This window comes from Podarcis erhardii (assembly GCF_964252035.2).
Source record: "Podarcis erhardii genome assembly, chromosome: 2".
NCBI lineage: Eukaryota > Metazoa > Chordata > Lepidosauria > Squamata > Lacertidae > Podarcis > Podarcis erhardii.
Genome location: NC_138498.1, coordinates 127,663,604 through 127,730,565, shown reverse-complemented (window position 1 = coordinate 127,730,565; position 66,962 = coordinate 127,663,604). Strand labels below are relative to the sequence as shown.

Sequence of the window (66,962 nt, the reverse complement as noted above, 5' to 3'; positions counted from 1 at the left end):
AAATGGAAATTATACTTCAATAAAGACTTTTGTACATAATATCAGCCTGGCGTTGGTCCTCTGTGAGCTGGGACCTAGAGGGAGCCCTGACAGTAAGTCCCCTCTCACTACTTTTAAAACCTCGCAACATGAGGGAACGCAGCGAGGGGCGAAGATTGGTGCTTCGCGAGCTCACGAAAAGGAGGCAAAATGACTACCGAAGAACACATAGCAAGCCTGCAGAACGCAGTAACACAACTTAATGCGGAGATTTTGGCATCCAGGAAAAAGGAGGCGGAAGCAGCGGCTACCTGCCGGGATCTGCGAGCCAGGTTAGAAGCGTTGTCTACACAGGGGCTGCCGGGACCCAGACCAGAGGGGATTGGGCTGGGGAAGAGAGGAGCGAGCCTTGTGTCTCCGTTCGATGGGGATCTGCAGCAGTATCCTAACTTCAAAGCAGACTTGATTTATGCACTAAAGTTGCTGGAAAAGGATTTTAGAGATGAGGAGGAGAGAGTCGGATTCATAGTCAGTCATTTGCGTGGAGCAGCTAAAGCATGGTTGCGCAATCTCTGGAGAGATAAGGATCCAGCCCTCCAAAATGTGCCTGCCTTCATTAAAGCGATGGATGCGTGTTTTTTGTCAGAGATTGATGTGAATATCGCCAGGAGGGAGGTTCATGGACTAAGACAAGGCAGAGCCACTGTAAGACAATATCACTCCCGCTTTTTTGCACTGGTGAACGCGCTGGGGTGGGAGAAAGAGTCAGCTGCCGTCAGAGACCTGTTCTGGGAGGGGCTGAATGGAGCTGTGAAAGACGAAATTGCAAGGGGGGAGAGACCCCAGACCACTAAAGACGTGGTGGAGAGGGCGCTCACGATTGGAGTGAGGCTGGAAGAACGCCCTTGGGGCAAGGAGGAAGGGCGTTGGGGACGCACACCAGCAAGAGCACCGCCCTCCTTTCCCAGGGAGACGGCGCGCGCTCAATCCACGCCTCCGCTGGGAGGAGGAGAGGAGCCGATGGAGATAGGTGGTGCTAAGGCTCAGTCAGCAACCGGAGCCCTGACGCAGGGAGCAGTCAAAACGAAGCCTCCTAGAGGGAACAGGAAATGTTACATCTGCGACAGTGCTCAGCACATGGCGAAAGAGTGTCCCCGGAGGATCCACAAGCACACTGCAGCTTCAGCAACAGTAACAGAATCAGTTCAGCAGACTGCACCACAGCAGGGAAACGGCACTGTCTGGCTGGAAATGGAGCCACTGGGGCCCAGCCAGACGTATCAGTGAAGCAGTCCCCAGGCATCTTACAGCCCACAGACCCCCTCCCACCCAAACCAGTGGTGCAGCTCACCGCATCCCTCCAGCTTCCAAATGGGCTCACCATGGAAGTCCCCATTTCCATTGACTCTGGCAGCAATGCAGACTTTATAGGAGTGGATTTCATCAAGCAACATGGCATAGCGCTTCTGCCTGCCACGATGCCCCTGAAAGTAGTGACAGTAGACGGCAGAGAGCTACTGGGGGGACAAGTGCTACAGCAAACACCACCAATGGTGATGCGAATTGGAAACCACCGTGAAGTCATCAGCTTCAATGTTACGCACCTGTCAGACACACCCATAGTGTTGGGCATGAGTTGGCTGGACCGGCACAGTCCGGCATTAGCATGGTACCAGCGCCAATTGACTTTCTGCTCCTCCTACTGCGCAGCAAACTGCATACTGCCCACCCAGGAAGATGAGGGGCTGGAAGATGGGCCACAGTTGCACTTGGGCATGCTGCAAGCGGTACCCGACAAGTACAGAGACTTTTTGGAGGTTTTCTGCGAGAAGGAGGCGGACAAGCTACCACCCCACAGACCATACGACTGCAAGATTGACCTCCTGCCGGGGGCGACGCTGCCGACGGGGAAACTGTATTCCATGTCTGAAGATGAACTGCAGGAACTCAGGGAGTTCATAGACCTCAACTTGAAGCGGGGATTCTTCCGGGAGTCCAAAGCAGTGGGGGGCAGCCCCGTGTTTTTTGTGAAGAAGCGGGACACGCCCCAAAAGAGGCTTGTAGTTGATTTCAGAATTTTAAATTCGAAAACCAAGCCCACAGCCTTCCCCATGCCCAAGATCGATGACCTCCTGGCGACGGTGAGGAAGGGTCGCATCTTTACCAAGTTGGATCTACGCGGAGCGTACAATCTCATACGCGTGCGGGAGGGCGACGAGTGGAAGACGACCATGTTTACGCCGCTAGGCACCTATGAATATAGAGTTATGCCTTTTGAATTACAAAATGGCTCCCACTGTTTTCAAGCCTTCATGCACCACGTCTTAGCGGGTCTCCTCTACAAGAAGTGCGTCTGCTTCCTGGACGACATCCTGATCTTCTCGGAGTCACAGGAGGCCCACGAGAGAGATGTCAAGGAAGTCCTGCAGAGGCTGAGGGAGCACAGGCTTTACGCCAAGCTGGAGAAGTGCCAGTTCGACGTGACGGAGGTGGATTTCCTGGGCTACAAGCTGTCCGACAAGGGACTCGCCATGGACAGCGCCAAGGTACGTTCAGTGCTGGACTAGAAGAGCCCACGCAATCGGAAGGAAGTCCAGAGGTTTGTCGGCTTTGCCAACTTTTATTGCAAATTCATCAAGGGTTTCGCAATGCAGACAGCGGCCATCACCGACACCCTCAGCTCCAAGAAGAAGAAGTTCATCTGGACGGAGCAGGCGGAGCAGTCCTTTCAGAAGCTCAAGCGTCTCTTCGCGTCCGAAGAACAACTGCTACACGTGAACCCCAGCAGGCCCATGAGGGTGGAGACGGACGCCTCAGACAGGGCAGTGGGAGCCGTCCTGTTGCAGCAAGACCACCAGGGGGACTGGAGGCCGTGCGCTTTCTACTCCAGAAAACTCAGCAAGTCGGAGCAGAACTACACCATCTGGGACAGGGAGTTGCTGGCCATACATGCAGCCTTCAAGGCGTGGCGGCACTTCCTCATCGGAGCCAAACACACGGTGCAGGTCCGCACGGACCATAAGAACTTGGAGTACTGGCGCACGGCGAGGTTCCTGAACCAGAGACACATCCGCTGGGCGGAGTTCTTTGCGGATTTCGACTTCAGGATAGAATACATCCCAGGGGACAACAACATCATGGCGGACGCGCTGTCCAGGAAACCGCAGTATCTCGAGGAAGAGGCACCGGCGGCGGCCAAGCACCTTTTCGCGCCCAAGGCGTGGGCATGCGCCTCAGCCACAGTGGACCTGGACGCAGTGCGTCGAGCGCTGCAGACGGACTCCTTCGCTCGAGCCAAGATGGAGGAGGTGCGCAGCGGCACGGCGAGGGACGACGAGTTCCAAATACGCGACGGACTGCTCATCCGCAGAGGGGCTCTCTACGTACCGGGAGACGACCTCCGCGCGAGAGTACTGCAAAAGCTACACGACGCGCCCACCGCTGGGCACTTCGGCAAGGAGAAGACGGTGGAATTAGTAGCCAGAGACTTTTGGTGGCCCAAGATGCGGGGGGAAATCGCGGACTACGTCAATAGGTGCGACACCTGCCAAAGGGCCAAGCCAGTACACAGGCCGCCGGCGGGCCTGTTGGAACCGCTACAGACACCGTTCGAACCGTGGGAGAGGGTGGCTCTGGACTTTATCACGGATCTGCCCAGCTCGAGAGGCAAGACAGCAGTACTCGTGGTAGTAGACTTGTTCACCAAGATGGCCCACTTCATTCCTTGGCGAAGGTGGCCACGGCGGAGCAGACCGCCAAACTGTTCATAGACCACGTGTTCAAGGTGCACGGCCTAACACGGTCTATCTTGTCCGACCGGGGGCACCAGTTCATCTCCAACTTCTGGCAGAAGCTGATGGGCATCCTGAACGTCAAGGTCAGCCTGGCGTCGGCGAGACACCCGCAGACCAACGGACAGGCGGAGAGGGTCAACGCCATCATGCAGCAGTACCTGAGATGCTACGCGAACCAACAGCCGTCGACCTGGGTGGACTACCTACCGCTGGCCGAGTTTGCCTACAACAACACGAAGCACGTGTCCACGGGGGTGACACCGTTTTTCGCCAACAATGGGCGGCATCCCAGAACCTTCCCGGCGTTGGAGAAAGTGAGGGAGGGGGAGCCGCAGGGAGCAGAGGCCGTGGCAGCGGAGTTGCAGGAGGTCCACGAGCAGCTCAGGAGGCAGTTAGAGCTAGCAAAACAGGCATACAAAGTGCAGGCAGACAGACACAGGAGAGTTGGGGAGGACATCCGGGTGGGAGACTGGGTCTGGTTAGCAGCCCAGGCAGTCCCGGCCAGATCGTTGGCCAAGAAGAAGCTCGGACACAAGCAGCTAGGGCCGTACCAAGTCGAGGCGCAGATCAACCCAGTGGCCTTCCGGTTGACACTCCCGGAGGGGTCCAGGATGCACCCGGTCTTTCATAGATCAGTGCTCACGCCCTACAAGGCCCCTCACAGGTTTCAGGCGCCAGGGACAGCACCAGAACCACTCAGGGAAGCGCCCACGACAGGGGGGTCGCCCAGAGGGGAGCCACTCAATGAAGCCACAGAGATTTTAGACTCAAGGTGGGGGGAGGAAGGGATTGAATATCTCCTCGCCACAGAGGACACCCCGGCCAGCGCCAACAGGTGGGTGCCGGATTATGCAGTGGAGGAAGAGTGGCTCAAAGACGAATTCCATACACTTTTCCCGGACAAGCCCATGCCAGCGGACTTTTTCGACGACTGTCTGTTCACACCCACACTCTCGGCCAGCACTTTCCGGGGTTTCTCTTCAGCTGAGGAGTCGGCCCCGGGAGACAGTTCCCCAGAGGGATCGCTCTCAGGGTCTGGCACGGGGGGATCTTATTGGTGGGAGGACCAGCCCGAGGTGGGCTGGCGCAGAGACCTGCTGAAGGGACCTTGGGACGAGGGGTCACCCCTGGCAACAGGGGGAGAGGGGGTCTTGGGTGATTTGGGGGCGGCTCCAGGTTTCGAGCACACCGCCCAGGAGATGGAAGCAGAGGAGATCGCCGTCAATGAGCCCATGCAGGACTTCCCGGACTTATGCCGATGGCTGCAAGCCACCGGGGACGAACTGTATCCAGCGCTCACCCCCACAACACTGGAGCTCCCGGAACCCACACCTGGAGAGGGGGAGGGGGAAGGGGGGGCTTCGAAGGGGGGATGGATGTCAGGGGTTCAGGAGCAGAGACACAGGAGAAGGAGCAAATGGAGAGTGAGGAGGAGGAATACGAGGGGGGTGTAGGCAGTGACAGTGGTCAGAGAGAGTCCACGAGTCTCTCCAGCGAATCGGAAGATTCACAGAGAGGAGCGCCGATGGCCAGGGCAAGGGGGGTGCCAAGGGGGAAACCCCAGAAGGAAGGGGCCAGCGGGGACTCCCTGAGCAGCAGTTGGAAATCAGGACCAGCGTCCCCACCAGAGCGTAGTGGGGGGGAGGAGTCCCAGGCATCAGGACCAGTCTTCCCACCACCAGAGGGAGGAGATGAGTCAGGATTGGCCACGCCTCCATCGGAGAGCAGGGAAACGGTCAAGAGGAAAGTCACCGGCTGGGCGCGCGCGCCAAGTTCAAATGTACAGGCGAGCGGCACAGCAGGTAGCCCGGATAGGGAGCCAGGTCCCAAAGCCCGCTGGAAGGAAGGGCAAGAATCAGGGGGGTCAGCGTCAGAAGAGTCCAGGAGGGAGGAAACCCCAGGGGGCAGAAGGACCCAGAGGAGGAAGGAACAGCGCAGGAGGTGGAGCCGGGCTAGGATCTTAAACTGGTGCGGAAGGGGCAGTGACTCAGAGGGGACTTCGCCTGTCTAGAGTCTAGACGTAGGGTTGCACGCTCTGGCTTTAAAATGGAAATTATACTTCAATAAAGACTTTTGTACATAATATCAGCCTGGCGTTGGTCCTCTGTGAGCTGGGACCTAGAGGGAGCCCTGACACACTTGCAATTGAAGTTGCAACATGCTAGGGAACGTATTCAGAAGGGACTCGTAACGGTGTCCTATATGCCAGGTAATGAAATTCCTGCTGATGTATTGTCCAAGATTGTATCAAGGGATCAACACTGTACCTATGTGCAGAAGTTGGGTTTGTACTGATATTGTATGAACACGCTGCCCAGTGATGTTCACAGAAAGGGGGAGGATGTTGGTTTCTGCTCTCTTCATTGTGCAGCAAAATGCTTGTCACAAGACAATGTTTACATTCGATAGTCAATTGCTGTTGGAGTTTCTCACGGGAAAGGAGACTGGATGTGACGTACACTGGTATCCTGATTTTCACTGTTCTTTGCAGTTCAGTGTGTGTTCTCTCCGTGCTTTAGAGGAGAGAGGATGCTTTCTCTGCTCCGGCAGAGGCAAGATGTTTTTCTGTAACCTACCAGCTTTGAAATGTAAATAAAGCAACTTAGAGTATGTGCACGTACTTCTCATCATTCCGCTGTGCATGGGACACTGCAATCTCAACAATACCCAGAACAGGTCTCTGACGGCAGCTGAGTCTTTTTCCCACCCTAGTGAGTTGACCAATGCAAAAAAGCGGGAGTGGTATTGTCGCACAGTGGCTTTCCCTTGTTGTAGTCCATGTATCTCCCTTCTGGCCACATCTACATCTACCTCTGATAAAAAACACGCGTCCATCGCCTTAATAAAGGCATCCGCATTTCGGAGGGCTGGGTCATTATCGCGCCATAGATTACGCAGCCACGCTTTAGCTTCTCCATGGAGATGAGTTAGTATGAAGCCCACTTTCTCTTCCTCATCTCTAAAATCCTTCTGCAGCAACTTGAGCGCAAAAAGTACGTCTGCTCTGAAGTTAGGATACTGCTGCAGGTTCCAATCGAAATGAGACACGAGGCTGCCTCCCCTCTTTCCTAGACCAATCCCCTCTGGTCTGGCACCCGGTAGCCCCTCTTTGGTCAACACTTCCAACCTGATTTGCAGATCCCGGCAGGCGGCGGCTGTGTCATCCTCCCTCTTTCTGGATGCTGATATCTCCATGTTAAGCCTCGCGACTGCATCTTGCAAGGTTTTTATTCTTTCATCAGTACTCATCCTTCCCGATTTTCGTGAGCTAGCAAAGCACCAAGCTTTGTCCCTCGCTGCGCCTCTCACGCTGTGAAGGGTTTTGAGAGACGGGACTTACTGTCAGAGCTGCCCCTTGGTCCCAGCTCACAAAGGACCAACGCCCGGCTGTAGTTATGTACAAAAGTCTTTATTGAAGTTCAGTTTCCATTTCAAAGCCGCAGCGTGCCGCTCTACGTCTTAAAGTCTAGACCGGCGAAGTCCCGTCTGAGTCTCCGCCCCCCTGACACCAGTTTAAGACTCTAGCCTTGCCCCACCTCTTCCTTCGCTCCTTCCTCCTCTGGGCCCTCCTGCCCGCTGGGGTTTCATCCTTTCTGGACTCTTCTGACGCTGACCCCCCTGATTCTTGCCCCTCCTTCCGGCGGGCTTTAGGACCTGGTTCCCTATCCGGGCTACCTGCTGTGCCTCTCGCCTGTACATTTGAACTTGGCGCGCGCGCCCAGCCGGTAACCTTCCTCTCAACCGTTCCCTCGCTCTCCGATGGAGGCGTGGTCAACCCTGACTCATCTTCTCTCGCTGGTGGCGAATACGCTGGCCCTGATACCTGGGGCCCTTCCCCCCCACTATGCTCTGGTGGGGAAGCTGGTCCTGATTTCCAACTGCTGCTCTGGGAGTCCCCGCTGGCCCCTTGCTTCTGGGGTGTCCCCCTTGGGGCCCCCCTTGCCCTGGCCATCGGCGCCCCCCTATTGCGTGGGCTCTTCCAGTCCAACACCGAGCGGACCTTGGCGCTGTCCATGGCGAGTCCCTTGTCGGACAGCTTGTAGCCCAGGAAATCCACCTCCGTCATGTCAAACTGGCACTTCTCCAGCTTGGCGTAAAGTCTGTGCTCCTGTAGTCTCTGCAGAACTTCCTTGAGCCTCCTGCGATTCTGAGAAGATTCTGAGAAGATCAGGATCAGGATGTCGTCCAGGAAGCAGACGCACTTCTTGTAGAGGAGTCCCGCTAACACGTGATGCATGAAGGCTTGGAAACAGTGTGAGCCATTTTGTAAGCCAAACAGCATAACTCTATATTCATAGGTGCCTAGGGGCGTAAACATGGCCGTCTTCCACTCGTCGCCCTCCCGCATGCGTATAAGGTTGTACGCCCCTCGTAGATCCCGCGCTCCTGTACATTTGAACTTCCCTCTCGCGCCAACCCAGTGACCTTCCTCCTGACCGTTACACTGCTTCTGTCACTGCTTCCCTCTTCCAGGATGCTGGCTGGACTTGACCTCCCCTCCTTTGCCTGACTCTCCGATGGAGGCGTGGTCAGCCCTGACTCATCTTCTCTCCCTGCTGGGGGAGACGTGGCCCCGATACCTGGGACTCTTCCCCCCCACTATGCTCTGGTGGGGAAGCTGGTCCTGATTTCCAACTGCTGCTCTGGGAGTCCCCGCTGGCCCCTTGCTCCTGGAGTGTCCCCCTTGGGAACCCCTTGCCCTGGCCACCGGCGCCCCCTTCTGTGAATCTTCCGATTCGCTGGAGAGGCTCATGGAATCTCTCGGGCCACTGTCATCTTCTCCTACGCTCCCCTCGGATTCTTCCCTTTCGCTCTCCATCTCCTCCCTTCCCTGTGCTTCTGCTCTTGAGCCCCTGACAACGCCCCTCGCAGATCCAACTTGGTGAAGATGCGTCCCTTCCTCACCGTCACAAGCAGGTCGTCGATCTTGGGCATGGGGAATGCCGTGGGCTTCGTCCTCGAATTTATGACCCGGTAATCAACTACAAGCCTCTTTTGGGGCGTGTCTTTATTCTTCACGAAAAACACGGGACTGCCCCCCACTGCTCTGGATTCTTGGATGAATCCCCGCTTCAAGTTGTGATCTATGAACTCCCTGAGCTCTTGCAGTTCATCTTCAGACATGGAATACAGTTTTCCAGTCGGCAGCGTCGCACCCGGCAGGAGGTCAATCTTGCAGTCGTAAGGCCTGTGGGGAGGCAGCTTGTCCGCCTCCTTCTCACAGAAGACCTCCAAAAATGCCTTGTACTTGTCGGGCACCGCTTGCAGCATGCCCAAGTGTAGCTGTGGTTCATCCTCTCGCCCCTCATCTTCCTGGCTAGTCAGGATGCAGTGTTCTGCGCAGTAGGAGGAGCAGAAGGTCAACTGACGCTGGTACCATGCTAATGCCGGGCTGTGCCTGTCCAGCCAACTCATGCCCAAAACTATGGGCGTGTCCGACAGGTGGGTGACATTGAAGCTGATGACTTCGCGGTGATTTCCAATTTGCATCACCATTGGCGGTGTTTGCTGTACCACCTGTCCTCCCAACAGCTCTCTGCCATCGACCGTGACGACGTTCAGGGGCATCGTGGCAGGTAGGAGCGCTATGCGATGTTGCTTGATAAAGTCCACTCCTACAAAGTCTGCATTACTGCCACAGTCAATGGTAATAGGGACTTCCATGGTGAGCCCATTGGGTAGCTGGAGCGATGCGGTGAGCTGCACCACTGGTTTGGGCGGGAGGGGGTCTGTGGGCTGTAAGATCCCTGGGGACTGCTTCACTGACTCGTCTGGCTGGGCCCCAGTGCCTCTGTCTCCAGCCAGACTCCGTTGTTTCCCTGCAGTTGTTCCCCCTGCTGAACCGCTTCCTTTACTGTTGCTGAGGCTGCAGTGTGCTTGTGGATCCTCTGGGGACACTCTTTCGCCATGTGCTGAGCACTGTCGCAGATGTAACACTTCCTGTTCCCTCTAGGAGCCTTCGTCTTGACTGCTCCTGGTGTTTGGGCTCTGGTTGCTGTCTGAGCCCTGGCACCACCTATCTCCATCGGCTCTTCTCCCCCTCCCAGTGGGGGCGTGGACTGGGCGCGCGCTGTCTCTCTGGGAAAGAAAGGAGGTGATCTAGCTGGCGTGCGTCCCCAACGTCCTTCATCCTTGCTCCAAGGACGTTCTGCCAGATGCACCCCAATCGCCAGCGCTCTCTGGACGACTTCCTTAGTGTTCTGGGGTCTCTCCCCCCTCGCAATTTCATCTTTCACAGCCCCATTCAGCCCCTCCCAGAACAGGTCCCGGACGGCAGCTGAGTTCTTTTCCCAGCCCAGTGCATTAACCAACGCAAAAAAGCGGGAGTGATATTGTCGCACAGTGGCTTTGCCCTGTTTCAGTCCATGAATCTCCCTCCTGGCAATGTCCACATCTACTGCAGATTGAAAACAAGTGTCCATAGCCTTAATAAAGGCATCTGAATTTTGGAGGGCAGGATCATTGTCGCGCCAAAGATTGCGCAGCCACGCTTTAGCTTCCCCATGCAGATGAGTTAGTATGAAGCCTACTTTTTCCTGCTCATCCCTAAAGTCCTTCTGCAGCAACTTGAGCACGAAAACTACGTCTGCTCTGAAGTTAGGATACTGCTGCAGGCTCCCATCGAAATGAGACACGAGGCTGCCCCCCCTCTTTCCGAGACCAATCCCCTCCGGTTTGGCACCTGGCAGCCCCTGCTTGCTCAACATTTCCAACCTGGTTTGCAGATCCTGGCAGGCAGCGGCTGCTTCATCCTCTCTCTTTCTGGATGCTGCTATTTCCATGGTAAGCCTTGTGACTGCGTCTTGCAGGGCTGTCATTTTTTCCTCTGTAGTCATCCTTCCCGATCTTTGTGAACTCCCAAAGCACCAAGCTTCGCCCCTCGCTGCGTCAACTCACGCTGCGAAGGTTTTTATTGAGACGGAACTTACTGTCAGAGCTGCCCCAAGGTCCCAGCTCACAGAGGACCAACGCCAGGTCGTTGTTATGTACAAAAGTCTTTATTAAAGTTCAGTTTCCATTTCAAAGCCGCAGCGCGCAGCTCTACGTCTTAAACCCTAGACCGCCGAAGTTCCGTCTGAATCTCCTCCCCCTTGACACCAGTTTAAGATTCTAGCCCTGCTCCACCTCTTCCGCTGCTCTCTCCTCCTCTGGGTCCTCCTGCCCGCTGAGGCATTCCCCTTTCTGGACTCTTCTGACGCTGAGTCGCCTGACTCCTCCCCCTGCCACCGGCGGGCTTTGGGACCTGGTTCCCAATCCTCGTTCTCTGCTGTCCCGCGCCTGTACATTTGAACTTGGCTCTCGCGCCAACCCAGTGACCTTCCTCCTGACCGTTACACTGCTTCTATCACTGCTTCCCTCTTCCAGGATGCTGGCTGGACATGACCTCCCCTCCGTTGCCTGACTCTCCGATGGAGGCGTGGTCAGCCCTGACTCATCTTCTCTCCCTGCTGGGGGAGACACTGGCCCCGATATCTGGGACTCTTCCCCCCCACTACGCTCTGGTGGGGAAGCTGGTCCTGATCTCCAACTGCTGCTCTGGGAGTCCCCGCTGGCCCCTTGCTTCTGGAGTGTCCCCCTTGGGACCCCCCTTGCCCTGGCCACCGGCGCCCCCTTCTGTGAATCTTCCGATTCGCTGGAGAGGCTCATGGAATCTCTCGGGCCACTGTCATCTTCTCCTACGCTGCCCTCCGATTCTTCCCCTTCGCTCTCCCTTTCCTCCCTTCCCTGTGCTTTCCTCCCTTCCCCTGACAGGCGGCATCCCAGAACCTTCCCGGGATTAGAAAGAGTGGGGGAAGGGGAGCCACAGGGAGCAGAGGCCTTGGCAGCGGAGCTACAGGAGGTCCACGAGCAACTCCGACGGCAGTTGGAGTTAGCAAAGCACGCCTACAAAATGCAGGCAGACAAACACAGGAGAGTTGGGGAAGACATCCAGGTGGGGGACTGGGTCGTTAGCTAAGAAGAAGCTCGGACACAAGCAGCTAGGGCCTTATCAAGTCGAGGCACAGATCAATCCAGTAGCCTTCCGGTTGACACTCCCGGAGGGCTCCAGAATGCACCCGGTCTTTCATAGATCAGTGCTCACACCCTACAAGGCACCCCACAGGTTTCAGGCGCCAGGGAACGCACCAGACCCACTCAGCGAGGTGCCCATGAAGGGGGGGTCATCGAGGGCGGCGCCACTCAACGAGGCCACAGAGATTTTAGACTCGAGATGGGGGGAAGAGGGGGTTGAATATCTCCTCGCCAGGGAAGGTACCCCGGCCAGCGCCAACAGGTGGGTGCCTTACTATGCGGTGGAGGAGCACTACCTCAAAGACGAGTTTCATGCACTATTCCCACACAGACCCATGCCGGCAGATTATTTCAATGAATATCTTTTTCACACCCACACTTTCAGCCAGCACGTTCCAGGGGTTCTCATCAGCTGAGGAAACGGCGCCAGAGACTAGCTCCCCAGAGGGATCAATCTCTGGTTTTGGCACAGACCGCTCTTATTGGTGGGAAGATCAACCAGAGGTGGGGTGGAGCAGGGAACTGCCGGGAGGGCCCTTGCACGCGTCACCCGAGGCAACAGGGGGAGAGGGGGACATGGACGTGTTGGGGGAGGGTCCTGGGTTCGAGCACACCTGCAGAGAAATGGAAGCAGAGGAGATCGACGTCGACGAGCCCGTCACGGACTGGCAGGATCCAGCCGGCTGGCTGCACCCCAGGGGGGATGAACTGTATCCTGCACTCACCCCCACAACACTGGAGCACCCGGAACCCACACCAGAAGAGGGAGAGGGGGGAAGGGGGGGCTTCGAGGGGGGGATGGATGTCAGGGGCTCAGGAGCAGCAGCACAGGGAAGGGAGGAAATGGAGAGCGAAGGGGAAGAATCGGAGGGCAGCATAGGAGAAGATGACAGTGGCCCGAGAGATTCCATGAGCCTCTCCAGCGAATCGGAAGATTCACAGAAGGAGGCGCCGGTGGCCAGGGCAAGGGGGGTCCCAAGGGGGATACTCCAGAAGCAAGGGGCCAGCGGGGACTCCCAGAGCAGCAGTTGGAGATCAGGACCAGCTTCCCCACCAGAGCATAGTGGGGGGGAAGAGTCCCAGGTATCGGGGCCAGCGTTTCCCCCAGCAGGGAGAGAAGATGAGTCAGGGCTAACCACGCCTCCATCGGAGAGTCAGGCAACGGAGGGGAGGTCAGGTCCAGCCAGCATCCTGGAAGAGGGAAGCAGTGATAGAAGCAGTGTAACGGTCAGGAGGAAGGTCACTGGGTTGGCACGAGAGCCAAGTTCAAATGTACAGGCGCGGGACAGCAGAGAACGAGGATTGGGAACCAGGTCCCAAAGCCCGCCGGAGGCAGGGGGAGGAGTCAGGCGACTCAGCGTCAGAAGAGTCCAGAAAGGGGAATGCCTCAGCGGACAGGAGGACCCAGAGGAGGAGAGGGCAGAGAAAGAGGTGGAGAAGGGCTAGAATCTTAAACTGGTGTCAGGGGGGAGGAGATTCAGACGGAACTTCGGCGGTCTAGGGTTTAAGATGTAGAGCTGCACGCTACGGCTTTGAGATGGAAACTGAACTTCAATAAAGACTTTTGTATATAACGACGACCTGGCGTTGGTCCTCTGTGAGCTGGGACCTGGAGCAGCTCTGACACCTACCAATGTCAGAAAACTTACCGATCCATTGCACAGGACCAGAAGCCACGACTCTTAGCCACGATTGAACACAGATGGGGCCTCCGTGTGTTGCCTTTTTTTTTTTCCTTTTTGGAATAACTTAATTTACTTTTTAAAGCAAGGGTAATAGGAAGAATAAATTAAAGGATAGAAATATGTAGACTGAGTCTTCTCATATGATTTATATATCTCAAAAATAGCAGAATACATTTGCCGGAATATTTATAAGATATGGCTCATCATTAGTGGTCAGTGTATGAGTCCTGGGTTCATGAACTGAAACAAAAAAGCAGAAGAGAACATTCAATGTTGCATAGCCGAATTCCTAGTCTGGAGCTCTTGTGGCAGAGTTAGCATGACTTATGCTAACATGGCAGTGCATTGCTGGGGGAGGGGTCAGGTGGTGGATTTGATGGTTCTGTGTCTGCGCCCCTGTCACAGTATGCTGGCAGTGGTGCCCCACTGGTTTCAAGAGAGTCAGGCGCCCCGCAGGCGTGCTCAAATGCTGGGGGGGTCGAAGATGCCATACATCGACAATGACATTAAGTTAGACGTCAAGGATGTCCTCTTGAGGCCAAAACGGAGCACTCTCAAGTCTTGCAGTGAGATGGGGGGGGGGGTTCTTCAATAATCTGGAGCGCCATTTCTTTCTGAGGCTCTAATTAGCTTCTGTCTTCATTGCAGATGGTGATGAATTGGAAGGGAAGAACAAGGGGGACCACAACAGAATTCACATAGCAGAGAAGTCATATAAACATTCAGAGTGTGTAGAGAAGATCCGTCAGAGCTCCCAGTCCACCTCCCATCAAAGAAAGAGCTTCGTTCAGAGGAATAGCCTTACTTCACATGTAAGAACACAGAGTAGGGAGAAATTGTATCAGTGTAGAGAATGTGGAAAGAGCTTCAAGTGGAAGGGTAATCTCACTTTGCATCACAGAATTCATACAGGGGAGAAACCCTATCAGTGTTTTGAATGTGGAAAGCATTTCTGTCAGAGTAACAATCTCAGAATCCATCAAAGAATTCATACAGGGGAGAAACCCTATCAGTGCTTGGAATGTGGAAAGAGCTTCAGTCATAGACAGAAACTCACCATCCATAAAAGAATTCATGTAAGGCAGAAACCCTATCAATGCTTGGAGTGTGGAAAGAGCTTCAGTCAAAGCCAGGGTCTCACTTCCCATCAAAGAATTCATACAGAGGAGAAACCTTTTCAATGCCTTGAGTGTGGGAAGAGCTTTCGTTACAGTACCAATCTCACAACCTACCAAAGAACTCATACAGGTCAGAAACCCTATCAGTGCTTTGAATGTGGGAAGAACTTCCGGGAGGGGGCCAAGCTCACTTCCCATCACAGAATTCATACAGGGGAGAAACCCTATCAGTGCCCAGAATGTGGAAAGAGCTTCTGTCAAAGTGCCCATCTTGCGAACCATAAAAGAATTCATGTAGGGCAGAAACCCTATCATTGTTTGGAATGTGGAAAGCGTTTCTGTCAGAATATCAATCTCTCTCTCTTTTTTAAAATGATATTTATTAGAAGTTTCAAAAATTACAGAGAAAGAAAAAAGAAGAAAGCAACAACAACAAAAGAAAATTTTCAAAGCATATATAACAATACTTAAAAGAGGAAAAAAGAAAAAACATAAAAATCAATACAACAATAACAATAAAAACACAATATTCCATATCTTTATCTTTCATTAACTTGTTTCATCGACCTCCTCACACCTCCCTTTTTGTATTCTAGTTTAGTTATTTATTTCAGCAAATTCTTTCCATCCTCAATTTTTTTTAAAAAAAGTTTGTCTTAACAATCTAACCTATTAATTAACTCAGCAAATCCTTTCCATCTTTCACTATATTCTGTCATTCAATTTACCTAAGTTTATTTTAACCTTATCTTCCCAAAAATACCTTAAGATTTAAAACTTAATATTTATTTATACATAATTCCTTATAACATTTCTGCTAAAGCCAAATAATTTCATTCCAACATTTTCCTAATACTCATTAAAAGTTTTCTTCCAATCTTCCTCCAGCGTCTCTTCTTCCTGGTCTCGGGTTATGTCAGTCCTTACTCTCCATTCCATCTAGTCCATCAACCTGGTAATCTTGTATCCGAGGCTCTTAAGTCTTTTCCATGTCCCTTCTGTGGGTCTTCTTCTTGTTTGCACTTGCACTTTACCTTGTCTTTTGTAGATCTCTTTCTTAATTTCTTTCCTTTCTCATTGAGGAGTAGGTCTCGGGGATGTTCCAACTCAAAAATATCTCCATCTCTCCTCAGCAGATTGGCCCATTCCCCACAGTCCCATTCCCCACAGTCAACAGTGTAGTCCAGAAAATATTTAAAAGCATGTTTCAAAGTCCCTCCAAACTTAAGGGGCCCCACAACTCCAGACCCCCCCTGGCCCACTTCAAATTCAGCCTTCAACAACAATAGCTTATGCTCCTGTAGGGCCTCGGGCCTCTCCATTTGTATTACTTGAGGTTCAACAGCAGCCTCCTCCATTATCTTCTGTGTTTGCACTTGCTCTATCAAAACAGATTTCTGAGTTTGCTCCTGGATGGTTTCTGTATACATATTCACTGTCTGTCCAAAGTTTCTGACTGCAACAGTCATCAAATCCATCTTCTCATGCATCTGCTCCAACAAAGCGCTTGTCTTGCAAAAAGCAAGCACCAAAACTTCTTCCAAACACATTTTTGTTCAAGGTCACAGTCTGGTCCCACGATCCTAATCTCCACAGCTGTAAAATCCCCAGAACGACTCCAGCAACAATTTAACAAGCTCCCTCTAGAGGAGGCAATTTCTATTTGTATCCATCTTTTAAAAGCAGATCCAACAAAGAAAAATTACTTTCATTTTTCGGATTTTTTGTTTCTTTTAAATGCAAAAGGCAACATTGGAATCAATTTGTTTCTCTTCTTCAACTAACTGTCAAAAGATGTTCCATTCACAGTCAATGAACTTCACCAAAAATCTCCGTCTCTGACACCCCGTTCCCAGGTTTGAGACGGTGGAAATTTATCTTTCTTTACTCTCTCTCCTGCAGGCTTGAACAGTCAAATTTCCCCTCTTTACTCCTGCTTCAAGAGGCGTTTAGATGATCAAAACAGGAGGAATTAAAAACCTTTATGTACAACTTTCCAGACTTTGGCTTGCACGATTTTTGCTTCAGACTATTTACAAAAGCGGAAGGCGGACTTCCTGTTTAGGACCTTCCCGCTGAGTGCCAAATTAAAGTGTTTCTTAGCCCAATTTTCCGTTCTACTCACGGGTACTTGTTTAGATTCCAATTTTCCCCAGGAAAAAGTCAGCGCTCTCTGGCAACGGCTGTGCGGCTTCACTCCGTAAAAATAGCGGTCGATTCAAAACACCGCGCCACTCACCCCACGTCGCTTCAGGTCCCCGAAAAAGGGGTTTCCTTGCATGTAGGGGGGGCGCTCCTGGTGTCAGCCGAATCCTACGTTCCCAGGCTTCCTCCGCCTGGGATTTTTAAAGGGTCTCCGCCTTCGCCGCGGCGGCAAGACCCAATTTTCGCGGAGCGGGTTCCTCTGGATCAGAGGAATTCCGCCATTGCCGATGGCGCTAACCCGGAAGTCCCAGAATATCAATCTCAGAATCCATCAGAGAATTCATACAGGGGAGAAACCCTATCAGTGCTTGGAATGTGGAAAGAGCTTCTGTCAAAGTGCCCATCTCACTTCTCATCAAAGAATTCATACAGGGGAGAAAGCCTATCAGTGCTTGGAATGTGGAAAGAGCTTCAGTCACAGACCGAATCTCGCTTCCCATGAAATAATTCATACTAGAGAGGAAAAGTCTTAGTGTCTGGAATTTGGCCCACCAAATAATCCAACTTCTTCTTAAAAAACCCCAATGAAGGATATTCCACCCCTTTATGAGGGGATTCCTTTTCACAGTTCGCTTTTACTATCAGAAAGTGTTGGAAAACGCCCTGGGAAGGCTGCAAACTTCCCCAAGTCTCCAGAGTGTTCCTTGGTTGCTTTCTCTGGCTGTAAATCTTCTTCAGTCCAGAGAACTCTTCTCTCCTGAAAAGAGCACGCCAGTCTTCTGGCATATCATAGCAGAAGAAAGACTCAACTGTAGTTCTAAAACTACTTTATTTACAGTCTCATATACAGAAACTCCATCAGTACAACATCAGTACAGAACTGCGACACACACAGAAGTGAAACTAACTTCCAATAGTACTCAGAAGAAAGAGATAACACGGACTTCCTTTCTCACACTCTCTCAGACACTCACATGATGTATACAAATCATAGTACCACTTGCTGGAGCAGCTCGGATGGATAAAAATCCTAATGCACTCCCCCATTTTTAGGTAACCGTAGCTGCATAAGTTAGTGCAGCATTAAATAACATTAAATGATACATTCTGCTGTTTATATACCATAAAATGTTGTCACGTTGTTATTCTTTTCGTTAAAGGAAGTTGTAAATGTTTATTTAAATCCAGCCAATGTGTCCATTTCTTTTTGTTCTTTCTGCAAGTATATTGTAAAAGGTTCCCATTCTTTTTTAAATTCACTATTGTCTTTTTCACACAATTTGTCCGTTAACTTTGCTAGTTCTGCATAGTTCATCAGTTTTTCTTGCCGTTATACTTTTGATGGTACTTCTCCAGTCTTCCAGTTTTGAGCTTTTAAAATTCTTGCCGCTGTTGTAGCATACATTTACCAAAGGTGTCATGGGCTTTGAAGACACTCAAACTCAGGACGCAAGGGAGAAATGTGCTAAGAGGAAGGCACATGTGGCAAATCCACACTGTGATCAACTCCCATCCGGAAACCAATGTCCCCACTGTGGAAGGATGTGTGGATCCAGAATTGGCCTCCACGGTCACTTACGGACTCATTGTTAAAACTGTGTTTATGGGAGACAATCTTACTCGGCTACAAGTGATCGCCAAAGAAGAGAAGAAATAATTTCTATTTTTATTTCGGCAATTCTTGACCTAAAATACTTAACATTAAAGCTGCTGACTATGTAAACCCAAGTTCTATTGTCTTTGTAGTAGGTGCTTAGAATGTACTTCCCAACACATATCCTGTATCTGCCTGTTGCCCCAACACATTCCTCCTATGTTGATCATGTATAACCCTCCCCTTTTCTGAAGTAGGAATGATGTAGCAATGATGCTTAATGAACTGTATGCTGGGATAAGATGGAAATTTTTTAAAGTCCTTGTCACCCCATCCTCGGGGTTCAAAATTCCTCTTTGAACCTGTTGCGCAATAAACTTTGGTCTACAGCTATTTGCTCCAGTTGGTGGCTGGACTCCTTCCTTTATTCCGCAGGGACCCACGGGCTCTGCCCAACCAGCTGGGGGACTGAGCAGCCTTGCACCTAGATTTTTCCGTAACACTTCTTAAACTTGGGAATGTCTGCATGTGACCCCATCTCTACAGCTCACATAAACACCACGGAGAAGGTGGCCAGAGCCTGAAAGGTGAAAGCTTTGGCCTCGAACGCAGGATTCAGGGATGCTTCCCCCGTTTCCCCCATGGAGAGCTGGGACCCCTTCTCCTTCAGAAGGGACCTCCGAGGAGGAAGCCAGGGCAGATATAAAGTTCCTTTCTCCACTTGCCAGGAGCCTGAGCTCCATTTGGGGTCCCTCCTGGGGAAGGAAACTGAGGCAGGCTCTGCTTGCTCCCCAGGGCCCTGCAGGGGATTCAGGGTGGGGGGGGCGGTGTCTTCCTCTGGCCATGGCACCCCCAGGAAGCCTTGGAAGAAAGGCAGGAGACCCTCAGCAGAGAACAGCCAAGTCCGGTTCTTCTCCGCAATGGCTTCCTCTTCTGAGAGCTCCCTCTCTTGTCTGGGCTGGACTGGGAGGACCCCAGTTCAGCCAGTTCCCTAGAGTCCCCCCACTGCCTCCTGAGACCCACAGGGATCAGAAGTGGGAGCGACCTCTCCTGTTCAACTACTGCCTGAGGGGGTGGGACAGATGTCTTGGCCCATTTTGGGGGGCGAGGGCCATCCAGAAAGGGCTCCTGGGACCCCGAGTTCAAGAGGCAAGAAGGGGATTCTCCAGCCTGGCCTTTCCCCTATTCCTGCAGGTGGAGCCCTTCTCCTAGCGCTGACTCTTGGGGTGACAAAGGTGTCTTTGGCTGGGGAGGATAAACTACGCGTCCCAGAATCCTTTTCGTGAGGCAGAGGAGAGGATGGGCTCCAAATGGATGCCTTCTTTGGGGGCTGAGGGCTAGGCAGCCAAAATCAATAGATGGGGGGGGGCGATTCAATGAGCCCCCCCCCCCGACAGCTGCTCTCCTCTCTCTACCCGGCTCAATCCACCCACTTTCGGGTTCTCTCTTGCCCTCACCCAATCGCCATGCCCAGAGCACCCTGCTCTCCTCCAATCACCGACTGCCCCAGAAGTGAAGCTGGGGAGGAGGCCCAGGAGGCCGTCCCAGGAGCTCCTCCTTCCACAACAACCCTGCCAGGCTGGCCTCTTGCATGTCGCCCCCTTTCCAGCAGGCGAAGCTGCAGGGACCACTCACTTCCTGGCCCTCCAAAAATGGAAGAGGCTTCGGACCCTTGATGAACCTGAGAGGAGCCTTGAGGGGGGCAGAGAGGGGCTCTTGCCCCTTCCCAGACTTTTCCTCCAACCATTTATTACTACTGTTTATCAAACTTGGCCACCCTCACCTCTCCTGCAGCCCTGGAAGGAAAAAAGAGACACACGGCATGCATTTCTTTTCAACACGGGTTTATTTTCTAGGTTGGCTCTGCCCCACGAGGCTTACAGTCTACAGCAGAATCTACACAGAATGGGGAGGGGGCGAGTTTTGGGCTCTGGGGGGAGGGAAGGGGGGGCAGGTCCTAGTCCGTATTGAGAGAGAGGGCCGAGCTGCTCTGCCTGGCCATCTCTGCAGGGACGTTGCGGGGAAACGGGCTCCTTTTGCACCCAGGTCTCTAGAGGGGATAAACTTGGGTCTGGACTGTACCACTTCAGGTCCCCTGGAGGGGGAGGTAAAGGGAAACCTGATGACCCACATTCTGTAAGTGGAGGATCCCTGATTGATTTATTGGGGGGGGGGAGGGGATATGCCAATCTTGCTCGTCAGTCTCCCCTACTCCAAAAAGGTTCTCTCCCACAATCCCAAAGACATCACAGGCCCCCGTCAAGAGTCTCCCAGAGCATGTGCAGAGTCTGCGGCCCAGGACCTTAGGGTTGCTTTTGATGCAATTCCTGCCTTGCGGGGATTGGACTAGATGACCCTCAGGGACCCCTCCCAATTCTACACTTCTATCATTTCACAGCACGGAAGTGAGGAGGGGCAGGGACTGCCAGAAAGGGGGGCTTTTGCTATGCACAGATCTGGCCCCCTCCTTAAAATCACAGCTGTGAATCTGCAGGATGCGAAGCCAAGCAGACCCCTGACCCCAAAAAGGAAGGGGAAGGGGGCTTCCAACAAGGGACCAGAGGGGCAAGACTGGGCAGCGAAAGAGGAGGGACCCAGGAGTCCGGGGGCCTACGATCCACTTCACCCTTTCAATGGGATCTGGAGACAGGCAGCAAACCAAGCCGGAAGCTGGGCTGCCCAAAGTCCGTTACTGCAGAAAGAAGAGAAATTCGTGAGATTTTGACCCAATTTGGAGAGGAAACATTAGCTGGCTGGGGGTTGCAATTGCAGGAATTGCTCCACAACAACTCCCCTGTGAAGCAGGCAGACTGGATCCTGCCCCCCCCCGGCCCCCCTGCGAGCTTCATCATGGCCAGGGACTGGGGATTCGAACCCAGATCTCTCTGCCAGGGCCTAGTCTGGCCCTCTCACCACTGCACCGCACTGCCTCTCAGTGAGTGGCATAGAGATATATTTTTTAAAAAAATAGAAAAATGAGGAATCGAAAGAACTTGGCAGTCTTGGGAGAATCTTGGACACTGACCTCGGATTTGGGCTTCTCCGATTTGGGTTTTTCTTCAGAAGCTGAAAAGGAGGAAAATGAAGCAGGGAAAGGTTAATGACCAGAAAACCCAGGGAAATGGACAGGAATACTTGAAAGCATGCAGAAAGCTAAAACGGAAATCAACATTTCTGAGCCACTGGGCAGGGATATTTTTAGCAGGCGACCAAAGAGAATCTGGCCAAGGCGCCTGGTTGGTATCAAGAGGCAGGGAGTTCCAAAGGATCTTGGAGCCAGAAGGGACCCTGAGGGTCATCTAGTCCAACCCCCCGCAAGGCAGGAATCTTTTCCCCAAGGTGGGGCTTGAACCCACAACCCTGAAATCAAGAGTCTCAGGCTCTCCCAGCTGAGCTTCTTGTACTGGCAACTGTGGAAAAGGGGAGTCAATTGGCCAGCGCCAGTTCCCCAATCAAAGGCGTCAGGTGGTGGTGGAGAGGTTTCTCAACTGCTTTTACTGTCAATATTTGCATGGTCTTAAGAGATTCTGAATTGTCTCCGCCAGGGAAATAGGGTGGGATATAAATAAATATAATATTTCTATTTTTCATTATAATAATTAGACTTGAGGTAGGCTGGGTTATTTGTTTTGGTTCTCATTTTTATTATGTACGTTGTGTTTTCATTGTGCATTTTTATGCCACAAACTGCCCGGAGATCCAGAAAAGGAGGGTGCTGTGCATGTTTATAGAATCCTAGAGTTGTAGAATCAGAAGGGACCCAGAGGGTCATCTAGCCCAACCCCTGCAAGGCAGGAATCTCAACCAAAGTATCCCCTAAAAATATTGACCAAATGACAAAATAGGACCATATCGATAACAAAAATAACAGTACAGAAGGGGTGGGTGGGAACAACCTTACCCCATCGGAAGAAGGACTGCAAGACCCCCAGCAGCACAATGGCGACCAGGAACAAGCCGATGGCGTCCTCCAGGGAGGGGCCCAGGGACCCTGGGTGGGGGAGAAGGGGCAGAGGCAGAAGGGGGCCGTCAGCGAGGGAGAAGAGACCCCCACCCTGCCTTGGCCACCCATTGCAGGTCCCCAAGCTGCACCTTCGCCCCACCCCGCATATCCTCCACCCCATGCCCGACTTGATCAGTGCCAATTCACAGAATCCTAGTTGGGAGGGCACCCCAGCGGTCATCTAGCCCAACCCCCTTCAAGGGAGGAATCCCAGCTAAATCACGCAGGACGACCCCCCAACCTCCGCCAGTCAGGAATCGCACCCGCAGCTGGTCTTCTGGGCCTTGCTACCCAGCCCCCAGGGGACCCCCAAGTGCAGACCCCCACCTGCCACATGGAGCACGACCGCCTTCTTGACCCCCGCCTCGCCCAGCCCGGCGTGGCCCACGTGGCAGACGTAGGAGACCCCGTGGTCCTCGGTCGGGACGGGCAGCAGGCGGGCGAAGCTGGTGAAGCTGAAGGTGCCGTCGGAAGCCTGGCGGTGCCCCGAGTCCCCGATGTCCAGGAAGGCATCCTGGGGGGCGCCGGACCCCCTCCGCTTCCAGCTGACCGAGGCACCCAGAGGGAAGAAGCCGGAGACCTCGCAGGCCAGCTGGGGCCGGGCGCCGGGGGGCACCGAGAGCGTCGTGGGGCGCAGCGTCACCTGGGGGGGCTCTGCAGGGCGAGAGGGCGAGAGGGAGTGAGCAGAGGGCCCCCTGCTGACAACCAGGAGCGCTGCAGGCGAGGGGGGCTCTTGGATTCGAATCCTGAGGAAGTCAGGGTCCCCGTTGGCTTGATCAAGTGGCCAGACGCTTCTTAAGGAGCCTCCCAGTCCAGGGGCAGTCTCTCTGGATCGCTTGGTTCTTAGAAGCCTAGAATTGCAGAAGTGGAAAGGACCTGCAAGGGTCATCTAGACCAACCCCTGCCAGGCAGGGATCTCAGGGCAATTTGGCCACTGCGAGGTTTAAGCACTCTCCCTATGTTCTTTTGGAGCCTCCAGGCCCAGGAGCAGTCTATCTGGATCCCTAGGTCCTGGCCGGCATTTGGACTGTGAGAATACAAGATGCTGGCTCCATGGGGGTCCCTTTGGGCAGTGGACCCCCCTTTCCCCTTCCCTCCGCCCTCCCTGCGAGGGAGACCCCCCACTGGTCGCTCACTCACCCACCACCTTGAACTCGAGCGCCTGCTGGGCGTGCAGGTGGGGCAGGTAGACGGTGCAGATGTAGGTGCCCTCATGGCGGACGGCCACGCTCCGCAGCCGCAGGGAGGCGCCGCCGGCCTCAGCATCCAGCAGCAGCTCGGCCCCCTCCTCGGCCACCGACACCCCCCGCGTGGCTCCGTCGAAGGCCAGCACCACCTTCCCGGCCCCCCGGAACTGATGGCGCCACTCCACCGAGAAGGCCGAGGCCGGCGCCGAGAAGCCACAGTGCAGGACCGCCGGGCGCCCGAGGCGGGACTCCAGGCGCGGCGTCCGCGTGAAGACCGACAGCACCACTGCGCAAGGAGGGAGGAGGGCGAGGTGAGCAGGAGAGATCCCCAGCGGTCATCTAGACCAACCCCCGTGCAAGGGAGGAATCCCAGAAGGGAAGAACCCAAACCCAGCCTGCCGAAACAACAAACCCAGGGCCGTGTTTAGCAGATGCGGCACCAGGCTGCAAATGTCTGCCCAGCACCCCCAAATTACCACTGATAGTGTTAGGGTGGCCGTAGCTGCGCACTGCCAGCCATTGTGAGGGGCACAACTCTCCCCCATGCCAATGCAGGAGAGCGATCCCCCGAAAGGCCAGCGCCCTGGCGCGACGCATCACTAAGCCCTATGGGAAAGACGGCTCTGAACAAACCCACAACCTATTTGATCTATTCATTTAATTTCGTGGTTCTCAAATTTGGGGGGGACCCCCATAAACGCTCTCCCTTTCAGCCAGTGCCCTAAAAGAGGCATGGTTTGGAACAACTGTTTGCACGACCCAGTAAGATGAAAGCAAGATTTGAAAGAGCAACAATTAGTTGCCAAATGACTCTAAATCCACTTCAAACTACTCCAAGTAGTTCAACCCAGCAGATGCATTTGATCCAGGGATTTCCGCTTTCCAACTGGCCCACGGTGCCCCCCACCCCCCATGAGGGTGTAACCAATGACTTTGGACGCTCCTAATTTAAATAACTGCTTTTCTGCCCCGCCTTCTCCTCCCAGGGGCACAAGGCGGCCTCCCTCCCCTTCTCCCGCGCTGACCCTGCCAGGTAGGCCTGCCTGAGAAGCAGGTCCCTCTCTCCCAGGCTGCCGGCGCAGGGCTCTAGCCGCTAGGCCGCACTGCTCCCCTTCCGCTCTCCAGGTGGTACCTGCGGTGGTGGTGACGCTGCTGACGCCATCCTGCTGCTTCCAAGGCGGGGCCTCCTCAGTGTGCAGGACACTGCTGACCCCGAACTCGGCGTCGGGGGCCTGGATGCTGGCGATGAGCCACTTGCCCCTCTCCAGGGCGCGGGGGCAGCCCTCTCCGCCCGCCAGCCCCTCCGCCCAGGCGACGTGGGACTCTTGCGGCGCGTACGCGTTGATCTCGCAGGAGGATTCAGCCTCGCTGGCATCCGGACTCAGCCAGGGCGGGGGGGTGGCCGAGGCCTGACCGCCCCACAGGGCCCCAGAGGGGTCTGCCGGGGGGACAAAGCGGGGGGAGGTGAACCAGTGTCTGGGGGGGGGGAATGATGAGCCTTGTCTCTCCACTGCCGGACCCCCGCCCCCACAACCTACATAGCAGGGGGTTGGAGTGGATGACCTTTGGGGTTCCCAACTCCACCATTCTGTGTCAACCAGTTCAGTTCAACTCACAGAATCACAGAATTGGAAGGGACCCCCGAGGGTCATCAGGTCCAACCCCCTGCGATGCAGGAATCTCAGGGAAAACAAGATGCCCTCTAAGGAGGATTTGTTTTGTCTATTTAATGGGATTTAAATGCCAGTTAATAAACCAAAACAACCAAGCAGCTTTGTACCTCTGAAAAGTGAAAATGTTGAGGTGGGAAACCAATTTGAAGTAGATCCAGAATAAGCATAAGTAGATTAAATTAATCCACAACAATAGGACTCTTGAGTTCTTGAGATGATTTCTTTTGTCCATTTACTGTATTTATTTTTCTCAATTGGAAGTATAAAATGGTGATTTTCTTGAGCCAAAATGAGAGTAACCCTGAACAATTTTTAGAAAAAAAGCACTGTACTATATACCAGAGAAGCATGTATGGAACTGTAGTTGTTTGCATATATAGTGACATATTGTAATATACCTTCCCCCCTTTTTATTTCTTTGTTCTCTATTCACTTTTTATTTCCCTTTTTATTATTCAAATATTCTCAATTTAAATTGTGGGGTGTGTGTGTGTGGTTGAACCCGGAGCCAGGCCTCTTGGCCCTCATCATAACTTCGCTTTATTCCTATCCCCTGGGCCTCTTGGGGCTCTGGCACCCAGCACAGTTATTTCAAATGATTTTAAGCCCTAAGAGTTTAAAATGGATAACATAGATAATAGATATAGAAATAAGGAAGCTGCCCAATGCCAACCATGTTTGGGCCTGTTACAGATAGGTAGCCGTGTTGGTCTGCCATGGTCAAAACAAAATAAAAAAATTCCTTCCAGTAGCACCTTAAAGACCAACTGAGTTAGTTCTAGGTATGAGCTTTCGTGTGCATGCACACTTCTTCAGATACACTGGTTTTAAGCCTGTGATGTTTGGGCCTGTGATGGACAGCAGAGCCAGGCCAGTCAGCGGATTTCGTCCTTCAGAAATCGCCCCCTGGGGGGGCTGGAGCCTCGCTCTGATTGGCTGCCAAGCCAGCAGGAGGCGGAGCCAGCCCTTTTGGCGGGAAAAGGCAAGGCGCCTTTTCTGAGGGATGGTCTGAGGGGGGAGCTGGGAGGGGAAGGTGGGGAGGAGAGGAAGAGGAGTCAGGCGGGAGTTCAAGGGGAGAAGCTGTGGGAGGGGAGGGAGACCCACGAGAAGGAGGGCTGAGGGGACCCCCTGGGTGTGGGGGACGGACTGAGGGGGGGGAGCGGAGGGAGACCCCCAAGAAGGAGGGCTGAGGGGACCCCCTGGGTGTGGGGGACGGACTGGGAGGGGGGAAGTGGGGGAGACCCCCAAGAAGGAGGGCTGAGGGGCCCCCCTGGGTGTGGGGGACGGACTGAGGGGGGGAGCGGAGGGAGACCCCCAAGAAGGAGGGCTGAGGGGCCCCCCCTGGGTGTGGCGGACGGACTGAGGGGGGGAGCGGAGGGAGACCCCCAAGAAGGAGGGCTGAGGGGACCCCCTGGGTGTGGGGGGCAGACTGAGGGGGGGAGCGGAGGGAGACCCCCAAGAAGGAGGGCTGAGGGGACCCCCTGGGTGTGGGGGGCGGACTGAGAGGGGGGAGCGGAGGGAGACCCCCAAGAAGGAGGGCTGAGGGGCCCCCCTGGGTGTGGGGAGCGGACTGAGAGGGGGGAGCGGAGGGAGACCCCCAAGAAGGAGGGCTGAGGGGACCCCCTGGGTGTGGGGGGCGGACTGAGGGGGGGGAGCGGAGGGAGACCCCCAAGAAGGAGGGCTGAGGGGCCCCCCTGGGTGTGGGGGGCGGACTGAGAGGGGGGAGCGGAGGGAGACCCCCAAGAAGGAGGGCTGAGGGGCCCCCCTGGGTGTGGGGAGCGGACTGAGAGGGGGGAGCGGAGGGAGACCCCCAAGAAGGAGGGCTGAGGGGCCCCCCTGGGTGTGGGGGGCGGACTGAGAGGGGGGAGCGGAGGGAGACCCACGAGAAGGAGGGCTGCGGGGGCCCCCTGGGTGTGGGGGACGGACTGAGGGGGGGGAGCGGAGGGAGACCCCCAAGAAGGAGGGCTGAGGGGCCCCCCTGGGTGTGGGGGACGGACTGAGGGGGGGAGCGGAGGGAGACCCCCAAGAAGGAGGGCTGAGGGGACCCCCTGGGTGTGGGGGACGGACTGAGGGGGGGGAGGGGAGGGAGACCCCCAAAAAGGAGGGCTGAGGGGCCCCCCTGGGTGTGGGGGGCGGACTGAGGGGGGGAGCGGAGGGAGACCCCCAAGAAGGAGGGCTGAGGGGACCCCCTGGGTGTGGGGGACGGACTGAGGGGGGGGAGCGGAGGGAGACCCCCAAGAAGGAGGGCTGAGGGGCCCCCCCTGGGTGTGGGGGGCGGACTGAGGGGGGGAGCGGAGGGAGACCCCCAAGAAGGAGGGCTGAGGGGGCCCCCTGGGTGTGGGGGACGGACTGAGGGGGGGAGCGGAGGGAGACCCCCAAGGAGGGCTGAGGGGACCCCCTGGGTGTGGGGGGCGGACTGAGAGGGGGGAGCGGAGGGAGACCCCCAAGAAGGAGGGCTGAGGGGCCCCCCTGGGTGTGGGGAGCGGACTGAGAGGGGGGAGCGGAGGGAGACCCCCAAGAAGGAGGGCTGAGGGGCCCCCCTGGGTGTGGGGAGTGGACTGAGAGGGGGGAGCGGAGGGAGACCCCCAAGAAGGAGGGCTGAGGGGACCCCCTGGGTGTGGGGGACGGACTGAGGGGGGGAGCGGAGGGAGACCCCCAAGAAGGAGGGCTGAGGGGACCCCCTGGGTGTGGGGGGTGGACTGAGGGGGGGAGGGGAGGGAGACCCCCAAGAAGGAGGGCTTAGGGGCCCCCCTGGGTGTGGGGAGCGGAGGGAGACCCCCAAGAAGGAGGGCTGAGGGGACCCCCTGGGTGTGCGGGGTGGACTGAGGGGGGGAGGGGAGGGAGACCCCCAAGAAGGAGGGCTTAGGGGCCCCCCTGGGTGTGGGGAGCGGACTGAGAGGGGGGAGCGGAGGGAGACCCCCAAGAAGGAAGGCTGAGGGGCCCCCCTGGGTGTGGGGGACTGAGGGGGGGAGCGGAGGGAGACCCCCAAGAAGGAGGGCTTAGGGGCCCCCCTGGGTGTGGGGGACGGACTGAGGGGGGGAGCGGAGGGAGACCCCCCAAGAAGGAGGGCTGAGGGGCCCCCCTGGGTTTGGGGGGCGGACTGAGAGGGGGGAGCGGAGGGAAAGGGCCCCTCGCTCAGGAACCCCCCCAAGTCTGAATGGGACACGACTCAGTCCAGGAAGGAGAGGGAGGAAGGAAGGAGAGGGAGGAAGGGGCAGAAATGGAGTTCAGCATTTGACCACCATGTCTAGAAAGCGGAACATCGGCCTGAGAAGAGAAGCTGCCTTTAATGCCCTGACAGCCTCCAAGTTGAGGCAAGAAGTTGACTTCTGCCTGGAAGAACCCGTCTCCGGACCCCCCCTTTTCCCCAGTAAATAGAACTTTTCTTCTTGGTTCCGCTTCTGCCCTGGACTCTAAATCCCCAAGTTTTCCCTCACACAAGAGAGGCTGTGGTCAATGGCAAAAATTCACTGAATTGGCGTAATGTGAGGTGGATCCGCTATATTTAATTGGGCGTTAATTGGGCGTCGTTAGCAGGGACATAATGCATCTTTATGAATTGGAGGCTTGAAGGGGGATCCGCTACAGGGCCGTTATAAAATGATCCTAAAGAGTTGTAGAGTTGGAATGCATTTATACCAAATATGGTGGGTTAAGAATCAACATCTATGTTTTGGGATAATAATATCACCTAGACATTAGATAAGTATATATGGAATTGGAATTGTTAACTCTTATAATGATATAGTGTAGTATTATTATTATTATTATTATTATTATTATTATTATTATTTAGTGTTGTTCAATCACACTGATGTTTTAAAAAGAAAAAAGTGTTTAAAAATAAAAAAGTAAACACCTGTAGGTTGGACCCCGAGGTACATCTAGTCTCGCCCCCTGCAATGCAGGAATCTTAGCTCAAGAATCCCTGACATTTGGCCTTCCAGCCTCTGTTTGGAAAACCTCCAAGGAAAGCAACTCTGTCCCTGGAGGTTTAAAAACGGAGATTGGGGAAGGAGTGTTTGCCGACACTGGAGATCCAGAGAATCATTTTAAGTTTCCCAGCCTCAGTTGTGGCGCCTGTGAAATGGGTCTCTGAGTGAGGCTGAATTCAGAGGTGCTTCAAGTCCCTCCAGGTGAATGAGAAGCAGAGATGGGGGCCAGGGGACAGGTGGGGGTGTCCTATGGGGGGGGGGTCTCCATACCCAGGACCTGGAAGGCCAGGCCGGCCTCCACCTCCGGGGGCAACTCGGACTCCAGGGCAGCTTCTTCCAGGCGTCTCCCCGGTGGGGGCAGGAACAAGATGGCGGGGCGCGGCTTGGGGGCGCTGGACATGCCTGAGCCTCCGCCCCCCGCCTCCTCCAGGAACCAGCAGCCCCGCTTGGCCAGCGGAGGCGGGGATCTGCCGAAGGACGCTCCTGCCAGGAGAGGAAAAAGAAGAAGGGGGTGGACCAGATGCCCCTGGGGGCCCCCAAGCAGCCCAAGGGGACCCCTCCCCCCTAGCCCAGCCTCCAAGCCCAGTCCGGGTAGACTGCCTCTGGGCCTGGAGGCTCCACCGGAAGAGCCCTACTGGATCCGGAGCAGGGCAAGGGAGACTGGCTCTGTCCAGGGAGGCTCCGCTGGGACGCAGCGGGGAAGAAGAGGAAGCAGCGGGGCAGCAAGGGGGCCGGATTGGGGACTCTGCCAGGGAACGGAAAGCGAAAGCGAAAGCGGGACTATCCCGGGCCAAATCCCGCCCCGCTCTGCGACAGGCAGAAATCCCACCGGAGAAGTTTCCCCCGCTGAGTTTCTGCCTTGCAAGGGGAGGATGGATGCCTCCTCCTCCTCCTCCGCCCCCCCACCCCCTCGGAGGGAACCCAGGCGTCCGGCCCCGAGCTCTAACCCTAACCCGCGCCCTGCGAGGGGGGGACCCAGGCGTCCGGCCTCGACCTACCCAGCAGCAGCAGCAGCAGCAGCGGGAGCCCCTTGGCGCGGAGCGGAGCGGGTGGGGCAGCCATGAGGCTCCGCAGGGAGAGAGCAAGGAGAGGCGGCGGGCGGCGATGGCGGAGACTCCGTCCGCGCTTCCCCTTTCGATTTCGGAGCCCCGGAAGGAGGGCGGGGCAGGAGGGGGGAGGGGACCCCTCTCCCTGCCCCCCCCAAGGCACCCTAAGGGGTCTCCCGCGGGAGATGCGGATTCTGGCCTGGCCGGAGGAGGGGCGAGATGCCTCGAAAGAAGGGGAAAGAGCAGGAAACCAGCTGCCCCCCCCCCAGCCCCCCAGAGTTGGGGAAGGAGGCGGGAGGCAGAGCGGCGAGCTGGGGGCGCCCCATCGGAGATGGTCCCTCTGGAAGGTCCCTTGGTCAGGTGGGACCGAGTTCTCTTTCATGGAAGAGATTCACAGAAGGGGTCCCGAGGGTCATCCAGCCCAACCCCCTCGAACCCACGACCCGGAGATCGAGAGTCTCCTGCATTACCAACGGAGTCATTTCCTCCAAAGGGACTGGTGTCTCTCTCAGGGACCCTCCTAATATTGCAACAGACTTTCAGTCGGCTACTGAGCAGGTGAAATATAATAATAATAATAATAATAATAATAATAATAATAATAATAATAATAATACATTATTTATACCCCGCCCGCACATCTGGGGGCAGGGCACGAGGCTGCTCTCTTGATGGCCTCTGAGCCCAGAATCACAGGGAACTCTGCACATGCCCTGGACCATCCGGGTTCTGGGAGGGAGGGAGAGCGGCCTGCTGGCTGCGCTCAGCTTGCAAAGGGTTAAATCGAACAGAGCTGGAGTCCTAGAGAGGACAGGAAGTAGAGACAGCCGGCGGCAGGTCCTCCAGAGCAAAATCCCCCTCCCTCCGTGCCCAGCCCCTTCCGGCATCTCTTGTCTGTCTCCTCCACGTGCTGCCTCGGTTTCCCTCCTGGGGAGAGTCCGGTGAGTCTCCTCTCTCTTCCCTTTGGGGTGCCTGCGGGATAAGGGGGTCCCAGGGCTGCAGGGGGAGACCCCTAAGTCTGGGAGCAGAGGGTCCTGCTGCCCCCCCCATTCCTCTCTGCCAAGCTTGGGGGGGGAATGGCCAGAATCCCCCTTGAAATGGGGGAGCCCCTGCCAGGCCGTCCTATCCCCCTGCCAGATCCTCCGCCAGATCAGCTCAGGTCTCGAGCCCAGAGCCCCAGGGGAAGCCTCTCTGGGCAGGGGCCATGAATCAGCCATTGAAGAATGTTATGAATAACATACTGAATAAAGGAACATTACCAATTACCAGTCTTTTAGAAAGAAGCATATATTACAATAATTCCAAAACAAGGTGCTGATCCATTTATGGTGAAAAATTATAGGCTAATTTCGTTATTAAATAATGATTATAAACTTTTTGCTAACATTTTAGCAAATAGGTTAAAAGAAATGATGAAAGAAGTAATTCATGAAGATCAAGCGGGCTTCCTTCCTGGTTGACATATGAAAGACAATGTAAGAAATATGGTAGGCATAATAGAATATTTGGAGACCTGGAATGACAAGCAAGCAGCTTTAATATTTATAGATGCATAAAAGCCCTTTGGAAATATGAAAAATTGGAGATATGAAAGGAACATTTCGTACAAAGATTACCATAATAAAGGACCAAAGTGGTAAGGACCTAACAGAAGCAGAAGACATCAAGAAGAGGTGGCAAGAATACACAGAGGAACTATACCAGAAAGAAATGGATGGCTCGTACACCCCAGGTAGTGTGGTTGCTGACCTTGAGCCAGACATCCTGGAGAGTGAAGTCAAATGGGCCTTAGAAAGCACTGCAAATAACAAGGCCAGTGGAAGTGATGGTATTCCAGCTGAACTATTTAAAAATTTAAAAGATGATGCTGTTAAGGCGTTACACTCAATATGCCAGCAAGTTTGGAAAACTCAGCAGTGGCCAGAGGATTGGAGAAGATCAGTCTACATCCCAATCCCAAAGAAGGGCAGTGCCAAAGAATGCTCCAACTACTGCACAATTGCACTCATTTCACACGCTAGCAAGGTTATGCTTAAAATTCTACAAGGAAGGCTCAAGCAGTATGTGGACCGAGAACTCCCAGAAGTGCAAGCTGGATTTCGAAGAGGCAGAGGAACCAGAGACCAAATTGGAAAACATGCGCTGGATTATGGAGAAAGCTAGAGAGTTCCAGAAAGACATCTACTTCTGTTTCATTGACTATGCAAAAGCCTTTGACTGTGTCGACCACAGCAAACTATGGCAAGTTCTTAAAGAAATGGGAGTGCCTGATCACCTCATCTGTCTCCTGAGAAATCTCTATGTAGGACAAGAAGCTACAGTTAGAACTGGGTATGGAACAACTGATTGGTTCAAAATTGGGAAAGGAGTACGACAAGGCTGTATATTGTCTCCCTGCTTATTTAACTTATATGCAGCTTTCATCATGCGAAAGGCTGAGCTGGATGAATCCCTAGCCGGAATTAAGATTGCTGGAAGAAATATCAACAACCTCAGATATGCAGATGACACAACCTTGATGGCAGAAAGTGAGGAGGAATTAAAGAACCTTTTAATGAGGGTGAAAGAGGAAAGCACAAAATATGGCTTGAAGCTCAACATCAAAAAAATGAAGATCATGGCCACTGGTCCCATCACCTCCTGGCAAATAGAAGGGGAAGAAATGGAGGTAGTGAGAGATTTTACTTTCTGGGGCTCCATGATCACTGCAGATGGTGACAGCAGCCACGAAATTAAAAGACGCCTGCTTCTTGGGAGAAAAGCAATGACAAACCTAGACAGCATCTTAAAAAGTAGAGACATCACCTTGCCAACAAAGGTCCGTATAGTAAAAGCTATGGTTTTCCCAGTAGTGATGTATGGAAGTGAAAGCTGGACAATAAAGAAGGCTGATCGCTGAAGAATTGATGCTTTTGAATGTTGTTGTTATTATTATTATTATTATATTATATTATATTATATTATATTATATTATATTATATTATTATTATTATTATTATTATTATTACTACTACAAATTAAAAGCCTTTGCAGGCGACTTAGTAATAACGGTGGAAGATGCCCTTTCCAATGTACCAAAAGTGCAGGATAGGTTATGTGAATTTGGCCAAATAGCCGGTTTCAGATTGGAAGGTGTGAAACACCTAGCTGTCAAGTACAACATTCCTAGAGTAGACATAAATAGGAATGATTGGACCAGCCAGTAGTAAACTTCCTCTTTCCTCCTGGGCTGGGACAAACTTCCTCTGCATGTGACTAGAGGTGGGCAGGAGGACCTTACCTGCCCAGGTACAAAGGGGCAAGGCAGGTAAGGGATTTCTGGGGAAGGATATATAATGAATTAATTAAAATGTTTAAATATACATTTGTGGAAAAACCATGACTTTTTAGGTATAATAGGTGAACAGATTCCCAGAAAATATTTTTTAAAAAAGAAAACATTTTATGTATGCAACTGCAGCAGCAAGAATCTTACTAGCCCAAAAATGCAAGCAAGGAGATGTGCCAACAAAAGAAGAATAGCAGATGAAATATCCAGAGATGGCAAAGCTGACGGGGAAGACCCGAAATCAGGAAGATCAAGTATTTGAGAAGGATTGGAGTAAATTTGTGTATTATTTAAAAGATCACTGCAAACAGTTTAAAACACTAGCATGTTTGTGTGAAGACTTGTAATGTGAAATTAATTTTGATAATTTATTTTTAGTATACTTTAACAGTTGGAAAACTAAAAGATGCAGAGAATTTATGTTTATTTGAAGAACCATGGAGGGAGGGAGGGAAGTCGAAAGGTTCTGGTGAACCTGAGGTGTATTGTTTTGAAATGGTTTTGACATTGTATTCTTATTTGAAAAGCTAATAAAAAAGTATTATACAAAAAACCCAAAAACCTGCAGAGCACTGGCAAAAACCCCCATACTCACACGAGAAACCGTATCAGTGCCAAAGAATTTCAGGCCTTAATCTGCCCAGATGCAACAAAACATGTCTCCCCCACATTGGTCTCTGCAACCACAATGGTTTTTCCTCAATGACACACTCTTCCATTGTATTGTCTCTCAAGACAAGGGAGACAGATGCCTCACCTGGACCTAGTCCTCACCAACAGGAGTAGAAGTACTGGGAAACTTGGGAGGAAGTAATCATGTTCTCCTGGGTTTCATGATACAGAGGCAAGGGGAAGCGGAGTGTAATTGTGTGGGAATGTTGAGGGTGGCAGGAGAGGATATATTGATTATCAATATCCTTCCTAACTTAGCAGAGTGCATTCATCTTCTGATGCAGCAGAAACCTGGTTGCAAACTTGTGTGAGTTTCTTAAGGCAATAAGCAATTCAATCTGGCTTGCCCAGATTGAAATATGTTCTACTATTCCTGGTAAGATCCCCTTTTAAATCCCTCCTAAAAGAATAAAGACACCACAGTCTTATTCATAAGTAACAAAAAGTAAAAAAATTCCTTCCAGTAGCACCTTCGAGACCAACTAAGTTTGTTATTGGTATGAGCTGTTAACGACTGCAATTGGTCTTAGGATAAAGCAAGGGGTAAGATGGCTAAAAATAGTTTTATCATGTATAATGAGATAAGAATCCAATATCTCAATGTCAGATGTTAACAGCTGTCAACAGGTTTACCACACCTATCAGCCAATCACCCATTCCCACCACCCTTCTGAGTAATACCCCTCCCCACCCTCTCACTATATATAAGGGTCTGGTGACCTGTTTCAGTGTAGCTGAAGAAGTGTGCATGCACACGAAAGCTCATGCCAATAGCAAACTTGGCTGGTCTCTAAGGTGCTACTGGAAGGAATTTTTTTATCTTGTTTCAACTACGGCAGATTGACACGGCTACCTACCTGTAACAAAAAGTAGTTTTACTTACGATCAGGCAGAGCACAATGTGATCCCTGAAGGCAGGCTTAAAGCTTAAAGTTACAAATGTACAAACAGGTTTACCCCATATGGAAGATGACCTGGGGACTGCTGTGGCAGCTAGCAGTCCAGTCCAGGTGATAATTTTTTTTTTCCTTTATCCCCCCCCCCCAAAAAAAAACACAACAACTAGGTGCGCCCTATAGTCTGGTGCGCCCTATAGAGCGAAAAAGACGGTAAGTTCTTAACCCGAGGTACCACTGTACTACTCCCTTCCAGTTTGGTCTGTTCCTTTTGAACAGGCTGTACCCCTCAGTTTCCACGTTCCAGTCTTGAGTTTCATTGTTAGGGAAACATTCTGCCAGAAACAGAGGAGGTTCCAGAAAATTCATTTATATATAGGAGTGGCACTCTAAGCATGCATGGCTCTGGCTGGTAGTGCCAATAAGAAAGAGGAACTATCAGTTTCGGTTTTGCAGACGGCAAATGTCTACCCAGTGAGTGCTGCCTGTAAATTCTGCTTTGCTGGGACTGCTGATGGACGCCGGTGCTGGAGAGAAAGAAAGACAATTTTAACTCAAAGCGTGCCATTAGAGCTGTTTGCTTTCAGAGTCTGTGAGTGATTCATCTCTAAGAATAACTTCAGTTACTGTTCACTGTTTCCGAGGAAAAACTCTTCTAAACAATTGAAAGCATGTTACTGAGGTGCCTTCACACAAGTATCTACGAGCAGAGAAAGTGTAACGAACCTTTAATATTCATCCCAGCAGGTTTCAGTGATGCCTACTGAGTCATATTTGCCACCCTGTAGTGGAAGCTCCAATTTGTCTTGCTGAACTGAAACCATGAGTCGCTCCCTCCAGCTGCTTCCTTCTTGTACAGGTTGAGAGTTTTCAGGTTGCGCTCCGCGGCGACCCAGAAGTAACGGAACACGTTACTTCCGGGTTTTGCCACTCACACATGTGCAGATGCTCTAAATGACGTCACGCACATTCGCAGAAGCAGCAAATCGTGACCCACGCACACGCAGACACGGGTTGCGTTTGCTTCAGGTTGCAAACGGGGCTCCGGAACAGATCCCGTTTGCATCCAGAGGTACCACTGTAGTTTCTTGCCCTTTATCAGGTTTCTGGAGCATCACCTCAGTTTCCTGTGCATCAATGAGGCTACCATCCCCAGTACCAGGTGTTGTTCTGCTTCTGCAATATCATCTCCTTCCCCCTCAAGATCTAGTTTAAAGCTCTCCTCATCAGGTTTGCGAGACTCCGCAAATGTTCTTGTCACTGGCCTAGTCATATGGAACTCTCTGCCACTGTAGATTCAGCAGACGCCTTCTGGGCTGACTTTTAAAACTCCTCCCAAAGACTGTTCAACCAGGCCTACGCAGGCAGCTAAGAATACATGGTCTTTGGAGGTTTTTAATTTCTCTCTTTTTTCCACTCATTACAATTTTATGTTTGGGTTTTGTGTTCTTACATTGCTGTAAACCACTTTAGGATAAAGCGGCATATAAATATTTTTATAAACTAATAAATGATTGTCAGACAATGCGACTGGAAGCGTGTTTATTTGCTCCAAGCGAGACCTGCCATGAAGACCCCACCCCACAGGATGGGCTTGCTCCTCGTGGGCCTCTGGGATACCTGCCCCCCTCCCCCCCCCCGCCTCTGGCCATTCCACAGCTACTGACTCTTTGTCATTTTGCTCCCCCCCTTTCATTAAAATACCGGGTCCCCCCCCCCCAGCATTTGCTTCTCATTGCTTTGGTTCTGCTGCTGATGGCACTGGATGTTCTAGCAGGCAGTGAGAGAAGCAACACGCGATGCAGAAAGGTATCTAGCTGAAAGACAGAAAACCAGTTTTAGCACCAGAACTGAGTGCACCCTCATCTTATTTTATTTTAAATAAATCTTCATGCCCTGGGCAGCTTCCGCCTCCTGCAGACTTCCAACAAACCTTTCTCCTTTTTTGACATCTATGCTGCTCCTGCTCAGAACAGGGAGGTTGAAGAAACAGCAGGGCCCTGAATTTCTCCACCTGCCATAAACCCCCCACCATGGAAGAATTAAGTCTTATCAGGCTTTTCCTGTACTGTCCAGCCATACCTAAAGGTAAAGGGACCCCTGACCGTTAGGTCCAGTTGCGGACAACTCGGGTTGCAGCACTCATCTCGCTTTACTGGCTGAGGGAGCCGGCGTACAGCTTCCAGATCATGTGGCCAGCATGACTAAGCCGCTTCTGGCGAACCAGAGCAGCGCACGGAAATGCCGTCTGCCTTCCCGCCGGAGCGGTACCTATTTATCTACTTGCACTTTGATGTGCAGCTGCTAGGTTGGCAAGACAGGAGCTGGGAACTCGCCCCATTGCAGGGATTCAAACCGCCGACCTTCTGATCGGCAAGCTCTGTGGTTTAGATCACAGTGCCACCCGCGTCCCACACCAGCCATACCTAGGCCGCCATAAAAAGCCAGGTCACAGGGGGGCGACATAGGAGATCCCAAATAAACAGCAAGAAGAGCTTTCTGACTGTGGAAGCGATTCCTTGGGAAGGAGGTGGGTTCTCATGGAATCGGAGAGTTGTAAAGGACTCCCAAGGGTCACCCAGGCCAACACCCTGCAATGAAAGCCCAGGTACCTGGGGGTGGGGTTTGCAACCAACACGAAGACCCACACTTTCGCTGCCACCTCCATGGAGCAATGGCGGCCAGAAGCCAGGGCTCCTTGGCACCATTCAAGGTGTTGCTTTTGACCTGCTTTTAGAATCACGGAGCTGGAAGGGACTCCAAGGGTCATCTAGTCCAACCGTCTGCAAGGCAAAAAGCCTCTCCAGGGGAGGCGCCTTCCTCAACTGTGTCTGCCTTTGGATGGTGAAAGTGAGCCGCCCCCAGCAAGAGAAGCCCTCCAGGGACAGAGGCGGCCAGGGAGCAGTAAAGGGGCGACTGGTTTCATCTGCCTGTATTTCCCTCTAGAACCTGCCGGCGACATCTGAAAAGGCTGAAAGCCGGAAGATACAGGGCAGATGTGTGTAAACCATGGGACTGGCTCCCACAAGAGACACGAATTAGGCAAATTAACGGAAGATCGGGGCCACCCCCCCCCCAATGGCTCATTTCTCCGTCTGTGGCCAGGAGCTCTGGGTCTGAAGGGTAGTTTCTAGCTGGGGAGAGGGTTGCGGCAGTCTGGCGCTGCTCTGGGGCTCCTTCCCTTTGGGGCATGTGCTTCGCCGCAATGCGAGCAGGATGCTGACCCAGAGGAGCCACTGGCCTGATCCGGCTGCAGGGGTCCTCTGTGCCTCTGAAGCTTTGGCATTTCTCAAAAAGACACCCCCTGCTGGAAGGGGCTCCTTCGTGATTGTTGCATTATATTGTTGGGAATCTTCTCCTTGGGTTTGAACCTCATTTCGTGGGAGAGGGTCCTCTCCCGTGGTTTTTGTGTCCTTGTATTTTTCACTTCTCTCTCTCTCTCTCTCTCTCTCTCTCCCCTGTCCTGCCTCTTCCTGCCCCGTCTCCAGGATCTCTGCTCCCTACCAATCTCCACTCCACAACTTTAATAGCAAAAACAGCTTTGGGGCTGCCTGTGCAGGGAAGTTTTCAACTTGTGATGTTTGGTTCTGCTTTCATCTCTCTTGGAAGCTGCCCAGAGTGGATGGGGCAACCCAGCCAGATGGGCAGGGTATACAGAATAAAATAATAAACATAGTTAGTATTATTTCTACATCCAGTCTCAGTTCCCCCCTCTGCAGTTCTGGGAAGCTTTGGAAGTTAGCATAGTATCACAGAGTCAGAAGGGACCATCAGGGTCATGCAGCCCAGCCCAGCCCAAGAATCCTTTTTTGACCAACATGGGACTCGAACCCATGATCCCGAGAGCAAGAATCTCGTGCTCCACTGACTGAGTTATCCCAGCTTTTGAACACGAGGGGGGGGGGGATGAGAAACCACCCTAGACAAAGTCAAGGCCATTGGGTCTGGTGAACTCAGGGCTGCTGACACTGGCTGGCAGCAGCTCTGCTGGATTTTGGACCTGGGACCAGGAGATGCTGGGGACTGAGCGTCTGCTGCCACACTACGGTCCTGCGGTTCCCACTGAGACGGCACCTCCCCTTCCTGTCCTTCTGCACACAGCTGTGGGGCATGTGGGGCACCTGCAGCCTGCCGGCTCTTCTGGGGAAAGGGCCCTGGAGACCCCCGAAATGTTGTGATTCCCTGGCTGCCTGCTGCCCTCCCTGCAGCCCCAAGTGCCAGACCCCTGGGCCGGCAGCAGGAGAGCCAGGAGGAACCCGAGGGGCTCCTCTTCTCACCACCAAGCCCTTCCCCAGCCAAACCATTCCTGCCCAGGTCCTCTCAGAAGCAGCTTCCAGAAAGGCTAGGCAGCTCATTATTACGTGGGGAAATCCAAGGACCAGGTTGGACAGGACCCCCAAGCCTCTTCTAGTCCAGCCCTCTGAAATGCAGGAATCTAAAGCAGCACAGGGAGCTCTGGCCAGAGTCCGGGGGGGGGGGAGACCATGTCAGGCTGTGGAAAGGGGGGAGCAGTGCCACGCAACCGCCACTGGCACAGCCCCCCAGTCCCGCCCCACCAACTGAGGGCAGAAGAGCGGGGGAGGGTTGCAGCCAGGGCCCCCAGGAATCTGCGACAGATGCGCTTTGGGGCATAGCGAGGTGGGGGGCACAGGGCCGTGGTGCAGGCCGACAACCAAAATGGATGTGACGGAGGAAGAGGAAGAGCAGGGCGAGGCCACAATGGAGCCTCCACGTTCCAGAGCCAGTCCACCGGAAGACCAGGGAGGGCAGCAGCCGGGGAGGCCTCTCTCGGCCCCCCATCTCCCCCCTGGAGCCGTTGGAGGGGCTGAACGAGAGCAGCCTTCCACGTCCTCATCCAGCAGCCAGTTTGTGTCAATGGTGAGATTTTAATGTCGATTTTTAAATTGTGCATTGAATTGGGTTTTAAATGGGGTCCAGACAGAGGCAGAGAAGTGGGGGGTGCACAGACACCACCTGGGGGCAGCAGAGACTCCCCCCCCCAAAGAAGGTGGGGCAGAAAGAGCAGGCCTGTACTAGGCCCCACAGCTTACATGCCGGGGGGGGGGAGCAGCCAGGTGCCAGTTGACTGTCCAGGAAGGGGAGAGCCCTCTTGACGGAGCCCCCCCTCCCCAGCACCTGGGGCTTAGCCCTTCGCTCCCTGCCTTTCATGCCAGCCTGATCCCCAAAGTGGCGGGGCTGGCGAAGGGGGGTCTTTGGGCGTGTCCATGACATCGGCCCCAGCACAGGGTGAGGTGCCCTGCCCACCACACGTACTCTGGCCCCCTGACCCCCAAACCCGCCTCTGTGCCCCCAAGAGGGTCCACAGGGATTCCCATCCCTCCATCCATCTCTGGGTGGGCCTGTCCCCCCTGCTTCTACTTGTAGGTCCAGCAAGCGGTGGCCCATCCCTGCCCCTTGCAGATCTCCTTGTGCTTGAGGAAGCAGCTCTGGACGCGGAACTTGCGCCCGCAGTCCTCGCAGGCGTACAGGTTGCCGTCATGCGTCTTCATGTGCTCGGTCAGGTGGTGCTTGAGCTTGAACTTCTTGTTGCAGACGGAGCAGCCAAAGGGGCGCAGGCTGAAGGTCAGCATGATGTGGCGGTCCCGCTTCGGCTTGACCGCAAAGCGCTTCCCGCACAGGCAGCCAAACTTCTTGCCGTCGGGCGCAGACATCAGCTTGACGGGCGCGTGAACCACCTGCCCGTGCACGGCGTGCGCCAGGATCTCATTGCCGTGGAGGTCCACAGGCTTCCACGAGCTCTCGGGGAAGGCTACCGAGTCCGCCTTTGCCGAGAAGCCGCCGCCGGAGCCGCTGGACGAGGATGCCGCCGGGGCGCCAGGGAGCAGGTAGCTGACCTCGCCGCTCTCCTGGATCTCGGCCGGGCACAGCCCCGGCACGCCGAGCGGCCTGCCCAGAGACTTGAAGAAGCCAGCCTCCGACAGGCACGAGCTGCTGCCGGTCCCGCCCAGCACCGAGGCTGAGGTGGCCGCCTCCTCGGCGTCAAAGCGCTCCTGCTTGATGTAGAAGACCTTGGGGGCCTCGTGCGCCGAGGCAAAGGGCGGCTCCTTGGCTCGGCTCTCCTCGGCCTTCGCCGGCCCGTCGGTGGAGCCGCTGCAGATCTGCGCCTGGTGCTCCTCCTCCTCCTCGTCCTCGTCCTCCTCCTCGTCAGGTGGCACGCGGATCTTCAGGACCTCGCCGTCGGGGCAGGTGCGCCGCCGCCGCCCAGGAGCCTCGGCTTCGGCCTCGTCCCTGGAGCCAAAGTAGTTGCTGCTGCTGGGCGACTGGCTCTCGCTGGCGCGGCTGGACCAAGGCCGGCAGGCGCCGCCCTCCAGCTCCTTGAGGATGCCTGAGCACTGGTCCACCACCTGCCACATCTGGAGCCCACTGGCCACCAGGAGGTGGCTGGGCAGGGCCTCCAGGAGCAGCTTGAGGCGCCCTGAGTAGATGAGCTGCAGGAGGTTCTCGAAGGCGTCCGGCTCGATGACGCCGGGAAGCACGATGCAGTTGGTGTCGTGCAGGAGCAGCTTGTCGTGGAAGTAGGGCGAGGAGGCGGCCAGGACGCTCTTGTGTGCCTGGAAGACGCGGCCCTGGACGTGGATGGCGATGTCGCAGAACTTGCCCTCCAGGCGGTGCTTGTTGAGCGACTCCAGCAGGACGGCGGCGTAGTGAGGGAACTCAATCTGCACGCTGCGCGTCTCGGGCTCCATGGCCACAGGGGAAACGGGCGCTGCTGCAAGTAGGAGAGAGAGGGTGAGGGGCCAACGGGGGAGGAGAGGGCACAGGGGACTCCACAGGGGGGGAAGGGAGCCCAAGGGTCATCTAGCCCAACCCCCTGAAATGCAGGAATCTTTTGTCCAATCTGCAACCCAGAGATTAGGGGCCACAAGAGGCTTGCTTTATGAACTGTATTGCAGGGGACTGGGTTCCTTTCCAAACCTTTCTGTCTCCTCTCCTGCTGCTTGTCTTAGAAGCCTGGGCAGCCGCCCACCAGGGATTCCTGATGATACAAGGTGTTGGGATAAAAAACCATAAAACAACATTGTGATGCCCCCATTTGGGAACGCTCCCTTCTTTAGGTGGCCACAGACAGCCACAAGTTTGGCCAGGAGTTCCCTGTTTGACAGAAATCATATTTCTCTTTCGGAGGCTTCTGGCTGGACAAATTTTGGAGCCTCCTTGAGTCTGTTCATTTTCTAGTGCTGATTTGTGGGTTCATTTGTCTGTTTTACAGCACTGTTGCTGATATTTCACAGTGCTCCTAATTGTGTTCTGTGATTTGCAACAATGTGCTTTGTTTATTTCTGTTAAAGTAAGCTGCTTTGGGCTTTCAATAAACAAAAAAATGGCATGTACGCACATTCAATAATTTACACAGAGAGAGGATTTGGTAGGGACCTCGAGGGTCATCTTTTAAAATATTTTACTGCAAGCCGCTCAGAGTGGCTGGGGCAACCATGTCAGATGGGAGGCACATAAGTAAGAAAATTGTTATTATCTTGTCCAGCCCCCTAGATAACCTTCAGGGTCCCTTCTGACCCTACATTTCTACGCTCCTCAGCTGCTGCTGCTGCCTGGCCTCAGGTGAAGCTCCAGGATCTCTCCAGCCACTGAAGCAGGAAGGGGCAGGAGGAGAACCAGCCAGACTGAGTCCAGAATAGAATAAGGGGAGGGGTCTTCTTTTGCTGTTTACTTATTTACTTGTTTTCATCTTGTATATTATTATGTGAAACACCCTGAGATCTTAATGTACTGTATTTATTTTAGTTCAGGAGTGTACGCACGACAATGGAGGCGTTCCACAACCAAGGTTCCACTGTAATAATATTAATAATAAAAGCACCTTGCCTGTCTTTGCTTCTCTCTTCTCGCCCCAAATTTCAAAGGGAATCTCTGCGACTTAATGTGCCTATATGCTGCCCCCCCTTCTTTCTTTGCACTTCCACTATTGACTGTTACCGTGAAATTGGGCAGCGCATAGACCTTCAGCCAGCAGGCGACTTGGGAGCCAATTATGCGAGTTGATATCTGCGCAGGTGGGGGACAGTCTCCCCCCCCCCATATAGTCCTCCCTCCAGTCCGGAGGGGGCCATTCTCTTTATTGATTGGCTGCGCCCTCCGGAGCGCCCTCGGCTCAGCGGCTGGCACTCTGCGCGTGCTCAGGGGCGCCCTCGCTCCTGCCCCTCCCCCTGGGAGGATGACGCGGCGCGCCAAGGGGCGGGGCCAGAGGCTCCCGAGGCTCCTCCCCCCGCCGCCTCCCCGCCGCCGCCTCACCTCGCCCGCCGCCGCCGCCGCCGCCGCCTCTTCCCTTCCTTCCTTCCGCCTTCCTTCCTTCCTTCCTTCCGCCCGACGGAAGCGGCTGAGCCGGAGAGAGAGGCGCCCCGCCCTCGGGCCTCCTCCGCGCCCAATCGGAAGCTGCGAGGCCGCTGGCTCGGATTGGCGCCCGGCTCGGACGCCCCGCCCCCTCCGGGCAGTTTAGCCAACCGGGGAGGTGGTCGAGTCCCGCCCCTTGCACTGTCGGCCCGCCTCTCCCGTCAGCCAGAAGAACAGGACCCGGATTCGGATCTGGACTCTGATTGGCTGCGCTCTTCGACTTAGGCGGGAACTGCTTTGATGAGTTTGTCCTTCAATTAGGCAAACAAGCAGCGCAGAGGCGGGACCGGGAGAAGCGCTGCGCCTTCCCATTGGACGCGGCGGCCCTTCCTGGTCGCCTGCGCAGCTTTCTAGTCCTCAGCGAGAGCGAAGGAGGTTGGCTGCGGAGAGGGGGGGGGGCTTCCGGAGCGAGTCAAAGCACATCGAAAGGAGATGAGGACTCTCAGGACTATTTACTAGTAGTTGTGGTGTTTATTACATCTATAGACCCCCCTCATCCAAACATCCCAGGGGCGATTTGAAAGCAAAAGGAAAACACAAAAGAAAATCTGTTGCAAGCTTTGGAAAGGTAAAGGGACCCCTGACCATTTGGTCCAGTCGTGGCTGACTCGGGGGTGTTCACGGACAAATCCGAGGGCTCCCTTGGACAAAAACAAAGACAGACACCAACCAGGATTACTTGGAGCAAAACAGCAGCCTGTAGGCTTGGCCTTTATTGATCTGTTGCAACAGGGTGTTCCCCTCACCTGCAGGAGAGAGGAAAGACCCAGAAAAATGGTGTGCAAGGCCTTCTAAAGACTTTTGAAATTGCCACCCTGTTGATCAAGACCACCCCCAGAAACATCATACATGCATCACAGAAGGGGTGTGACCCAAGACCACCCCTCAGATACATCACACCCACATCACAGAAAAGGCAGTCCAAAATAGAAATTTTAATACTGTTTTTCTCCTTTTCTTGTTTATCTCCTGGCTGGCAGGTTACTTGATTGGATATCCTGGGCAGCCTGGCCAGTCTTTTGTAATGATAAATACTTAGTTCCTGGGCCAGGTCACAGGCTCACACCCTATTCAAACATGAGACATACCCTTAAGACAGGATTTGTGAAGGAAAAGACAATGGGGAGGCTTTTCCAGTTTGACCTTGCAGAGAAAACATTTGTTCAGTTTAGTAATCAAAAAGGTTCCAGGTTGGACTTCCTGTGCTGATCTATCTATGTCCTTGGTTGGTACACTTATGAACATTATCATATATTTAAGAGCGTAAAATTCCTATTACAGGGCTGCAGCAAATGTTACGGGCAAATGGCTTTAGATACCTCTTAGGTCCATATACCATATATTCAACCAAAAAACAGCAACAATTTGTTATTGACATAGGATGGACATATTGGCTGGACATATTGTTATAGAAATTATGGGGGGGCACATCTTTAAAGTTGTTAAATGTTACAAATATTATGCCTGAATGTATTCTTTCAACTTGACAGCTTAGGTAAGTTACCTAGCTTTAAAAAATCATAAAATCAACTCCTTTGCCATTTTCCTCTATTCCAATGCTATTTTGCCCTTGGAAAAGGGACTCCAGCAAGTGCCCAGAGGTGACAATTGCTGAGCTGATTGTTGACCAAGGAGAGCCTAAGCCCATCACCAAACTTGCCAAGGGGCCAGACATGCAAAGGAAGTTCTGTTGTACTTTGGGTGGTGGGACTTCAGAAGTGTTTGCCTATGCTAATCTAACACCTAGGTCTTGCCCCGACATGTCTGCTTATGCTAATGTTGTACCAAGGACTTGCCTGGACATGTTTGCCAAGGTTAAACTAGTATAACCCTTGTCTACCCCTCCCCTTTGGTGACATGTCAGTGATGTAGCAATGATGCTGTGTAAACTGTATTCTGGGATATGGTGGGAAATTTTTTAAAGTCCTTGTCACCCCATCCTCGGGGTTCAAAATTCCTCTTTGAACCTATTGCACAATAAACTTTGGTCTACAGCTATTTGCTCCGGTTGGTGGCTGGACTCCTTCCTTTATTCCGCAGGGACCTGCGGGCTCTGCCCGACCAGCTGGGTGACTGAGCAGCCTCGCACCTAGATTTTTCCATAGCAGTATGTTGTTTGTTACTATGGTGTGTATTTTTGCTCGGATGAACCCCCCAACTCACAAGGAAGCCCTGACACAACCAGCATGTTTTTCTCCTCTGAAACACAGCTAAACTTTTATCTCTTTGTACATAAGAACATAATAGCCTGTTCAGGAGTCCTTGGCGAGGTGCTGTGGCAGCTTTTTGCAGGAAGAAGTTCAACAGGAGTAGCCCATCTTTCCTGGCGGGTCATTTCTGCCATGTTTTGGCCTTGTTAGCAAAGCCACATCATGCAAGAGTTGGTTGCTAAGAGCCGTGGAAGCCTCCTCTGACCACAAGGGTCTTACGGTTACCTACAAGGCTCCCAATGCTATCATGGCTGCAGCTTTCCTGCTGCAGCCACAGTTATAATAATAATAATAATAATTTATTATTTGTACCCCGTCCATCTGGCTGGGTTTCCCCAGCCACTCTGGGCGGCTTCCATAAAAACCAGAAATACACTAAAATATCACAGATTAAAAACTTCCCTGAACAGGGCTGCCTTAAGATGTCTTCTGAATGTCAGGTAGTTATTTATCGCTTTGACATCTGATGGGAGGGCGTTCCACAAGGCGGGTGCCACTACCGAGAAGGCCCTCTGCCTGGTTCCCTGTAGCTTTGCTTCTCGTAATGAGGGAACCGCCAGAAGGCCCTCGGCGCTGGACCTCAGCGTCCGGGCAGAACGATGGGGGTGGAGACGCTCCTTCAGGTATACTGGGCCGAGGCCGTTTAGGGCTTTAAAGGTCAACACCAGCACTTTGAATTGTGCTCAGAAACGTACTGGGAGCCAATGTAGGTCTTTCAAGACCGGTGTTATGTGGTCTCGACGGCTGCCCCCAGTCACCAGTTAAAGTCCTCCCGTTGCCACAGGATCCTTTCCAGAAGGGCCAAACTCAAGCTCAAGCCACCTATTTCCCTTACCCCTGAAGAAGAAGGAGGAGGAGGATTTTGGATTTGATATCCTGCTTTATCACTACCCGAAGGAGTCTCAAAGTGGCTAACAATCTCCTTTCCCTTCCTCCCCCACAACACTCTGTGAGGTGAGTGGGGCTGCAAGGTCACCCAGCAGCTGCATGTGGAGGAGCGGAGATGCGAACCCGGTTCACCAGATTACAGCAGAAAAGCCAAATTCAGCAGCTGAGGAAAATTTCAGAATATAAATTCAGAAATATAAACATTTATTACAAAAAAAGTATCAAGACTTTAAAAGACAAAAGAGTAAGAATGGGGGTCACTATCCGAGAAGCAGAAAGACCAGCCGCCTCCGCCGCCCTCACTTCCGATTTGACGCTGTGCCTATGACACATTCATTGACCTGCAAGGCAAGACCGGGCAGATTTTGTGTGCCAGAAACTGGTCCCCACAGCTGCTGCTGTCGCCACCTCCTCCATCCAGCTACAGTCAGGATGCACCTTCCGCAGAGGAGATTCTGCAAGCAGCCCAGAGAAAGGGACCTCCCTGCCCCGCAGCCGTATGCTGCAGCCACTTACCTTTCTGGCAAAGCGAAGGGAATTGAGGGACTCGGCAAAGTTCTCCTCCGAGGGCGAGATGTTAACGAACATCAGCCTGGGGGGAAAGGCAGGAGGAGACGGTGAGGAGAAACAGAGGGTGCCTCAAGGGGGATGCATGGCACCCCTGGCAGAGACGTCTGGGTTGAAAGGGGTCATCTAGCCCAATCCCCTGCCTTCCTGGCAGCACAGCGCAGACCAGGCATCCAAGGGGAGGGGGAGCCATCAACTCCCTCCTTGCCGACTCACATCTTGGAATTGCCGCCTAAGGAGTTCTGGAGGAGGTAGGTCAGCTTGCTGTTCCGGTAGGGCACATGGGCCTCCTGCAAGGGGGCAAAGGAAGCAGACAAGAATGGGTGCAGGAAGGGGAAATGTTTGGGGGCCCCTCCTCCCCACTTAGGGCAGGCCGGTTCCGCCAGCATCGCGAGGCTGTCCCATTGCTGATCGAATTGTAGAGTTGGAAGGAATCACAGCTGTAGAGCCCCTGACAGGTGGGCACCCCAGACGTGAGACAGTGGTGGACGCCACATCCTCACCCTCGCAGAAGACCAGTGCACTGCGGGAGGCGGGCTAACCCTAACCCACGCGACCCCCCCTCTCCCGCCTACCTTGTTGCTGAGGGCGGTGATGACCAGGCCCAAGTTGGAGAGGCTGCTGTTGATGGCCTGGGTCTCCTTGAGGCGGTCGCCTGTGGAGAGGGACTTATCCAGGCGCTCGCTGCCAGCCAGGTCCACCAAGCTCAGCACGGCTGCCGGGGGGACAAGGGAGGGGTGAGGGTGGAGGGTGGGTGCTGGGGACCAGGGACAGCGTGCCTGGCCTAGAAGAGGGAGCGCCTCTGGGCCAAGGCAGGGACAGAGGCCTCCGGTGAAGGGTTTCGGCAGGGGATCGTGGGGCCGGCTACACTCACAGGAGGTGTGCAGCTCCCGGTTGGCGTTGTGGCCCTCGATGCGCAGCTGGAAGAGGCTGTGGCTGCGGGAGGAGCGCTCGTTGAGATTGGTCTTGGCCACCGAGCGGTTGGCTTTGGCCCTCTGGAGCAGCTTCAGCACCTGAAGGGGCAAGCAGGGGGCAGGAAGCGGAGAATGGGAGTCGGAAGGGATCCCTGAGATCATCTGGCCCTAGCCAGCCCCCGGCAAACAGCGTGAAGAGGCTAGCCGGGCACATTTTCCACCTGGCTATTGGCTACTTGCGACCAAACTGAGATGCCTGGGCGCCAGATGGCGTTGGGCATCACCACCTGGAGGGGCAAGCCTGGGAATCCTTGGAGCGAGACTGTTTCCACACACTAGTACCTCATCCTGTAGAATTCTATCCGTTACATTTTAGCTGCACAATCAGAATGAGTATCAGGAATCAAAATGGTTTCTCTCAGCAGCCTGAGCAGGAGCAGTGAACAATGTCAGTTCATTGTTCTCACTTGACTTCACTCCCCCGCCCCCACTGCCCCACTCTCAGTTGCGAAGAATTCTTATATTCTGAATGTACCGTTAAGAAAAATAAGTTGGAATAGGCCAAGATATGTGGACTGCCCCAATGCCAGCTCAAGGTAGTCATCTGAACTAGCCAGATGTTTAACTGAGAATCAGTCAATCAGTCCATCATTTGAAAAATAAGACTTTAGAACTGCCTGGCCCCAAAATGGCAACTAGACATTCCATTTGGGTGAGTTTAACCTTGGTTTAAGCAGCCGCTTGGTGCCTAGCTTCTATATTGGAGTTTCTACCATTGCCTGCCTTCATACAACAACGGGAGACAGAAGCCTCTCAGAGAACTGCAAAGTTGGAGGGGAGCCCCCAGGGTCATCTAGGCTGGAGGACGGACACAGTGCAGAGAGCGGAAGAATAGTAGTGCTGGAAGGGGACCCCAGAGGTCATCTACCCAACCCCCTGCACCGCTGGAGCCCCCCTGGAAAATCCCAGACAGACAGCTGCCCCCCTCCCCCGCGGTACCTCTTGCTCCGAAGCAACGGGGACGTAGCAGAGGTTGGGGACATGCAGTTCCTCCGTGCACTGGCTCACTCGCCGGATCTCCAGCTCGGAGCCCCGCTCAGGGCGCAACACCAGCAGATCCCGCAGAGACTCATTGTAGATCTCCAGGAAGTTGGCAGTGAAATGGTACTGGGAGGAGACAGGCAGAGGGGCAGGATCATACCAGGGAAGGCGGCTGGGGTGGCGCGTACCCAGCCGGCACATCGCTCCCGGCTCAGACTCAGGGACTAACTGGCATGGCTATTCCAAGATGGCCTGGAGAGGAGGCTTCCAAGGTGAGGCCTAGGGGTTCAGACAGGCCAGCCCTCGGGTGTTCAGGGGATCTTGTGAGGCTGAACGGAAGGCCCTGCAGAAAAACACTGGCGGTCTCACCATCCTGTGGGGCAGGTGAGGGTGAAAGAGGCAACCCCCTCCTCGAGTGCTCAGAGGGCTTTGGGAGAACCTCTCTCAGCAGCGCCCTCTCTGGGAGTTCCCATGCCCAGTGTGAAACCACCCTGGGAATTACAGCATGGCAAGTGAATGCAGCGGGCGTCTCCTGCGGCTTCCTCACCCCTCCACCCCCTTTGGACACCTGCAACCGCTTTCCCTCTCTGGCCCCCACCTTCCAGCCTTTGGCCTCCATCTCCCGGGCTTTCCTGAAGATCTGCTGCACTGCGCGGGGGATCATGCCGGCCGTGGAAGGGTCCTGGCAGTCGGGGCCCTCCATGGTGTACGTCTTGCCGCTCCCCGTCTGCCCGTAGGCAAAGATGCAGACGTGGTAGCCGTCCAAGGCCGACTGCGGGGAGGAAGGGAAGCCGTCAAGCTGGCGTCCACCAGACCCTACCTGCCCCCGGAGGGGGACAGCCACTCTATATGAAATTTCCAGACCATCCTTCAGCCAAGGCTCACAGGACAAACCAGCCAAATCAGCAGGGTCGTCATCACCATGATCTTCATCATCATCATCATACAGTGGCACCTTGGTTGTCGAACTGAGTCCATTCAAAAACTAATTGGAACACTTACTTCCAGGTCTTCAGCGTTCAGGAGCCAAACTGTACGAGTACCAAGGCGTTTGAGGGCCAAGATATGACTGTACCATACTCAACATAATAACAAACTAGAAGAACTGGGCCGCTTCCCCCCTTAATGTATTGATTTTATAGATAGATAGATAGATAGATAGATAGATAGATAGATTTAATTGATTTATGTGCTCTTCTTCATTAAAAGATCTCAGGGTGGTTCACAGAATAAAATGCTTTTCCTTACCTGCACAAGCAGAGAGATCTCCTCAAAGACCTCCTCCTGGGAGCTGGACGGAGGGAAGACCTGGTCAAAGTTGAATTCATAGACAATGTCCTCTTTTCGCTCCCGGCCAACGTGGGACTGGCAGAGAATCAAAGAATTGCAGAGTTGGAAGGACCCACGAGGTTCATCTACTCCACCCCCCCCAAGCAAGACTTGAACCCACAACTCTAAGATTATGACCCTCATGCTCTACTGACTAAGCGGTGACAGGGGCCGCATTCCCCCTTGGCCAGCTCTCCCAGGGCCACAATGCTCTCTCTCTCACACACACACACATCCTTCAGCTGGCATTGGGTCTGTTGGCCTTGGGCTGGCCATCAACATTTGGGTTTCTCCTGCTCCTGCACCACCCTGCTGTAAAAGGTCATTGCAGGAACAACACTGGCTTATTTGAAGAAGAAGAAGAAGAAGAAGAAGAAGAAGAAGAAGAAGAAGAGGAGGAGGAGTTTGGATTTGATATCCCGCTTTATCACTACCCGAAGGAGTCTCAAAGCGGCTAACGTTTTCCTTTCCCTTCCTCCCCCACAACAAACACTCTGTGAGGTGAGTGGGGCTGAGAGACTTCAGAGAAGTGTGACTGGTCCAAGGTCACCCAGCAGCTGCAGGTGGAGGAGCGGAGACGCGAACCCGGTTCCCCAGATTACGAGTCCACCGCTCTGAACCACTACACCACACTGGCTCTCGGCAGGCTTTGCGGCAGGTTGAGACTTCCTGACGTCCCCTGGCAACTGTGACAGCCCAAGATGCCACCAAGACTTTGACAACCACCTTGTCCCCCAGCCCAGACTGACCTCCTCCGCCTTGGATAAGACAAGGCTCTTGCTGTCGTCTGGCGGGAAACGCAGGTGGCTCACCCCCTGCTTCTGTGCCTCTTTCTCGCTGCTCAGCAGGGGGCGCACGCGGCAGAAGACACGGATGTTGCCCTGGAGGGAGCGGGGACTCGTCAGCACCCAGCCCCACAAAGGGACCCCCAGCGCCAGCGCCAGCGCCACCACCACCACCGGCCTACCTTCAGTTCCTGGACGGCGTTGTGCAGGGAGCGCCGCTCCATCTCCGACTCGTGCAGCTTCTGCTCCAGCTGGGCCTTGCGTGCTGCCAGCGCCTCATTCTCCTGCGCCCGCCGGGCCAGGCTCTCCTGCGCCAGGCGCAGTTCTGCCTGCGTCAGAGAAACCCCAGGGGCAGTGAGGGACGGGCCACCTCAAACCCAGAGCTGCCCACCCGCCCTCTCAGCCAGGCAACAGATTAGGAGCGCCACAGGCTCATTCAGGGAGGAGGAGGCAAACGCAGGCTTCCTCAGCTGCGAAAGGAAAAGCACCAGCAGGAACAGACACAGCAGAGGTTAGCAATTCCACCAGACAAGTATCCAGGTCCCTCTTCTGGGGCTGAGGACCCACCCCTTAACTTTGATATTGATTCTGGTATTGTGGAATCAGAAGGGTACCTAAGGGACATCGAGTCCAACCCGCTGCAATGCAGGAGTCACAAGCAGATGTTGGCTAGTCCCAAGGATTCCTCACCTCACCTTGGGATTCCAAGCACCTCATGGAGGCCGACAGTCTCTCCATTAAAGGGTGGGTAGAAGGGTCCCCAGCCCCCGCTCACCTCTCTGGCCTCCAGCTGGGCAGCCAAATCCTCCTTGGCCTCCCTGGCTTTGCGGCCAGCGCTTTCCAGCTCCCGGATCGTCTGGCTCTGGCTCTTGATGGTCTCCTGCAGCTGCTGCTCCTGCTCCACCAGCTGCTCCACCCTCTGCAGGCTCTCTGTGGCCTGCGCTTGGCAGGTCTGCAGCTCCAAGGCCAAGACACTGCAAAGAGAGAGCAGGGCAGAGGTCAGATCCTGCAGCAGAAGGAGCAGAAGGAGCCCGCCATGCCCTTCTCAGGCTGCTGCTCGCTCACCTGTTCTGCCCCTCCAGCTGCTGGTTGCGGGCCGTCGCCTGCTTCAGCTCCCCCTCCAGCTGGTTCAGCCGCTGCCTCAGGGCCTCATTCTCCCCGGCTAGCCCCTGGGCCTTCTCCTTGTAGGTCCCCACTTTGGCCCGCAAGTCGCTCACTTGCCCCTTCAAGTCCCAGGGGGCCCGCTTCTTCTCACCCCCGCCAGCAGCGGCAGGAGCAGCGGCTGCCAAGGGGAGAGGGATAGAGAGGACAGTGTGACGGTCCCGGTGGCGGCTCAAGGATGGCACAGGAGGGGGGCACCTCCCTCCCTTCTCTAGGCCTTACCTGGCTTAGGGGCTGCCGCAGCCACCGTCCGACGGGATCCTGCTGGGAAAGAAGGAAGGAGACATGAAGCAGTGAAAGGATTCCCAAGGGGACCCTGTCTCCCCTCCATCGCTTCATGAAATATCTCCAAACAATAATACTACTTCAAAACATAAAATCAGCAAGGAACTCAAGACAGATTAAAGCAACATATATGGGGGTTCCATTCCACGGATTGCGCCTAGTCAAAATCACGTATAGCTGAAATATGCTGGATTTAATGGTGGGCAGGATTGCCAGAGCATTTTCCACAGCCCCTCTCCTTTTTATATTGTTTCCTACACTGAATGCACACAAGTTAAAGGGGCACCAGATGCAGGATTACGGGGCACCCACATTCTACACGTCTGAATCAGCTTGCCAAAACTAAAATGGCTTCAGCAGGTGCCAAAAAGAGTCCAGCAAAGAACATAACTGCATCCGGCCCAAGGGGCCTGTCTAGTCCAGCATCCTGTTCTCAGTGGCCAAACAGTTTCCTGTGGGAAACCAGAGAGCAGGATTCAAGCCCAAGAGCCCCCTCCCCCTTTGTGGCTTCGAGCAACAGGTATCCAGAAGCATTTCTGCCTCCAACCATAGAAGCAGAGCAGACATCACAGCAAGCAGCCATTGATTGCCCTCTCGGACGTGCATCTGTTTAATCCTCTTGTAAAGCCATCCAAGTTAGTAGCTATCACTACCTCCTGTGGGAGGAAGTTCCATAGGTTAGCTATGCAATGCCATTGTTTTTTATACAGTGGTGGCTTGGCTCTCGAACTTCATCCATTCCCGGAGTCCAAGACTCCAGAAACCATTCGCAAACCAAGGAACGGCTTCCAATTGACTGCAGGAGCATCCTGCACTCATTCGGAAGCTGTGTCAGATGCTCAGCTTCTAAAAAACGTTCGCAAACTGGAACGCTTATGTCAGAGCCGCCCTTAGGTCCCAGCTCACAGAGGACCAATGCCCGGCTGTGGTTATGTACAAAAGTCTTTATTGAAGTTCAGTTTCCATTTCAAAGCCGTAGCGTGCAGCCCTACGTCTTGAAGCCTAGACCGGCGAAGCTCTGTCTGAGTCTCCTCCCCTTCCACACCAGTTTAAGACTCTAGCCTTGCTCCACCTCTTCCTTAGCTCCTTCCTCCTCTGGGCCCTCCTGCCCGCTGGGGTTTCACCTTTTCTGGACTCTTCTGACGCTGACGCCCCTGATTCTTGCCCCTCCTTCCGGCGGGCTTTAGGACCTGGTTCCCTATCCGGGCTACCTGTTGTGCCGCTCGCCTGTACATTTGAACTTGGCACGCGCGCCCAGCCGGCAACCTTCCTCTTGACCGCTCCCTCGCTCTCCGATGGAGGCGTGGTCAATCCTGACTCATCTTCTCTCGCTGGTGGTGAATACGCTGGCCCCAATGCCTGGGACTCCTCCCCCACACTACGCTCTGGTGGGGAAGCTGGTCCTGATTTCCAACTGCTGCTCTGGGAGTCCCCGCTGGCCCCTTGCTTCTGGGGTGTCCCCCTTGGGGCCCCCCTTGCCCTGGCCACCGGCGCCCCCTTCTGTGGATCTTCCAATTCGCTGGAGAGGCTCATGGAATCTCTCGGGCTACTGTCTTCTTCTCCTACACTGCCCTCGGATTGCTCCCCCTCGCTCTCCATCTCCTCCCCTCCCTGCGCTCCCGCTGCGTCCCTGACAGCTTACTTCCAGGTTTCCGGCGTTCAGGAGCCAATTTGTTCAACAACTAAGCCTTTTGAGAAGCAAGGTACCACTGTAATGGAAATCAATACAACAATATTTATAATGTTTTTGAAAAATAACACGATGGGTGCTGCTCCTCTAAATGATCAATTCCTTACAGGTATGATATGGCACCCTTAACAGGGACACTTCTGCAGCCCGCTGCCTACCTGTGATGGACGGCCCTGCCACACCCGCAGTCCCCCGTGTCCGAGTGCTCGAGCGGCGGCGCCCCCCTGCCAAGAAAGCTGTGTTACAGCAAAGTCCAGAAGGGCTCCCCAGGTTCTGCCCCGCCCCCCCACCCCCGATCAGAGCTTACCGGCCTGGCGGTGGCTTCGGAGCCCAGGGGCCGCTGGCGGAGGCTTTGGAAAGGAGGGGGCTGCTGTCACAGGTCCTCCCCGCTTGGTAGGGTCCAGGGGACCCCGAGCCCGTTTCTGGGAGGAAGGAAAGGGCAGAACTGTTTGTTATTCTCCAGGGCCAGGCTGGATGACCTGCAGGGGTCCCTGACCACCTCACTGATTCTATGGCAATGCCCCATTCATACACCCCATGCAGCAGAAGGGAGGGGCTTGAGAACTCACCCGGTCCACCTTGGGAGGCTCATTCTCATCGCTGGCCGGGCGCTTGAGGCGCAGCCCAGACACAGGGAGCCGGGAGGGACCTTTCGGCAGCAGGAAACTTTTTTCCTCAGAGTTCATCTTCTGCTCCCTGAGTGGTAACGGAGGTGGGGGGAGAGAGAGAGAAACGAGGGTCGTTGAGTTGGAAGGGGCCCCCACTCCCTGCAATGCAAGAATCACAAAAGCAGGGTGGAGGGGGGTGTCGAAGCCCGGGGCAGGCGAGACAGACAGAGAAGCCCCCAGGCCCCCGGAAGTGACTCACGGGCGGTGGACCATCCATCAGCTCCAGGCAAGGCCTTCGGGGAGAAGCAAGACACCTTCAGCCGCCAGGACGCCAGTGGGAGGCCAAAGAAAGGCAGCCGAGCCTGCAAGGTCAAAGGGGCCCAGCTAGTCCCCCATCCGGCTGCCAGGGGCCCAATGCCCCCGGCCCCAAGGCCTCGAGATGGGCTGCCTCTGGGCCTGGAGGCTCTACAGGGCGCAGCAAACCTTTCCAGCAGACCTTGGGGGGAGCCAGACTAGAAGGGGGGGGGAGGGGAGGGGGGGAGAACGAATTCCTCCGCCCCACAAGGAACCCGGAGATGCAGTTTAAACGAAATGACCCATGCTACGCGTGTCAAAGCACGCCGACGGCCGGCCCCTCCGCGGGCCGCTTGGAGAAGGCGACTGGGCCGGATCCGGCCCCCGGTGGCCTCCCCCTGAGGGGCTGGGCCGAGACGGAAGCGCCTCCCCCCCGTGCGCTTGGCCGGTCCCTCCCGCCCGAGGAAGGGGCGCCTCCGCCCGCCCGCCCGCCCGCCCGCGCCCAGAGGCCTCACCGGCGCCGCGCTCGACGCCCCGGCTGCTGCTGCTGCTCCTCCTCCTCGCCGTCCTTTTCCCTCTCCGACCCAACCGCCGCCGGATTCAAACGGGCAGCTCCCGTCCTCCCCCGCGGCGCCGCCCCGGCAGCCAATGGCGAGGCGGCGAAAGGAGGAGACCAATCCGCGGTCGCCCGTCACGCGGGCCGGACCCGCCCTCTTCGTATTACGCCAACGGCCAGGCCGCGTCGCCGCATCACCTCGCGCCGGCTCCGCCCCTAAGTCGCGCCTTGGCGCGCGGCCCGAGCGGACGACGCACGGCGCACGCGCGCCGCCAAAGAAGGAGCCCGAGACCGCCTCCGCCGGAAGGAGCGTCGGCGGGAGGGCGAGCGTGAGTGTGCGCGCGCGTGCCGCAGGCGGCCCCGCCCCTCCATGGCAACGGCCGAGGCGCGCAGGAAGCGGGCTGGCGGGGGCGGGGCCTGTGGAGGGGCGGGGCCAGGGAGATCTATGGGGAGAGAGAGAGAGAGAGAGACACACACACAAACAAACCGACCAACCCACCGGAGGGGCCCCCAGGGGAGGCCGCGGAGCGCGCCTTAGCAACAGGCAGCAGCTATTCCACAGGTGCAGCCGCCTGCGCGAGGGGGAGCAGCTTCCCCGGTTGAACGCCCGCCTGCCCCTCTGCGCAGGTGGGGCGGGGGGGTCCGAGGGGGCGGGGCCTGGAGAGGAGGGACCCCTAGTGACCCTGGCCCCCTTTTCTCTCCCCCGCAATGCAGCTGGGGGGGGTCGGCCCCCCACCAAGGGGGTTCGGAGCCTGAAGCAGGTGGGGGCACACAGGGCCCCAGGCCAGCTCCCCCCTTCCATTCCAGGGAGGGGCGATCCCCTTGGAGGGGGGCCGGGGGACTGGCCTTGGGGGCACCCCCAGGCGCTGCCACGGGCCCAGCTGGCAGCTGGGGGCGGGGGAGAGGCGGGCCGCCCCCTCCCCGCGTCCTTTCCCCTCCCTGGCCCCCCTGCCGGCGGGGGCGTGCCGGGTCCGGGTGGGGGCGCTGGGGGGGGGCTCGGCCGCCCGGCCCTCGGCATCCCCCCTCGCGGCCCCCCGCTCCGGCTGCTGCGTCACTGGCGCTCGGCGGGAGGATGGAGCCGCAGAGGGTCCCGCTCCGCCGCCCCTGAGCCCCCCGCCCCCCGCGGGGAAGGGGCGCGGGCCAGAGGGACCCCGAGAGCGGAGCCGGCCAGGGGGCGCCCCCGCCCCTCCCCCCGCACGCCCAGGTGGGGGGCAGGACTCCGGGGTGCCTCTGCGGGCGGAGCCTGACCCCCGTCTCTCCCCCCCCCCCCGCTGCAGGTGGGGCGCAATGTGATGGCGAGTGAGCCTCCCGCCACCCCCGCCTCGGCCCGGCTGACCCGGACGAGCGCCCGCCTGACCTCGGGGCCCTGGAAGCGGCCGGCGGCCGGCAGCGGAGGGGCGCCCCCCTCGCCCTGCTCCCCGCCGGCGCCCGGGGGGCCCAGCGCAGCCCCGCCCGGCTGGCCCCGCTTCTGGGAGGGCCAGGATGTCCTGGCGCGCTGGACCGACGGCCTCCTCTACCTGGGCACCATCAAGAAGGTCAGTGGCTGCCCCTCCCCTCGGGGGTCAGGGGGTCGTCCCCCCCCCCCGCTGGGAGTCTCTGCTCACCCCCCTCCCCCCTGCAGGTGGACCCCCTCCGGCAGGTGTGCCTGGTGCAGTTTGAGGACGACTCCCAGTTCCTTGTGCTCTGGAAGGACATCAACCCAGGTCAGTGGGAGATGCCCCCCACCCCCTGGCTAACACTCCCCCCCCCCGCCACCCTGGGCCTCCTCTTTGGGGTCCCCCAGAGTCTCCACTCCCTGCAGAACTGGCTCCCCACCCCTCTCGTTCTGTAGGGATGACCCCAGCGCAGAGTTCACCTGTGGAACTCCTTCCCCCTGCCCAGATATCAGTGGCTCCTACCAGGATGGTTCTGAATGCCGGATCCTGGAAGCTGCTTGGGGTGGGGGGTCTGTGTTCCCTGGCTGCCCACGGTGAGAAGGGGAGGCTGGATCAGAGGAGAACCCCCTTTGGCCCCATCCAGCAGACACTTATTATTTCCCAATGGAGCCTCCAACTCCAGAGGCAGTCTATCTTGCTTCCGAGGCTCTTGGGGCAGGAACCCAGCTGCCCTTGGGGGGGGACTGGCCCCTCACGCCCCCCCCCCCGCCTTTTCTCCTAGCGGCAGTGCCTGGGGAGGAGCAGTCCTGCTGCGTGTGCCACTCGGAGGCCGTGAGCCCAGACAACCAGCTGGTGCGGTGCGAGAAATGCAGCCACGGTAAGTCCGCCAGAGGAGCCCCACAAGCTGCCCCTGGTGCCCCGTCCCCCTCCCCCGTTGGCCCACTGATGACCCTCCTTCCTCTCCCCCCCCCCCCCCGCAGCCTACCACCAGGAATGCCACCTGCCCCGAGTGCTGAGCGATGGGGCCTGGACGTGCCGGCAGTGTGTCTTTGCTGTGGCCACCAAGGTAAGAGTGGCCTTCTCTGCCCCACAGAGGTCCTCTGTCCCAGCCCCACGGCTCTCCCTCTGCCGTAGACCAGCCTGCTGTGGCGAGAGCCTGCATGGGGTGGGGCCCCCCTTCTGCGCCCCGCGCACTGACTCTGCCCCACGGCTTTCCTCCTTCCGCAGCGGGGCGGCGCCCTCAAGAAGGGGCCCTACGCCAAGGCCATGCTGGGCATGAAGCTCGTGCTGCCCTACCAGCTGAAGGCCCTGGAGTGGGACGCTGAGCACCTCGCCAACCGCCAGCAGTGCTACTGCTACTGTGGGGGCCCCGGAGAGTGAGTCTGCCCCCCCCCGGCAGGGGGTGGCGGAAGAGGGGGGCTTGCGGGGAGGAGGGAGGGCGCCTCTGGAACCGGGGGCTGTGTGCTGGGGGGCGCTCAGCTGACCGGCCCCCTCTCTTCCTCTGCCTCAGGTGGAACCTGAAGATGCTGCAGTGCCGCTGCTGCGCCCAGTGGTTCCACGAGGCCTGCACCCAGTGCCTGAGCAAGCCGCTGCTCTACGGGGACAGGTGAGGGGCAGTCCTGGGCAGGGGGAGGGTGGGGGTCAGAGGGCAAGGGCATCTTGTGACTAACCCCCCCCCCCCCGGCTCCACCCGGCAGGTTCTACGTCTTTGAGTGCTGCGTCTGCACAGGAGGCCCAGAGAGCATCCGGCGTCTCCCCCTGAGATGGTGAGGGGGCGCTTTGGGGCGGCCGTGGGGCATAAGCACAAGAAAGCAATGCAGCAGCCTGGCGTCAGGGAGGCCTGCCTGGCCCCAGCCCAGACTCGGTCACGGGATCGAGCCCCCCGTTGGGCAGAACGTCCCTGCATCTTGGGGGGTTGGACTGGATGACCCTCGGGGTCCCTGCCAACTGTGATTCCATATAAAAGCAGTTTAAAGAGAGCCAAAGGAAGGTGGGTCCTTAAAAAAACCACATCTGGAGTGTATTCTGATCCACTTGGGCCCTTTAATTAACAGCTTCCTGCTCATCTCTTGATTTCCAAATATGCCGCTTGGGATAATTGGGACACGCTTGGTAACTTAGAATAAGTCCATCCGAGTTAAGCAGCTGATCTAGAAAGCAAAGAGAGAGCAGAACGGGGAAGGAGGTTTTGGTGCCAGAGCGAAGGAAGCTGCCATCTCAAGGGCCAGGAGGCACCGGGAGGGAGTGGGGGGCCGGGAGGGTGGGGGGCTGCGCTGGCTGTGCTGAGGGATTCCCTCCTGCCCCCCCCGCAGGGTGGACGTGGCCCACCTCATCCTCTACCACCTCAGCATCTGCTGCAAGAAGAAGTACTTTGACTTCGAGCGCGAGATCCTGCCCTTCGCCAGCGAGAACTGGGACAGCCTCCTGCTGGGCGAGGTGAGAGGCACCAAACTCTGAATCTCAGGGTTGCGGGTTCGAGTCCCATGCTGGGCAAAACATTCTTGAACTGCAGGGGATGGGACCTGGTAAAAGTCTATGATCCCTTTAATGTTGGGGATTGGCAGTGTGGGCCAAAAGGCAGGATCCGCCCCTCATGAAGGAGGAGCCTCGGGGTGGGGCACCCTGGTCTGCGCCTCCCCCGAGAGAGAGGCGGGTGGCGGGGGTCTGACGCTGCCCCTTTCCCCACAGCTCTCAGACACCCCGAAGGGAGAGCGCTACAGCCAGCTGCTGAACGCCCTGACGGGACACAAGGACAGGTGAGGGGGTGGCAGGCCTGGTGTGGGCCATGGGACCCCGGGGGGGGGGCCTGCTGGTGCCGGGTTCAAGAGCCGCCCCATCACAGCTGCCTCCTCTGCAGGTTCATCTCTGGGAAGGAGATCAAGAAGCGCAAGGGCCTCTTTGGGCTGCACTGCCGCATCCCCCCTCCCGCCCCCCAGGGGGCTGACGGCTCCGGGGACGCGCCCAGGACCCCCTTCATCGCGGGAAGCAGGTGAGCCGGGGGTCTCCCCCACCCCGAGGGGGTGGGAAAGGGGGCAGCGGCCTCCCCCCGCCTTTGCTCCTCCGGCACCCCCCTCCGTGCCGTGCAGATAAGGAGGGTCTCTTACAGCTTCCTTTCAGGGCAGGGCAGGCGTGGGAAGGGGCTGGAGCGCCCGAGGGCCGGGCGGTGGGGGCAGCCGCGGCAGCAGCCACAGCGCCGGCGCAAGGGGCAGCCGCCGGCCCCGAGTGGCAGCGGGGGGCAGTGGGCGCAGCAGCAGCAGGAGGAGCAGCAGCAGCAGCAGCAGCAGCGGAGCACCCGGGAGAGGGAGCGTCTGGAGAGGGCCCTCACTCAGGTAGGCCGGGGGCCAGGAAGGGCGGGGGGCAGGCCGGCGGGGGTCCCTGCTGCGTCCCGCTCAAGAGCCCCCTCCCCTCTCTCCGCCCCCAGGAGGTGGTGCAGCACCCAGTCAGCGCTAACCAGAGCTACAGCGGCTACGGCGGCACTTCCAGCTCCTACAACTTCCGCCGCACCGACGCCCGCTGCCAGGAGAGGTGAGGGGGCAAGCAAGGCAGCCCCACAGCGGGGGGGGGAGGCGTTCCCCGCCCCACACTGACGGCCTGCCTCTCTCTCCCCCATCCTGCAGCGCCCCGATCCGGATGTTCGCCTCCTTCCATCCCTCGGCCAACACTGCAGGGACCTTGAGGTGAGCAGGATGGAGGGAGGGGTGTGCCCCACCTTCCCCGGGGGGGCTTGGATGGAAGTGGGGGGCTTCACTGGCCCCACCACCACCACTCTAGGGGAAGCCCAGTCCAGCACAGCCCCCTGCCCCCCGCCAGCCCAAAACCCCCAAGAGGCAGCTCTCCGGCCTGTGGGGTGAGCGGCCTCATGAATGGCTATTTGACCCTGATGGGGAGGGAACGCCAAGGATCATCCGGTCCACCCCCTTGGCGTCAGACAAGGTGCCCCTTCTGAGACACCGACCTCTGCCAGGTCAGGGCAGCCCTCGTGAGCCCCACCCTCTTCGTTAGAGCATCGGATTAGGACCTGGGAGAGCCCAGGGTTCAAATCCCTACTCAACTGTGAAGCGGACCAGGCGGCCTTGAAGTCAGCTATCATTCCTCTAGCCTACCTCACTGGGTTGTTGTGGGGAGGCAACAGGAGGCAGGAGGAGAGATCTTCCCTAGAGATTGGACGGCCGTCTATCAGGGACCCTCGAGTTCCTGCTTCCCGCACTGCAGGCGCTGCTGGGAGTTGTAGCGCTGGTCTTCCAGGGCAAGCGGGGGGCAAACTGAGGTTCGGGGTGACTTTGGCTGCAGCAAGTGACCCCCCTTTCCTTCTGCAGCACCAGCAGCGGAGCCCCCCTTGACCCCGGTGACGCCGCCCCTGCGGAGCGGGGCAGCCCAGAGCGATCTCCGGCGGATGACGGCCCTGCCCCCCGGACACTCCTGCGCCACCACTCCGTGCCGCCGGCCCCCAAGCGGCCCCCGCAGGCTGCCCCAGCCCCCTCGGCCCTCTGCGTGGCCCCCGGCGGCCCCGCCAGCTCGGGCTACTTTGGACCCATGGGCCGGCTGGCGCGGGGGGAGGCGGTGCGCATCCTGGCTCGCCGCGTCACCACCGAGGGCACCGTGCAGTACCTGGTGGAGTGGGAGGGGGGCAGCATGTTTTAGGGGCCCCAAAGCGGGACCCAGAGGGGCCCCCAATGTGCCTGGCCAAGGAGAGAGCAACAAGTGCAATTCTGGGGGGCAGGCCGTGGGGCGGCTCCCCCTACCCGCTTGAGGAATGTGGACTGTGCCGTTTCTTGCTTTTGGGGGGGCAGGAGACCCCCAAGTTTCTTCTATTTGCTGCTGCCGCTGCTCCCCACCCCCCCATATCGTCTTGGACCCCAAAAAGAGTTTGAGTCCTGCTTATTTTTTTACTGTTTGTTGGTTAAAGGTATTATTTAAAGAGGCCTGAGTGGGAGAGAGAGAGAGAGCGCCCCCCCCCTCGGCTGCCCCCCAAACACACACAGCCCCCCTTGCGCCTGTAGTACTGCCTCTGCTGCTGCTAGACTGACTGTTGTACAAAGCACTTCCGAATAAAAGAGCTTCTGGGCAAGACTTTGCCGCCTGCAGCTGCTTCCTGGGGCCCAAGACCCCCCCCCCAAAAAAAACCACCTAAAAGCATCAGAAGCACCTGTCGGATCAGGCCCATCCAGCCCATCCTCCTGGCCAAAAACCCCAAGGACTCAAGATAGACTGCTGCTGGGCCTGGAGACTCCATTGGCAGGCCAAAGGCAGCCCACAGGCAGGACTGCTGGGGTGGCTGGGTCAGGAGAGGACGAGGCTCTGAATCTCAGGGTTGCGGGTTTGAGCCCCGCGCTGGGGCATTGCAGGGGGTTGGGCTAGATGACCCCCAGGGGCTCTGCCAGCTCTGCCAGCCCACGCTTCCATGATCCGGGCACAAGAAGAACTTGCTCCTCCTGTGTTTTCCAGCAACTGGCGATCGGAAGAATTGGCTGCCGACGACTGAGGAGGCGGAGCGTGCCCGCCATCACTGGCTCCAGTGGGAGGGAGTTCCGCAGGTTAACTCTGCTGCTTGAGGAAGGGCTGCCTTTCAGAGGCAGAGCCCAGGGGGCCAGGATCCCGCCTGGCTGGCTGTGGGGTGGGGAGCCCTGCCTGGGGCTGAACAAGAGCCCATTTAGGAGGGCCGGCGGAGGAGGGACGTTGCATCATTCCCGAAACCGGATCTTGGCGCAGCTGTTTCGCGGGTCCAGTTTCGAGAGATCAGGGCAGTTTGCAGGCCGAAGCCTGCCTGGCCAAGACCCCTCCCTGGACCCCCACCTCCTGCCCCCCTGGGACAGATTCAGACCACACCACCTTGGCTTTCTCCCCACCAGGCAGGGGCGGAGAGGTGTTTATTTCTGCTCTCCTCCTAAAACCTCCTTCTTGGCCATGGGGCGCCCCCCAGCCCCTCTGCTTCACTCTGGGACAGTCTCCTCGACCCACTGCAGGTAGGGAGGGTTCCCCTGTTGGATGGGGACAGCGATCACCTCCGCCACTTCGTAAGGGTGCACCGACCTGCAGGGGCAGAAAAGGGGGCGTCACCTGACAGCGGGGCTGGAGCGGGGGTCCTTCAATGTGTCCATCCTCACCCCCAGGCGACTCACCGGACAAACTCTGCGAGGGCTGAGGCACGAGAGCTGCGCGTCTTGATCATCTGTTGGGGGGAGAGGCAGGATCTGAATGCAAAGCGTTCATCGACTGGAAGTGTGGCCCAATGGTTAGAGGGGATGCTCTGAGCAGCCTCCCAATGTATTCTGGGCTGCTGTTGCCCCCTCCTAGCCTGGGGGGCACCAGGCCAGAAATCCCTCCCAGGTGCCCAACACAGCACCTCCTTAATGGGGGGCTTCCCTGCCCCCCAGCACAGTGGAGCAGTCCAAGGACCAGGCGGTGCAGCTGGGCGTTTGGAGGCCGCTTTCCCCCTCGCCTCTGTGGACCTATAGGGAGGGGGGGCAGCCGGGGGCCGAGGGACTCACCAGCAGCACCTCCGAGTCCTCCTCAATCTTGCCCTTCCACTCGTAGCTGCAAGAGAGAGATGGGGAGGCAGCGGTGGGGCAGTGGTTAGAGCATCAGGCGAGGGAGCCTGGGAGCCCCTTCTTGGCAGTGGCCTGCCCCGTGGTGAGGGGCAGCAGAACCACATATGGCACCCAGGAAGGAAGGGTGGGCCATGCAGAGATGTGATGAAATAAAAAGGGTGTGTGGCTTGTGATGCCCCCCAGGAAGGGGGGAGCCCTTTTGCAGAGGGTGCAAAGGGGCCCGGGCCCAGCTCCCCCCCCCCTTGCAGAGCTCCTGGTGGGAATAATTGAAACGTATATAATAATAAAAATGTATGTAAATATAATAACGAAATGAAATTGCACAGGAAGGAAACCCCCCAAATCCTGGAAGGGGCCATCTAGTCCAACCCCAACCCTCAGCCTGGGTTTGGGGAGGTGGGTGGGTGGTGTACCCCCGCCCTCCTTCTCTGGGGTGCCCTGCCGCCTCGCAGCCCCACCTTGGCCCAGGCCTGAGCTGGGCGGAGGGTTGGCCCTCCTGACTCACATGGAGGTGATCTGGGGGACGATGTTGACGCAGGCTGCCAGCTTCTTCTCCACGATGGCCCTGCGGGGGGGGGCAGAGGAGGGAGAGAGAGACCCTCAGGGCCGGCCAGAGCAGCAGCAGATGGGAGAGGGACCCCCGGGGGTCATCCATCCCAACCCCCCAGGCGGGGCTCACCTGGCAATCTCCTTGGCCACGGTCTGGTTGGGGCAGGTGACGAAGGCGGCCGAGAGGCTCCCGGGGAGGTAGGGGCCCCCGGCGGCGGAGGCGGCCATGGAGGAGAAGAGCTGGCAGGCCGGGCGCAGCAGAGGGAGCATCAGCAGCGCCAGGAGAAGGACCTGGGGGAGGAAAGTGGGGGGCTTGGGGGGCGTGGCAGGGACCCCATTACCGCCCCCTAGAAGGCGGTGATGGGGGGCGGGGGGTGTCGGGGGGGCCCCACTCCAGCTACTGTACTTACACGGCAGGCGCCTCGGGCCATCTGCGCTCGGCTGCCCCGGCCTGGCATGGGGGCGGGTGGGGGGCGCAAGGGGGTCTCCCCGAGCCCTCCCCTCGAGGGACGTGCCGGGACCCCGCCCCCCGCCCCTTTCCCGGGGGGCAGGCAGCCACTCAACCGGGGCCGCGTCCCGCCGCCGCCTCCACCGGTGGAACTCCCGCCTGCGGAGAAGGGGGCGCGGATCCGGGTTGGGGGGCTCTTTGCAAGGGGTCCCCGGTTCTGCTTTTCGGGGGGGGGGGGCTCCCCAGCTCTCTCTCCCCCTACCTGCTCTCCGTCGCGTCCGCACCACGTGAGCACGAGCCCCGCCCCGCTCTCCGCCCGCCCTCTGACGTCATCGCCCCGCCCACGAACGTCTTTTTCGACGCATCCGCCAGGTGGGAATGCGGCCGGTGAAGCGCGCGCATGCCCAGTCCGGTCCTCCCTTTGCTCTGTCTTCCAGCGGCCCCCAAATGCGGCTGCCCCCCCACAAAAAAACATTATGATGGTTCTGCTCTGACCTTCCAAGGCCGCAGAAGCTGCTGGAAAGGAATGGGGGGGAGGCAGAGGGGCCTCATTTTTCATAATAATTCGAGGTCAAGGAGATAAATACTTATAGCTTAGGGCCCCACTCTCATGGGCCCCCTAAAAGACCAAAGGGGGGAAACGAGGCACATTTCCAAAATATAAGATAAAAAACAAATAAAATAAAAGCTACATACAGCAACAGTGTTTTGTGCTGCGTCAGCTCCTATTTTGTTATGTGCAAATGGCTTTAAGATACCTCTTAGGTCCATAAATTATCATATAGCATATATTCAACACAAAACAGTGACAATTTGTTGTTGATAAAGGACAGCTGGACATATCAAGGGCCCCACAACCTTCAGGAGCTTAGGTAAAGGTAAAGAGACCCCTGACCGTTAGGTCCAGTCGTGGCCGACTCTGGGGTTGCGGCGCTCATCTCTCTTTACTGGCCAAGGGAGCCGGCGTACAGCTTCTGGGTCATGTGGCCAGCATGACTAAGCCGCTTCTGGCGAACCAGAGCAGCGCACGGAAACGCCGTTTACCTTCCCGCCAGAGCAGTACCTAATTATCTACTTGCACTTTGATGTGCTTTCAAACTGCTAGGTTGGCAGGAGTAGGGACCGAGCAACGGGAACTCACCTCATCGCGGGGATTCGAACCGCCGACCTTCTGATCGGCAAGTCCTAGGCTCTGTGGTTTAACCCACAGCGCCACCTGCATCCCATCGACAAAGGACAGCTGGACATATAAAGGGCCCCACGACGTTCGGGAGCTTAGGGCCTCATCAAACCTAAATCCGGCTCTGGTTTGATGTTATGTTATTTCATATATTGGAATAGGGTGTTATAGGAATTCTAAGGTCTTATATATAAGCAATAAATGTTCATAAATTTACAAGGCAAACACATAAGTATATTGTTACGGTAAAATCTGGGTGCGAGGCTGCTCTGCCACCCCGCTCGTCGGACTAAGTCCGCGGGTCCCTGTGGAGGAAAATGAGCTCAGCCGGAGACAGGAGCAAGCTGCAGAAGATCCAAGTTTATTGTGCAACAGGTTCAAGGCGAGATTGAACAGCAAGAAAGGGGTGACATGAACTTTTGAGATTTCCCTCCATGTCCCAGAATACAGTGCAAAATACATCCCAGTTACATCATGAAGACATTAAGAAGACGTTGGGTTACACAGGTTACATCATGAATACATTAAGAAGAGTTACAGATAGGTAGCCGTGTTGGTCTGCCATAGTCAAAACAAAACAAATTCCTTCCAGTAGCACCTTAAAGACCAACTAAGTCAGTTCTTGGTATGAGCTTTCGTGTGCATGCACACTTCTTCAGATACCTCTGAAGAAGTGTGCATGCACACGAAAGCTCATACCAAGAACTGACTTAGTTGGTCTTTAAGGTGCTACTGGAAGGAATTTGTTTTGTTTTGACATTAAGAAGAGGTTGGGTTACACAGGATTAACGTATGGAGGAGGGAGGGGGGAATATGCAGAGCTGGAGATATGCGCAGATAAGCACATAGTGAGTACCGGTGATGAGAAGACAATGGTCCATGAACTGGCATTGCCCGGAGGAAAGGCTTGGCAGAGTGATTTGACAGGATTAGGGTCTTGACACCTTGCTTGAGGGATTCTGGAGGACAGGGGAGGTGTCATGGAGTCCTAGAGAAATTGAGCAAATTGGCACGTTGAGTTTCTATGAATTTTATAGATTTTAGTCCCTTTTGACATTGACAATTGGAAATAAATGGATATATTGTAGCGAAGAA

The 66,962-nt window shown here is 55.9% G+C and overlaps 5 protein-coding genes across 11 annotated transcripts; 1 reads left to right on the top strand and 4 right to left on the bottom strand.

Annotated features, from left to right (window-relative positions):
* Positions 1 to 20,155: 20,155 nt before the first annotated feature.
* On the bottom strand, positions 20,156 to 30,289 carry LOC309335890 (tapasin-like). 2 transcript variants are annotated; one of them, XM_081851162.1, is made up of 8 exons: positions 30,125 to 30,289; positions 29,397 to 29,609; positions 24,651 to 24,956; positions 23,472 to 23,804; positions 22,659 to 22,985; positions 22,230 to 22,319; positions 21,354 to 21,394; positions 20,156 to 21,020 (listed from the first exon to the last, which is right to left on the bottom strand). In XM_081851162.1, exons 1-8 carry the CDS (start codon positions 30,186 to 30,188, stop codon positions 21,018 to 21,020), a joined length of 1,377 nt encoding a protein of 458 aa, XP_081707288.1. In that variant the 5' UTR covers positions 30,189 to 30,289; the 3' UTR covers positions 20,156 to 21,017. The 2 variants fall into 2 exon arrangements, with proteins under 2 accessions (XP_081707288.1, XP_081707289.1); XM_081851163.1 differs by having other exon boundaries at positions 29,397 to 29,606.
* An 8,221-nt stretch (positions 30,290 to 38,510) lies between these two features.
* On the bottom strand, positions 38,511 to 43,349 carry ZBTB9 (zinc finger and BTB domain containing 9). 2 transcript variants are annotated; one of them, XM_081850165.1, is made up of 2 exons: positions 43,340 to 43,349; positions 38,511 to 41,798 (listed from the first exon to the last, which is right to left on the bottom strand). In XM_081850165.1, exon 2 carries the CDS (start codon positions 41,773 to 41,775, stop codon positions 40,444 to 40,446), a length of 1,332 nt encoding a protein of 443 aa, XP_081706291.1. In that variant the 5' UTR covers positions 41,776 to 41,798; positions 43,340 to 43,349; the 3' UTR covers positions 38,511 to 40,443. The 2 variants fall into 2 exon arrangements, with proteins under 2 accessions (XP_081706291.1, XP_081706290.1); XM_081850164.1 differs by lacking the exon at positions 43,340 to 43,349 and adding an exon at positions 43,025 to 43,191.
* Positions 43,350 to 46,719: 3,370 nt separating this feature from the next.
* On the bottom strand, positions 46,720 to 55,055 carry KIFC1 (kinesin family member C1). Of its 4 annotated transcripts, none has more exons than XM_081849194.1 (16): positions 54,878 to 55,055; positions 54,616 to 54,730; positions 54,467 to 54,532; positions 52,556 to 52,597; positions 52,238 to 52,454; positions 51,948 to 52,146; positions 51,355 to 51,501; positions 51,137 to 51,268; positions 50,307 to 50,423; positions 49,657 to 49,830; positions 49,017 to 49,184; positions 47,978 to 48,116; positions 47,679 to 47,818; positions 47,320 to 47,393; positions 47,053 to 47,128; positions 46,720 to 46,877 (listed from the first exon to the last, which is right to left on the bottom strand). In XM_081849194.1, exons 1-16 carry the CDS (start codon positions 54,992 to 54,994, stop codon positions 46,836 to 46,838), a joined length of 1,965 nt encoding a protein of 654 aa, XP_081705320.1. In that variant the 5' UTR covers positions 54,995 to 55,055; the 3' UTR covers positions 46,720 to 46,835. The 4 variants fall into 4 exon arrangements, with proteins under 4 accessions (XP_081705320.1, XP_081705321.1, XP_081705322.1 ...); XM_081849195.1 differs by having other exon boundaries at positions 52,556 to 52,594; XM_081849196.1 differs by lacking the exon at positions 54,467 to 54,532.
* Positions 55,056 to 56,265: 1,210 nt separating this feature from the next.
* Positions 56,266 to 62,212, top strand: PHF1 (PHD finger protein 1). 2 transcript variants are annotated; one of them, XM_081850614.1, is made up of 15 exons: positions 56,266 to 56,393; positions 57,044 to 57,301; positions 57,388 to 57,469; positions 57,924 to 58,019; positions 58,123 to 58,208; positions 58,370 to 58,518; positions 58,653 to 58,748; positions 58,840 to 58,908; positions 59,455 to 59,578; positions 59,831 to 59,898; positions 60,000 to 60,131; positions 60,249 to 60,471; positions 60,564 to 60,667; positions 60,760 to 60,819; positions 61,459 to 62,212. In XM_081850614.1, exons 2-15 carry the CDS (start codon positions 57,059 to 57,061, stop codon positions 61,781 to 61,783), a joined length of 1,857 nt encoding a protein of 618 aa, XP_081706740.1. In that variant the 5' UTR covers positions 56,266 to 56,393; positions 57,044 to 57,058; the 3' UTR covers positions 61,784 to 62,212. The 2 variants fall into 2 exon arrangements, with proteins under 2 accessions (XP_081706740.1, XP_081706741.1); XM_081850615.1 differs by lacking the exon at positions 56,266 to 56,393 and having other exon boundaries at positions 56,975 to 57,301.
* A 760-nt stretch (positions 62,213 to 62,972) lies between these two features.
* Positions 62,973 to 65,097, bottom strand: CUTA (cutA divalent cation tolerance homolog). Its single transcript, XM_081850616.1, is given in 7 exon segments — positions 62,973 to 63,172; positions 63,262 to 63,311; positions 63,631 to 63,676; positions 64,196 to 64,255; positions 64,370 to 64,530; positions 64,950 to 64,993; positions 64,996 to 65,097. Coding segments are annotated over 7 exon segments (555 nt in total). The 5' UTR covers positions 65,090 to 65,097; the 3' UTR covers positions 62,973 to 63,072.
* Positions 65,098 to 66,962: the final 1,865 nt, after the last annotated feature.

What these genes read in the sequence shown, in the direction of transcription:
- LOC309335890 (XM_081851162.1), bottom strand. Translation starts at nt 30,188, where the DNA reads ATGGCTGCCCCACCCGCTCCGCTCCGCGCCAAGGGGCTCCCGCTGCTG. An exon ending in CAGCGTCACCACCACCGCAG is followed by an intron (nt 23,805 to 24,650) that starts GTACCACCTGGA and finishes CTCCTTGCGCAG; the next exon opens with TGGTGCTGTCGGTCTTCACG. An exon ending in GGTCGTGCTCCATGTGGCAG is followed by an intron (nt 22,320 to 22,658) that starts GTGGGGGTCTGC and finishes TCCCCCACCCAG; the next exon opens with GGTCCCTGGGCCCCTCCCTG.
- ZBTB9 (XM_081850164.1), bottom strand. Translation starts at nt 43,127, where the DNA reads ATGGGGGGGGGGAGACTGTCCCCCACCTGCGCAGATATCAACTCGCAT. An exon ending in ATGCGCTGCCCAATTTCACG is followed by an intron (nt 41,799 to 43,024) that starts GTAACAGTCAAT and finishes TCCTACTTGCAG; the next exon opens with CAGCGCCCGTTTCCCCTGTG.
- KIFC1 (XM_081849194.1), bottom strand. Translation starts at nt 54,994, where the DNA reads ATGAACTCTGAGGAAAAAAGTTTCCTGCTGCCGAAAGGTCCCTCCCGG. An exon ending in CCCAGCTGGAGGCCAGAGAG is followed by an intron (nt 51,502 to 51,947) that starts GTGAGCGGGGGC and finishes TCTCTGACGCAG; the next exon opens with GCAGAACTGCGCCTGGCGCA. An exon ending in CCGTTGCTTCGGAGCAAGAG is followed by an intron (nt 48,117 to 49,016) that starts GTACCGCGGGGG and finishes TTGCCCCTTCAG; the next exon opens with GTGCTGAAGCTGCTCCAGAG.
- PHF1 (XM_081850614.1), top strand. Translation starts at nt 57,059, where the DNA reads ATGGCGAGTGAGCCTCCCGCCACCCCCGCCTCGGCCCGGCTGACCCGG. An exon ending in ACCTGGGCACCATCAAGAAG is followed by an intron (nt 57,302 to 57,387) that starts GTCAGTGGCTGC and finishes TCCCCCCTGCAG; the next exon opens with GTGGACCCCCTCCGGCAGGT. An exon ending in GTGCGAGAAATGCAGCCACG is followed by an intron (nt 58,020 to 58,122) that starts GTAAGTCCGCCA and finishes CCCCCCCCGCAG; the next exon opens with CCTACCACCAGGAATGCCAC.